At 36.4% G+C, this 72,089-nt stretch overlaps 1 long non-coding RNA gene across 1 annotated transcript; it reads right to left on the bottom strand.

Moving 5' to 3' along the window:
* Positions 1-24,739: 24,739 nt before the first annotated feature.
* On the bottom strand, positions 24,740-33,390 carry LOC110866373. Its single transcript, XR_002551378.2, has 2 exons — positions 33,288-33,390; positions 24,740-24,867 (listed from the first exon to the last, which is right to left on the bottom strand). It is a non-coding gene; the product is annotated as an uncharacterized LOC110866373 (long non-coding RNA).
* Positions 33,391-72,089: the final 38,699 nt, after the last annotated feature.

Raw genomic sequence — 72,089 nt, 5'->3', positions numbered from 1 at the left:
ATCATGGTTTTACTTTCATATTGCTTTGTTGTGATTAAGCTATGGTATTAAGAAGTCACACCAAATTAACACACGCTTCCGCAAAGCCAGGGTGTGACACTACCGAATCACACCAATTCATTGAAACCTCACATTCGTGTCTTGCAGTTTGGAAAGTTGACCGAATAGAAACTAAATGAATTATGCAACATTTCCACATTTTTTGAACTGGCTTTCACTGCAAGATCTTTATCTATCATGTAATCGACCAACTGCTCGAAATCCCTTTCGTTTCTCGGGCTCGCATTCGAAGATCATTGCATTGGACACAACACACCAAAAAATAAACTTCAAAAATTAAAAAAAAATAATACGATACGCCACGATACGCTATAATACGATACTTAACGATAAAAAAATAATAAAGATTTTAAAACTCACTAAAACAAAATAACCAATAATAAACACCAATAACAAACCCAAAACACCAAAAACCAAACAAAACACACCAAAAAATAAACTTCAAAAATTCAGTGCCTTAATATGCATCGTATAGGCCTATATAATGCGTATTAGGCTAGCCGCCAAACAACACCTGCACCTGTCACTCTGCCATGTCTTTTAATTTTTTCAATACGCAGCGTATAGGTCTATACGGTGCGTATTGAAAAAGTAAAATGTGCGGAATCAGGTGTGCCAATAAAATTTCCCTTACACTAAATAGTAGTAGTAGTAGCCTGTGGCTTTGTGGAACCGTTCAGAATGAATAATATCAATACTCAATGTAGATTGAATAGTATATATCTGTGAATGTGCAGACTCAATGATTATATCAAATTTTGCTATGTAGAATCGTTCATGGACTTCATATATGCATGAACTTCATTGTTATAGAACACAATAATTCTAACCAAGAATAAAAATTGCGTGCACTATATTCTAAACACCAAATAGTTAGTTGTTTCATCTAACCTCCAAAATGAGTTACAAATTACATCCCGATCCTATTAGTAACAATGTGTTGTTTTTATATGATGAACACCGTGCGTTAGAAGTTTTTAAGCATCCAGAAAGTTACCAATTGCCCATCAATATTAAACGTTCTGATAGTTCCTTTTGGAAGGAAGTCAAGAAAAATCCTATTGGAGCACGCGTGGAAGCATACATACGTGTAGTAGGCTTTAGTGGGATCCTGGATGGTGGGTATTGTTATTTAGATCACACGTTAATTAAAGCGTTAGTTGAGCATTGGAGGCCAGAAACCCACATGTTTCATCTCCCATTCGGTGAAACGACTGTCACGTTACAAGATATTAACGTGTTAGTGGGGATTACCAATAGATGGGTGGTGGTGTCTGAGGCGACACTCCGATTTCATTTTCTGATGCAGTTTCGCTGTGTGAAAAATTGTTGGGGTTTACCCAACACAAAATGAGGTCAGAGGGAAAAGAATTAGCTTTGTCTGTATTTTGACTAAAACAAAGTCAGTTTTTTATAAGCTGAAGCAAAGGAAGAACAATGCATTATACGTGCACGTTTAGCAATATTTTATTTAATAGGTTGTACCATATTATGTTTCCTGATAATGCTAACAACTTGATGCTCTTCACTTTTTGAATTACCTACTAAATTTAAGATCATGTGATCAGATTATCAAATTAGCTAGGGCATTGGTATTTTAAGCAATTTGTATAGAAAAATGTGTAATGCTACAACACCCTATGCTACAAGCGTTACCAGCCCAGTCTTTATTTTACAAGCGTGGGCGTGGGAGAGGATACATTGTCTTGCACCGAAGCGTAACAACTGGTTTAATTACAACGTGCCATTAGCTGCTCGGTCTGCTAAAATCTGATTTAACGCGTTTAAACTATTTTGTAAAATTAGTTTTTAATATACCTTTTTTAACGTATTAGTAGGGGGCCTAAGTTATGCTAACGCTTTGACACACTACTTAGATCGTATCGATCACAACTTCAATCTATAATCGAGGGATGGTATGCTAGTTCAAGAGTAATATATGTTTTTTATCTGCATTGTTAAACTATATTTAGGGTCAGGATTTAGAGAGAACGAGTGAAAGTGTGAGAACGGTGAGAACGATTATGGACCGTCAGATCACAACAATCTATGGATTACGTGACACGGTGGCGTTTTCGTAAATAACATCACTTTTATTAGAGTAGCGCGCTTCCAAAAGGGCAAAACGGTAAATGTTCATATACAAAACACATCAAAGCGTGACCGAAACATATATACTTCCCAGAGAAACCTCCCCAAAACCAACATAAAACGCGAAAACCCTAGAAAACGTGAAACAACAAAAACTATGGCGTCGAAAGATCAAACCTGATCCAGAGGAAAAAAACATAGTGAGTTAACTTCGATTTACATTGTGCTAGTTTATGCTGCTTTTGGCGTTCTAATTTTAACAAAAATTTGCAGTTTCTACAAGTGTGGAAGGGGAAGGGTCATCTGCTCCAAAACGCCAAAAAACGAACGAGCAACGAAAGAAGACAACAAGAGGACATGGTACACAATGTTACTTTTCGGGATGTAAAAATACACTTTGATACTTTGTTGCCAAAATGCCAAAATTTGTATCGTTTGTTTAACAATGTATGAATAGAAAATTTTACATATCACTCATGTGTTACTAAATGCCATAAACATGTATCCTGTCATAGCTTTGTTGCTAAACACCAAAAAATGTATGGTTTCTGTTATAAACACCATTTAACTGTTATTGTCTTATTCAACATCTATCATCTCTTATTGATTTATAAAACGCCATAAATGTATAATAGTTATGTTAAATTATACTATTAAAACGCCATAAAATAAAACGCCATGAAATCATTTTTTATACGCGAAGAGAGGTTAAGATTGAGAATAAATGTCCATACTAGAAAGGCCCAAAACGCCAATAAGAGGAAGGCAGTAAGTCAGAATGTTGAGGTTGAGGAAGAACCATATCATGAGTTCAGCGGGGCTAGGATCTTGTCAAGAGTAAAACCTACAAACTTGACTGCTTGGTTTATGAATCTAAACGAAAATCAAAGACAAACAGTACACCAAATGGGGTTTGGTGCTACACTAAGGTTGAAAATAGACACCGTACCGACAATGCTTGCGTACTGGTTGGTTGAAATTACAATGAAAAGACAAACACCCTAAACGTTGGCAACCATACCATACATATGAATGAAGAATTGATAAACTCTTTAACGGGTATACCAAATGGAAGGGTGCCCATGAACATGAAAAAAAGACCAACAACTAAAGACCAGGTGGTGGCTGAGTGGAAAGCACAGTTCCAAGGGTTGGGCTGGATTAACCGACCAAGTGTGAAGATATACTTTAAAAACGTTTTGCCTATGATGCATGGCTTTGGGAGAGACTTCTGCCTAAATTTCCTTGTAGCATTCTTCACTATAACGGGGCATGCAACTGACAATGCAGTCGTCAACAAACAATTCTTGCACAAAGTTACACCAAATGTTCAAATAAATCAAATGAACTGGTGTAGTTATATCATCCAATGCTTGCAACACGCCAAAACCGCATGGGCTCCCAAAAAGCATTACACAGGGCCACTGATCATACTTGCGGTAAGAATAAAATTTCACTATTCATTTGTGTGTCATTAAAACGCCAAAAAATATATGTCATTTGAAAAATCTATTTTGTTACAGCTTGCCTTGGTGATCGATGCTTGCAATAGGAAAAAATGGGACCGAAAAGAAGGATACCCAATTGAGTGGGTTACAACAGATACTCTTGACTTATTTGAGAGTGTAATGGCAAAACGCCTTGTTGGCAATGAAGTAAAAAGGAAAACAGTCAAAAAGGCTAAGGAAAGCGAGCCCAAAAAAACAAGAAAAATGCAGGTTGTTGTTCATGATGAAGATGATGGTGATGATGTTGAGAATGAAGATGAAGATGATGTTCACAAGGTCGATGAGTATGATGATAACAATGATGACGAGTTTGATGATGATGATGGTTTTGATCATGATGATCATTATGACTATGATGTGCAAAACGCCATGCCCTTCAATGATGATGAAGAGGCTTCACTTCAAAGGATGGTGAATGAGGATAGAGAAAGCCGGGAAATGATGTTTGAAGTTTCTACATCATGAAACCATGCTCTTGTTAGAGGAGTAATACAGTATGACAAGATTTTTGCCGATGAAGAAGAACAAAACAAAAAACCTGAAGAGGTATGTTGTTCAAATAATAAATTTAAAAAAAAACACAAAACACCATGATCAACAAAATACTTTTTTTTAATATAACAGGAAATGGATGATAAATTGGATGGAGCATACAAAGAATTAGAAGACTGTTACAATAAAATGAGCACATTGTTAAAACAGTCAAAGAAAGTCTGAATACCCAAATAGCCTCCTGGTACACATTAAATACTCACAATGTATGACATTGTTAGAGAACATCTCAAAATTTATTGATGAAAACGCCAAAGAAATGCCAGCTGAAAGAGAAGAAGGTACACATGAAACTGAGGTTGAAAATGAGGTGGTACTAGGAGATGAAAATGAAGAAGAAGGGGAAAAGGAGATGGCTGAAACAGAAAACGCCATTGAAGTGCAAGCAGTTAACGAAAACGCCAAGGAATTTGAAAATGAAGAAGAAGGAGAAGAAGGAGGTGAAAATGAAGAAGAAAGGGAGAAGGAGATGGCTGGAATTAAAAACGCCATTGAAGTGGAAATAGTTGCTGAAAACGCCATTGAAGTGGGAAGAGTTCATGAAAACGCCGTTGAAGTTGAAAATGAAGGAAAAGGAGAAGGAGAAGGAGAAGGAAAAGGAAAAGGGAAGGAGAAGGAGAAGGAAAAGGAAAAGGAAAAGGAAAAGGGGAAGGAGAAGGAGAAGGAGAATAGGAAGGGGAGTCGGAAGGGAATGGTGAAGGGGATGGAGAAGGAGAAGGAGAAGGGGAAGGAGAAGGAGAAGGGGATACAAGAGTAGAAAAAGAAAGGGATATGGCCAGAGAACAAAACCCCGAACCCTCGACTGCTACAACAGCCCCCATATATGATGATGATGATGATGAGAATACTATATCATCAGATGAAGATATAAACGAAAACGATATTGAGAGACGGAGTTGTGATTTCAAGACACTTGAATATCACATTTTGAGATATATCAGGGAAAAAATAATTAAAAGGAATATTGCTGATATTTTAGAGCTGCTGGGACAAGATCTAAAACAAATGACTGATATAAAAGAAGGTGTTGGTCCCAATTTGGACTTAAAAATTTCTTTTCACGTAATATAGCAAGTGATTTCAGTAGATGTGAAAAAGATGTGCGGAAATGGAAATCAGACTTTCAAGAAACAAGACCTACAGAATTATCAAGTTTATATCACTTTGAAACAAAATAGTTTACAAGGTGATTGTAAGATTATTATCTATTACAAATGAATCTTGAATTCTGTGGGTGAGAGGGCAATGGAGTTTGTAGTATGTATTGAATGCTAAGCTTAACTCATTGTCTTCTGCTTGGTGAGCCTTCTATTATAGAAGGCTGGGTACATGAATAAACAATTGTTTATTCATGCAATAAGTCCTGCATAAAGTAGCCATTTGACATATTTATTGAATCCAACAGTCAAGTTGCTTTTGTAATCATGATATCCAATAATGTCAAGTTGCTTCGGTTATTGTGGCAGGATAGAACTGATTTTTAGACAAGTGGGGTATTCATCGGAATTTCTGATAAACCACTTCATCAGAAATTCTGGTGAACAAATCATCAGAATCGTCAGAAATATCATCAGATCCATCAGAAATGACCTTCTCTGATAATCTTCTTCAGCTCTTGGTCAACTTGTGATTCTTTGAAGTAGATGTTGTTCATTTCAGTTGTCCTATCCGATCTTCTTCTTCTTGTTGTGATCTCCAGGACTGTTGTCTTCTTCATAGATCAAGTTGAATCTGATTTTCTTCAATACTTACAAATAAAGTTTCCTAACAGTTTCCCCCTAAGTAATGTAAGAAAATAAACTATCTATATCAACATAAACAACTTTCAACTAATCCTTGAAAAGAAAATTTAAACAACTAAGTATAGAAACATAAAACATAATCAAAACAACCATTGTTCAAAATAGAATAAAATATTGTTCTCAAAAACAGAAATTTAATCTCATCAATTCATTAATTGATCTTCACTCCACTTTTGTATTTGTCTCCTGGTTTCAGTCTTTTCTTGTGATCAATTGCCTTTTGAGTTTCCTTGTAAAGTTCTTTGTACCATCCTCTGGATTCCATCCACTTTTCAATGCAATCTTCAATTGTTTTTCTCAGCTGTTCATTGTTCTTTCCCTTCTTCTTGAGCTGCTCTTGTTTCTCATTCATGCAGTTTTTTATGTATTTCAGAGTTTGATTTGAATACCTGCATATTTCACTGATTCTGAACAGAGCTTTCTCATCATGAGCATCTTTGAAGACTACACACATTTCTGGTTTGTCAAAGATTGCTCCAGTTCTTACTAGTTTAGAAGGAATTTCAGCTGGAATTGTGTTGTTAGGAGGAGGTAATAGCACCTTGTTGCTGCACTCAAAATTGATACATAGATCAAAGTCTGCCAGTGCAGCCCTTTTATATAACTTTGCTCCTGCACTTTTGAAGCTGTCAAGGGCTCTTCTAATCACAACTGAACCACTTTTGTCTTTATCAATGATATTCTTCATTTTGACTATGCCCATTGGGTGAATATCATCAGCCAGATTTCCATCAGTAACCTTTTGTTCACTGTTATCTTTTCTGATCAAGGTGTATTTGTTATGTCCTTCATTACCTAAGATACCTCCTCCAGTGGTTAGAGTGCTAATTCTTTCAATAGATACTATTGGATTGTTCATTGGTTTGTGCAGAATTTCTTAGCTTCCATTGTTCCTGACTTCAACAATATTTTTGCTTATTGGAGAGAGTGGCCTTTCTGGGTTATCTTCTTTACCTTTCCAGTAGTAATGCTTCAGGTGTTTCTCAAGGTACATGATTGTGTTTAAATCACCTTGCAGCACTTCTATTTCTTTGATGTTTACATCTGAATCTTCTCTCATCACTTTCTTGGCCTTTTTGAGGAGGTCACTTCATGTTCCATTCTTCTCTTCTCTTTTATATCCATCTTTATGCTGAACTCTGTTTCTCCTGTGAGAGCTGTGGAAGATGACTGAACTGGAACATGTTCTTTCTGTTGGACCCTTGAAGTATCTGGCTTTGGGATGTTTGGTGGAGGACCCATGAGTAACTTTGGCTTACTAGGAGGAGGACCCATAGGCTGCTTCTGTTTTTGAGTTGTTGGAGTTTCTGATTGTTTGGTTTGATCTTGTTGAATGATTTCTGGTTTTTGTTGAGGAGTTTCTGACTCTCCTGCTTGTTTTTCTTGTGGAATTGGGGGTTTCAGTTCATGAAGATCAGCTTTTGCCAGTCTGGCAACATTATACTGCAACCTCTTTACTAACAGATGAACATTAGCAAGAGTTTGAGTATTTGTTTCCTCTTGTTTCTTCATTCTCTGAAACTCCAGATTTTCTTGATTTTTCTACACAGTCAATTCCACCATCAGCTTCTTAAAAGCCTCAGCCATGCTGCTGTTGTTGGCTTTGAGGAACTGTATTTCTTCAAGAACTTGAGCTTTCTCCTGCAGTTGTAACCTCAGCCATCTGTTTCTTGATATCTTGTAGTTCTTTGAGAGCTTTCTTGAATTCTGATGAGCTCTCTCTGTTTTCTGATGACTCTTGCAATTTGTTGAGGGCTGTAATGTTATCTTCTGTTTGCTTCTGCATAGCTTTGACAATTTCTGATTAAACTTTGATATCTGATTTTTGATTTCTGATTTCTTCCAGTATCAGATCAGGTTTTCCTTCTGTGGCTGTTTTCTCAGTACAAACAGCAGTTGTGTCTTCAAGTTCCTTGTGAAGTTGTTCAGTGGACATAGATTGATGCCCTTGGTAAATAGGAAGAACAACAGATGTTCCACCTCTAACACCAGCAGAAAACACATTCTCTACTGTTTTGAGGGTAAGAGGATTGAAATATTCTATATTTTCTATACCCTCACCAGAAGATTGAAACACATTCAAGTTCTGGTTTTCCTCATATCCTTGAACCTTTTCAGGTTCTCCATGAGTTGTTGAGAAACTCTTAGTTTTGTCATCCAGGTTTCCTTGACCAGTAGACTGATCTCCACCTGTTGCCACCACATTTGACTCCTCAGAATCTGATTCAAAAATGGGTCTTTGGTTCCACTCACATCTTGTCTTACAGAAACAGTGCCTTTTTCTGAAATTTCATAATTTCCTTGAGTTGAATCATCAGAATCACTCTCAGAATTATGAAATATATTAAGTTTAGACTGTTCTACACCTGTTTCTCCCATATGTGAGATTTCAGCATGATGTTCTTCTTCCACAGGACTCATGTTCACATCTTCATCAGCTGGATGAGGATCTGATTCACCCTGCTGCTCCATTCTTGGTGCGCTTGACTCCTGTGCATCATGCTAAATGGGGGACACACTTTCAAAAACTTCTTTGTTTTCTGGCTTCTTGCTTAACATCCTCAGGTATTCTGCTCTGTATAGTGAATCTTCTGGTATCAGATTCATCATTCTTTCTGACAGAACAGACACGTCATAATCTGACTTCCAAGACCCTACAGCAGTCCAAGGTCTCATGATTTCTGTACTCCACATATTTTCTGATGCTGGAATTTCTAGGTTCCTTTCAGAAAATGCATTAGAAATTATGATTGACAGAAATCTGGGAAAAGGTAGATGTGAATCTATCCTTCCAGCATTAGTCAGAATTGATCTTCTGATCAGATTAAATATTTTTGTTCCAAAATCAATATTCAACCCACTTATGAGACTGAACATGATTGTCAGAACATTCATATTTATCTGATCTGTACCTCCAATTTTTGATGATAAACACTTGTTCAGAATTTCCATTAACACTTGCTAGAAGGCAGGTAGCTTATTCCTCTTAAATTTACTGATCTTTGAACTCTTTGTCTTGTAACCCATTACAGCATCAAGTAGTGAGAACATATCTTCTTTTTCTGGTGCTTCTTCATAGCTTTGTCTTAAGGGTAGTTCCAAACATTCCCTTATTTTCTCCGGTGAGATTGTAATGAAGATATATCCTCATACATGTGCTGTTAGCTTGATTTGATTTGAGACTTTGAGAGTTTTTACAACTTGTTGTATGAGTTTTTCTGGTACCTCTCTGGTCTTTGTGAGAGCTTGAGCTATCGGACATCTGATCAGAAATTCAATTAGAATTTGACACTTTATATCATATTCTTCAATGTTATCATTCATTGCTGCATTGTTGCTCTTTAATAGAAGAAATTCAGCTTCGGTGATGAAAGGAACAGAGTGTTCGATTGGTGGCATATTGATGTTGATAGCAGCCATTGAGAATTGGGTTTTTGTTTTGGAAAAGGGTTTTTAGGGTTTTGAGTTTGAAGGTTGAAGATGAAAGTCTTTGTTTTTGAATGAGGTATTTATAGTGTATCGAGACAGAGATCTTTGAGTGTTTTTCGTGGGTTGTTTGTATTCAAGGTAGTTAACGACACCTTAATGATGTTTTAAACCGTTTAAGAAACAACCGTTTTTGAAAAACCTTTGGATTATCTCTAATTTAATGTAAATTTTTTTAATGAAAATCAGAGATTCCAAGGATTTTAGCAGATAAACACTAATGTCCAACTTGCACCTTTTCTCCATGTGGGACCCCTTTTGTTTCAAAAAGGTCCAATAAAAACCTTTTATGAGATTGTGTATCTTCCCAAGTTTTTCTTTTGATGATATATATCAGAAAATCTTTGACTAAAATTTTGAGAGTTGGATTTTCTTCATATTTTATCAGAATGCATTTGATTCATGTATATAGAGATTGAATCATCATTTTTTTTAGATGAGAGGGAATAAGTAAAGTTTTGAGATTTTTACTTACATTGCAATTCTAAACTCCACATCAGTGCTCTGATTTTCAAGAAGGTTTTTGTTATACAGCTTATTCCAATCCTCAGAAAAAAAATATTTTGAAAGAAACTTATTTCAAAAATTTAGTTGGTTATAAGTTTCTTTGAATCTGGTTTAAGACAATATTAACAAATGTTTCTTTCTATTGATTTGTCAGACTTCCTGGTTGTCAAGAGATTTTTCTGATAAAAAATTTGATTTTCTGAAATATTATCAGATTTTTGAGAATTTTCTGGTGTATGAACAGATTCTGATGATTTATTGGGTTTTCTGAAAATTACCAGATTTTCTGATTGATCATCAGATTTTCTGAGTTCCACTAAATCTATCAGATTTCATTTGAGTTTTACCAGATTTTCTTTGTTTTTATCAGACATGTTTTTTTAGTTCCCCCTAGATCTATTGTCATGTTTTTGTGTTTTTTTTTAAGTAGAAAAGAAATAAAGACAAGAAAATATCATTAAACACAAAAAAAAAAAAAAAACAAATAAAACAAGTAAACAACAACTACTCCTCCTCCAACACGTTGAACATGCACTTCACATATAACCAGAGACTGGTTATTCGACCAGTGTGATTCGTTGATGGGACTAGGGTAGGATCACCTATGTTCTCTTGAAGTGCCAGCTCGGCCCTTGGATACCAGCTTCTTACTCCTCCGAAGTCCACCTGACTGGTAATCACCTTGGTTACGAATCGAGGGTAGATCAGAAAAGGTTGACGGTCGTGAATGTTTGCTTCTAGGTCTCTCATGAGAAACTTAGAAAAGTTGTAAGGTTTTTCCTGTACAACTGCATGAATCACCTCCATTATCCTATGGGATAGCTCGTTGAAGTGTCCAATCTTCTTAGACTAGCAGACACTGAGCTGTGTCACCAAATACTAGAAAGGTGGTATAAAACCAGATTTGCTAACCTGCCTTGACACGTTGTATGTATGATAGCCCATTTCTGTCAAGGTCTGTTGCACATCTGCCTTATCCAGGAAGGTATTTTCTTGATCATCACCCAGCCGGAGGACATCTCTGAGAGTTTCCTCCTTTAGGGTGATTTTGGCCCCCATAACCTTACTCTCTATCCACATGGAAGTGCCACTGAAAATAATTTCAGAATTCCACCAGAATTCTTGAAGAAGTTCTGGATAGATAGTGACGTGTAGATACAGCGAAGCCCAAGGGACTTTGCATGATCATGTTATACACATACCTGTAGTCCTCCTATGCAGGTCCTTCCAAGTTAGACCTAAGTCTAAGATTATGATGTCTGTGAAGAGGGAGAGGGAATTGTGTTACTCTCATCATTTTTGGGCGACCCATTCTAAAATAAGAAATTTCCAATGAAGAGCTTTTGAAGAGAAGTTTTGTTTGATGTGAAGAAAGTCTTTTTCAGGTTGTTAATATTTATAGATGAAAGTGATAGATGTGCCATAAATGTTATTAACAGCCAAAGATCTAAAGATTTTCATTTTCATTTCAATCTCTTCAATTAAGACGATATCTGTTGCAGTGAGAATACGACAGTCTACTAAGCCCCATGTGTGAGTAAGCATTGAATAGCTAGGCAGCTACTTTCATAGCTCCTAATCATTTTAGTGCCTACGTGTCTTTTAAACTTCTTATGAAAAAATGACGTTGCATGCATTGGTAGTGTAAGAAAAATTCAATTTTCTGCAAAAATTTTCTTGTGACGGTTGATTTTCTCTAATGTATTGAATTTTATCTTAATGCATGTTACTTTTCCCCGTTTTTGTTTTTTTTTTAATTTAAATATAAGACAGAAAAAAATACAAAAACAGACTATACACAGTTATGAATTTATACACATGTGGGATATGCATGAAGATGGAAGTATATGATGATCAGTGATCATTCTGATGTTTCAACAAAGTTTCTGATTTTATATCAGAATTTCTGATGATTTCACCAGATTTTCTGATATTTCTTCAGATTTTCTGATAAATCATCATTCGTTGATGATTTATCAGACCTTCTCATGTTCCATCAGATTGATGGATTTCTTTATCAGAAACTTGTTGAATTGTTCTTTGATGTTCATCAATTTGGTTTTCAATTTGTGTCCTTTTGTTTTCTGAAAAATTTTCATCTTTTATATTAACCATGCCAAGTTTGCTGATTAAAAAATTGTGTCTCTTTTCATCCAGAGGTTTTGTAAAGATATCAGCAATTTGGTTTTCAGTTGGAACAAAATACATTTCTATGTTACCTTTCTCCACATGATCTTTTATGAAGTAATATCTGACATCTATGTGTTTGGTTCTTGAGTGATGAACTGGATTTTCTGTTATTGCAATTGCACTCTTTGAATCACATAGTATTGGTATTTTTGTCAGATTTACTCCATAATCTCTCAGTTGAGTTTGCATCCACAGCACTTGTGAACAGCAACTTGATGCTACTACATATTCTGATTCTGCTGTTGATGTGGCAACACAGTTTTGTTTCTTGCTTGCCCAACATACCAATTTTTCTCCCAAGATCTGACATGCACCAGATGTGCTTTTTCTGTCAATCTTGCACCCTGCATAATCTGCATCTGTATATGCAATTAGTTCAAGGTTTGTATCCTTAGGATACCAGAGACCAAGTTCTGATGTGCCTTTTAGATATTTGAAAACACTTTTTACAGCTTTTAGGTGGGATTCTTTAGGATCACATTGAAATCAGGCTAGAAAGCATGTTGCAAACATAATATCTGGTCTGCTTGCAGTTAAATATAGCAATGATCCTATCATCCCCCTATAGGTTTTAATATCTACATTTATTCCATCTTTATCAGAATCTAATTTGTTCCCTATTGCCATGGGAGTTTTTGAAACAAAGCAATTTTCAAGTGAGTATTTTTGTAGAATTGTTTTCACATATTTTGATTGACTCAAAAATATTCCATCAATTCTTTGTTTTACTTGTAAACCCAAGAAAAAGGTTAATTCACCCATCATACTCATTTCAAAGTGGCTGGTCATTAACTTTTGGAAATTTTACAGAATTTTTCATTTGTTGATCTAAATATAATGTCATCAACATATATCTGGACCAACAAAGTATGACCTTTGTGTGTTTTGAGGAAAAGTGTTGTGTCAATAATACCTTTAGTAAACCCATAATTAAGTAAGAAGTTTGATAGTGTTTCATACCAGGCTCTAGGAGCTTGCTTCAAACCATACAAGGCTTTGTTTAATCTGTAAACATGATTTTGAAATTTTGGATCAACAAAGCCTTCTGGTTGCTGCACATAAACTTCTTCCTCAATTTTACCATTCAGGAAAGCTGATTTTACATCCATTTGATAAACTTTGAAATCTTTGGATGCAACATAAGCAAGAAAATTCTTACAGCTTCTAATCTAGCTACTGGTGCAAAAGTTTCATCATAATCAATACCTTCTGGTTGACAATAACCTTTGACCACTAACCTTGCTTTATTCCTGGTGATTATGCCATTTTCATCAGATTCATTCCCGAATACCCATTTTGAGCCTATGACAGATTTGTCATTTGGATTGGGTACCAGATCCCATACCTTGCTCTTTTCAAACTGATCAAGCTCTTCTTGCATAGCTTGAATCCAGTCTGAGTCATTTAGAGCTTCTTTGACAGACTTGGGTTCTATCTTGCTTAAGAATCCAACGAATGCACACTCATGTGCAGTTGCAGATCTTGTTCTCATACCATCTGCTGGATTGCCAATGATGTCAGAATGAACATGTCCTTTAATCCATCTTAACTTGTTGTGAAAAGTTGTTGGTTCTGATGGATTTAAAGTTTCCCCCTGAACAATTGCCTCAGTTGTGTGTAGTGTATCAGAATTTTGATTCAAGATTTCTGATTCACTCCTCATTTGTTCTGCAGGGTTAGTACATGAAATATCTATTGATTTGTATGTGAGAGATTTATCATGTTCTAAGAAATCTTCTGTTATCATTTCAAAGAGATGTTCATAGTTTTCTTGTTTGTCAGAAAAATTTATTTCTTTCATGTATTCATCAGAAACCTCTATTTCTGATGAGTCATCAAAAGAAACATACAGACTTTCTCTGATTGTCCTTGTGTTTAGAATAAAAATTCTATAAGCTTTTGAGGACAAAGAATAACCAAGAAAAATACCTTTTTCTGCTTTTCTGTCAAAATTTTCAAGGCTTTCTAAAGCATTGAAAACAAAACATCTACAACCAAATGTATGTAAAAATTTTACACTTGGAATCCTTCCATTGATAATGTTGTATGGTGTTTTGTTTAGCCTTTTGTTGATTATGGTTCTGTTTTGGGTGAAATAGGCATTTGCTATTGCTTCTGCCTAAAAATGAGTGGGCATTTTAGCATAAGCAAGCATTGTTCTGGCAACTTCTACTAAGGTTCTATTTTTTCTTTCAACTACCCCATTCTGTTGAGGTGTTCTGGGAGCAGAGAAATCATGAGAGATTCCTTTACTTACAAGAAAGCTCTCAATTTTTGAATTCTTAAACTCTGTCCCATTGTCTGATCTGATCCTTCTGACTGATGCAAGAAAACACAATTTTAAAGCCTGAAGAGCTGCCTACTGATGAAAAAGCTGATAAAAATGATGAAGAAGATAAAAATATAGAAAAAATGTGGCTGAAGAGGAGAAGAGAGATAAAAAAAAATGAGTAGGGCATGTTTGTCACCTTATGTAAGGGGGCAAGTGGTTATACATGAACCAAGGATAAACCCTAAAAATAACCTTTCCACATACATCTTCACTGGATACGGCGATCACGAGTGTCTACACTTCTCTCAAAAATAAAACGCGAAACTTTCCATTTACAACGTTTACTTGAAAATATGCATGTAAAAAGGATCAAAACGCCATATATTATAATAGAATGACTTTGTATAACTAAAATGCCAAATGATGTTTTCTAGGACTGAGGTGTTCAAGATGGGAGAAAAGTTTCTCATGAGGGTGATTTGTGAGAGCATGAAACCAGGATTTCAAGCACACGTCTCAATTATTCTATGTTGGGCACATATCCTGAACTATGAAGAAAGATACAAGGCTCCAGAATCACCCTCAAGGTTATTCTGCTCAGAATTACTGCTAGTAACTCTTTTGCTATATTTAATTGATAAAATTATAATAGGACATTGTTTTGTTGTTTAAAATATGGTACTCAATATTACAGAATATCCGGCATACGACGAAACGACAAAAGATTATATACGAAACAAAGAATACAACAAAAACATGAAAACTGTTCTGAAAAATACACATTTCAAAGGAGACAAGAAAAATAAAACCACCAAAGATTATGATCTTCGTGCCAATAATATGGGAAAGACATTTCTATGTTGTCTGTTTCAACATAAAACACGAAAGAGTTGATGTATTGGACAACAACGGTGCAGGGGATGACATCAGCATCAACAAAAAGTATACTGGATGGGTGGAAAAGTTGGTAAGTATCTTAAAAACTTTGTATATAGGAACTATGTTGACAAAACGCCAGACTAATATATGCAAAAAATGTAAAACTGCAGCATAGTGCTTTTGCAAACTACATGCATATTAAAAAACACCCAAAGCATAAGATCATGAGCAAGATGAAGATTTTCAGACAACAGATGGATTGGAAGACAACATGCTCGACTGTGGGATTTTCGCAATGAGGCATATGGAAACATACATGGGGGATATAGCTCGTTGGAGAAGTGGTTTGGCAAAAGAAGATGCCCCAAATCAACTCCAGCAAAGACAGCTAAATGACCTAAGGGTAAAATACATTGGAAAAATCCTGCTTCATAGCGAAAATGAAAACAGAAAACAATTGACAAATTGTGTAAGAACATTCTTGCGTTTAAGGGGAGAAAAAATAAGTGTTTGACAAAGCAGACAAGAGAATAGCACAAAGGATGGAAGATTACGTAGATTAACTTAAACGCCATGGATTGTAAAATTTTAATGTTGACTATTGTGTTTTACTCTTTACATTATTACATCTACATGTTTGGTTGTGTGATTTTCTATCATATTTGTGCAAATCAAAGAAAACGCCATGATTAGAATAATTAACAAATAGTAACCATTTAAAACACAAACAACATTAAAAAAAAGGGTTAAAAAAACTAAATTAAAACAAGTAGAAAACCCAAAAACGCCATATCTATTGGTATCAATAAAACGCCATTAAAACATAAACGCCATTCGTAAAAAAATACTTTTTAAAAAAATGACATGTAAAACTAGCATAAAGATGAAAACGCCATTAAAACATAAACGCCATTTGTAAAAAAATATTAAAAAAAAACGCCATGTAAAACTAGCGTAAAGATGAAAACGCCATTAAAACATAAACGCCATTGTTAAAAAAATACTTTTTAAAAAAACGCCATGTAAAACTAGCATAAAGATGAAAACGCCATTTATATTTAATTTTTTTTGGGCAAAGGAATCATAACGCCATTGTTTAGCTGGAAGTGGACAATGACAATCGTACTCCCGCATAACAATTAGCGCTCCCTGCCACGTGTTGTGCCAGGATCCGTTCTCACCATTCTCACACTTTTCACCGTTCTCTCCTGATCCCGTTCCACTATATTTATATATATAGGGTCAGGATTTAGGGAAAATGATGAAAAGTGTGAGAACGCTTATGGATCGTCAGATCAAAACAATCTATAGACTAGATTGGTGCGGTGACGTTTTCGTAAATAACATAAATTTTATTACTTGAACGTGCTCCATTAAGGGTAAAAAGGTCTTCTACTTCTCAAATTCAAAACACCAAACTAAATGAGCAACACACCATTCAAAATGACTAAGACACCATTAATACAAAACGCCAAAATCTTAGTGATAAAACGTGTTGCAGACTTAGCAGGTAGATGGAACAAACAGTAACTGAAAGTCAATTATTAACATTTATTAGAAAAGATTTCCCTCCAAAACTATGCGCCAAAAACATCATTATATAAACGACGTTACCATCGCTTCCATCATCACTTCCATTGATCATACTAAAAACGCGATTGATGTGGGGTAAAATACACATATTTGTCCGGTGTAAAGTGTATAATTATTGTGTAAGTTTTATTTACTTTTAGTGTTATGTTACATTATTTTGTGTTGGGACAGGTCCTGATGCAAATAAAGCAAAAACGAGTAATATGGAAATAACTAGCCAGTTGAGTAGAGTAGGTGCCAGTGACCGAAGTAAAATTGACGCTATTTTCTGTGAGTTGGCCAATATCACTATCTCTATTTTATAAATTAATTGGGCTATATGGAGTGGCAGACTTACTTTTATTATTGTGGGGCACCTAAACACATATTATGAAACCTAATATACAATAGGATCATATAATGGAGATGAGACAATTATAAATCCATTTTTTTGAAAGACATCAGGCGTGATATATGCATATAGCCTTAATTGGCTGGAATCAAAATGGACTTGAAAGTTGACAAGTAAGCCACCAAAGGCCCAGCGATTTACATAGAAAATAGGCATTGGGCCTTTAAATCAATTGTCATTGTCATTGTCAACTACTACAAAGACCAATGTCGACCGTAATAGTGCCTACAGTCTATTGGGTCACTTGGGCGGTAGGGGATAGTGTCAGGTAGCTGCCTGACACTCCCCTATTGGTTCAATAAATTTACGATTTTATCCCGTTTTGAAATTACGCTTTTACCATCAGTTCAAAAATATGTTTTTACCCCCACTAAAAAATAAATTTGCGTTTTTGCTCCCAGCTAAATATTTCGATTTTGCCCCCTGTTCAAAATTATGATATTGCCCCGTTTCAATTTACAGTTTTGCCATTGGCGTTTTTCCCTTAAAAATACGATTTTGCCATCCGCTCAAAATTATGTTCTTACCCCATTTAAAAATAAATTAGCGCTTTTGCTCCCAGCTAAAAATTTCGATTTTGCCCTCAGTTCAAAATTACGATTTTGCCCCGTATAAATTTATACTTTTGCCATTAGGTTTTTATCTCACAACCAAGTTACGATTTTGCCCTCAACGTATATTTACATTTTCTCCATCGTTTTTTTTGTTTTCCTGGTGAAATTACAATTTTGCTCCCAGTGTAAAATTACAGTCATGTCGGCAGCTTCCTGGTACTCCCCCATAGGTCCATTTAATTTATGATTTTATCCCTGAATTAAAATTATGATTTCGCCATCAGTTAAAAATTACGTTTTTCCTATCGTTTTAGTTTTTTTAGCAAAACTATAAAGGTTTTTTGTTTTAATTGGTTTACTCGATTTAATTTTTTTTCGTGTCAAGGAGCTGCCTAACACTGGCTCATTAGTTCTGAAAAATTACAGTTTTGCCCTGAGCCCAAAATTACGGTCTTATCATCGTTTTTTTTTCATAACAAAATTATAGTAGTCTTTTTTAATTGATTGAGAATTATTCGGCCATCGGCGAGGCATCTACTAGTTATATACATTATTATGATAAGAGATTTAAGCCTAATACTTGGAGTTGCACGTACAACAATTCTGGACGCAAATACATGAATTATAATTTGAATTAGACGTGGAAAGTGGGCTTGGCAGGCCCACCACGTGACAGATACATATGCGAAAAGAAGGAGAGTAATATTATTTTAGAAGACAAAGGCGGCTAGGATATGAGCTGTGATTTTTTTGACTTTAATACATATTGGAGGCAGCCATACTTTATATATACGAAACAAAGGAACACATCAGACGCAAGGATCAGACGAAAAGAAAGTGGCTGCCGCCATTATACATTATACATATTATACATTATACATATTAAAACAAATTAATGATAAATTGATGATGAACAATGTTTTTGATTTTTTAAAATACATATTAAAATCATAAAATAATTGTTTTATTTTTTAATAATATTTAATTTGCTATATATATATATATATATATATATATATATATATATATATATATATATATATATATATATATATATATATATATATATATATATATATATAATTAAAACAAAGTCTTCAATTTTTTATTATATTTTATTTATCATATGTTTTGATTATTTTTCTAATAACTTGCGTTCTCTATGTTTATTTTTTCGACATTGCGATATAAATTTATTGAAAACGGATAATGTGCTACCATCGTACTAAACCGAACTGAAACCGATTGTTTTTCTTTTTCAACATTGCAGTATAAGTTTTATTGAAAACGAATATTGTCCTGCCCTCATACCAAAAAAAACCGAAACCGACCTAATAATATAAATATCGGTACCAATATTTATTTATATTGTTTTTGTTTTTGATAAAGTGTTATTTATTTATATTATTTTTTCTTTCAATAAACTGACATCGTATCGCTATTATACCCTGTCGAACAACATAGCTACATGTACATGTACTCATCCTATGGATTATGTTTGGTAATGAATTTTATGATGTTATCTTAGTTAACCAAACCGAAACCTACCGGACAACATTGGTATCAGTACCACTACTTATTTTTATTACTTTTGCTTTTGCTTTTAAAAAACGGATGTACCCTACCGAATAACATTGGTACATGTACATGTATTCTTTTTTTATGGTTTTTGTTTTCTTTCATTACCAGTACCGTGACTAGGGATGAGCATTTGGTACTGGGTACCGGTACCGAATTTTTTCGATACCGGTACCCACTTTTTGTGATTTTCGGTATCGGTACTTTCGGTATCGGTACCGGGAAAATACCGAATTTTACCTTCAAATACCGGTACCGTACCGGTCCGCGTACCGTATCGAATATTTCGGTGCCGGTACCGGTACCCAGTTTTGGTGAATTTCAGTATCGGTATTTTCGGTACTGGTACCGGTACCATGCTCATCCCTAACCGTGACGATCTGAACTGATTGATACCGTTCGGACAACATCATGTCGGTAATGGTGTTTGTTTTTTCGTTTCTCTCCATGTAAAACATGTGTTGATTTCTATATCGAGTGTATGTATCATACATGTACTATAACAAACCTACCCGATACCAATCGAATGCCCACGATCACGTACCGCCGCAACGCGCGGATAAACAATCTAGTTTATTATTAATTTGAAGAGAGGAGAAGAGGACGACCAAGATCGAGTTTTGAGTTCGGTTCGCAAACAAGTTATTGTTCGGTTTGTTTTACTTTTTATTCTCAAACTTGATACTATGACTTCTTTGTTATTTGAGACTTGCTTATTCTTTTCGTTTTTGGTTATGATTATTGGCTAAACACCCAAACTACCTACGTTAAGATGAATATTTAATAAAGTTTGGATTTTTATTCGTTTATTATCGTGTGTATGGGTTTTTTCTTAAAAAGTAAAGAACTTTGGAATCTTTAACTTAGTGCATATGCGTATCTAGTTTTGATTATTGATTGTTTATTCGTTTCACATGAACCTTGGTGAATGTCTTTCATAGGATAGGTTTGTGTTGATTGTTCGAGTCTTTGCGGGTTCGGGTAGTCTTTGGGTGAATTGGCCTATAACCTTAGAAACGGTAAATAAAATATATTTAGAACTTGATATTCTGCTAATCTTGTCGCTGAGAGGCTCGAGGTTATTAATAGGTCTCGGTTTGATATATAGCTAGGATTAGGTTTTGAGAGAAATCGCTCTTAGTTCCCTAATCTTATTCGTGTCTATTAAACTAAATTAAAATCCATAGTTGCCTTAAACTTTCGCGCTGAGAGGTAGATTGTTAGATTAAGGCACTTTTAAAGAAGTTAGAGGACTGAGAGGAAGTCTAACCAACCGGTAGTCAAAACAGCTCTGTAGAGTCTCACAAGTTTCTTCCTGAGAAGGGTCGGGAGGTCTTAGTAGGGATTTCTTAGGGTTTAGCACATAAAGATCCCGGTTCCATACCACTTTAGTATTGAATAGAAATCCATTCCTAGTTAAATAGGATTCTAGCCTAGGTAGTCTTCATCACCACTGAGTTAAAACCTTCGTCCAAAGTCGCGTCTGGTTAGTTAGTTTAATTTTAATTGCAGTTTTAGGATTGTTAGAACCCCCCACCCCCCCAAAAAAAAAAAAACAATAAAAACAAGTAATTCAGTTAGGTCAGTTAAGTTAGTCGAGTCTAGTCAACGTAAATAGAGAATCTCGTGGGTTCGATACTCGGACTTACTTAGGCTATACTACATTGACCGGTACACTTGCCGGTTGTGTGGTCTAGGTTTAAAGAGTCTTAGTTATAAATTTAAAACTTAGAGAGTCTAGTTTAGGGTTTGATTTTAGTTAATTTAATTAGACCACTTTTAGCACATCAAGTTTCTTTAACCAAAACACCAAAATGGAAACCATCGTTTCATGGAGATACACCCTCAGAATCAGAAGATTCGTAATACGTTTTGACAACAGAAGAAGAGTGTTTGTTAAAACAATCAAAGCTATTTTGAACATGGAAGAAGAGGTATAGAGAGGTATCCTATCACTTGGCATCCCTCTTGATAAAGAATGTGATGAAACACATAAGGTTATGAGAAAATTAACCAGAAAATTTGGACCAAGCAAAGAAAATGCAAAAATGGACCCAATCATCACATCATGGCGTTTTGATGAAGATACAGACATGGTCACCATTATATGTGACAATGGAGCGCAGGAAGACTACATGCTTGAAGACATCATGACCAAGCAGGGGGTTGGGTTCCTGGAGGAGTTACACAACGCCACATGTTTGAACACAAACATGAACATAAAATTGGCGTTGATGCATGACATGTTCAAATGGAGGCTTCAAAATCTTCAAGAACAAGAAGCCAATAAAAGTGAAAGTGATGACTTGGATGAGAGACTGGAAGAAGAATCCGAAGAAGAAGACGAAGTTAGAGATCACGTCCTCTTAAAGGTTTCACCTTGGAAAGGGGTGATCTGATTCGGCAAGAAAGGGAAGCTAGCGCCACGTTACATGGGTCCCTTTAAGATTCTGGAAAGAATTGGTAAAGTGGCCTACCGACTCGAATTACCGGTTGAACTCAGCAACGTACACCCGACTTTTCACGTCTCAAACCTCAAGAAGTGTCTAGCTGAAGAAAATCTTCATATACCTCTTGAAGACTTGCAAATAAACGAGACACTGCACTTCATAGAAAAGCCAGTAGAAATCATGGATCGAGAGACCTTGAAACTTTGACGTAGTTGCATTCCCATAGTCAAGGTTAGATGGGAAGGCAAATGCGTCACCGAGTTCACTTAGGAACTAGAAAGTGATATGTAAGCTAAATATCCGCAACTCTTTGTTACGTCCACTACTTAATTTCGGGACGAAATTCCCTAAAGTAGGGGAGACTGTTTTTGGTTGTTCCTATTTTTAGCGTTATTTCATTCGTAAACGCTTGTACTCTGAGATTCATGTCACACCCTGACTTTTGCGGAAGCGTACGATGTGTGACTTGTTCAATACCATTACATTCAATCATAATAAACAACTATATGATAAAAACATGATGATTATCCATTCATAGTTTTAAAATGTTACAAACACGGGTCATTAAGTTTCAACCAACAAATCAAAAGTGGATGACATCAAAACTTGAAATTTATGTCTTGTAACAACACTTGCGCCCAAGATCTATCTTGTTTCCTGAAATACATGTAATTTTGAAAACGTCAACAAAAGTTGAGCGAGTTCATGTGTTTCTGTATGAGTTCGAATAATCTTGTAAACATTTGTATGTATGCCTTTGTAATCCGGTATGAAAGCGTCTATGAACAGATCAATTAATGTGTAGCTAATACATTAACATGTGTGCAACGGTGTAGGAAGGCTCAATCCTTTGCGTATTTCGTACTGGGCCTCCTGGCTGGAACGACATAGTCACCACATGCGGCCAACTCGCGGACCCATGGGTGGGGCTCGCAACACCCAAATAGATCTATCACTCATGCCCCTCGGTCCTTATAAAGGATTAATGGTCTCAAGTTAACGCCTACCCATTTACATGATCTAACAGTTCATTCCTTAGCTAACCATACCATTTGTAATCATTACCATTTGTAATCATTGTAACATTTGTAATATGTATTTCACCCCCGAAATTATAAAATTGAAAACAGTTAAAAGAAAAGGGGGACATGAACTCACTGCTTTGCGTCCTGTCTCCTGTATACCCAAAGTATGTATCCTTACGCCGTACTACAACCTACACACGCGTTATGGTTTATTAGACGGCTGGGTCGTGCCACGACTTTTAGTCTTGTTTGTTATGACTTAGTATCTTTGTGTTACATCTTTGATGTACTTGTATTATTCCAAAGTGTAGAATTAGTTGTTAAAATAATAATATTTTAACTTAAATTATATTTACAAATTTTTGGAATATTTGTTAAAATAATATATTTTAACTTATATTGTCTTGTAATCCTTCTATGAATATTTCCCCAAGGATGGGTATACTTGTATTTGTGTATTTCAAGACTTGTGTATTTGCCAAGTATTGGCGGCTTATTCTGGTGTGTATTTATACGTATGAGGATATGTATTTTTGTTGTATTTATTAAGTATTCTTATACTTAATTTTTGTATTTAAATTTCCGGAATATTATTTTTAACCAATAAAAATCACCAATTTATTTTCTTAAAATGTATATATTTTAAGAAATCTTTTTGTAGAAAATTATCTATAATTTCTCGTTGGCAAAACTAATTATATTTTCATATAAACCTCAAAATAATATATTTTCAAGATTAACTTAGAAAATACTTATAAATCCATTTTTCACCCAAAAAATAATATATTCTAAATTTGATTAAGAAAATATATTTTCTTCAAAATAATATATCTTCTAATAATCCAAGAAAATATATGTATCCTTTCTTTACTAAAAAATAATATATTTTCTTCTTGACAAAAATATGATATATTTTGGTAACACTTGTAAAAATCATTATTTTTGTTTCTTTGGTTTCCAAAATACCGTTTAACTTATTCATCAAAATATATATGAACTTAATTCTAGAATATATGTATATGTGATCCATATTCCTTTGTTCAGTTTGTCCAATTTTTGGGTACAAATTATATATTTATTTTCTTGGAATTTTGGTAGTATTATGTTTTATAATTCTTGGTATTTTGGTGAGCTATATTATTTCAAGTCTTAAAATAATATAATTAATACACATAATATACAAGAAATCACACAAATTGTGACATCTAAATATATATTTTCCTAAATATATACTTAGTCACTTTTATTTATCAAAAACCAACCTCCAATATTTGTAATTTTTGTAACAAAAATTATGGCAAATTTTATATGAAAAACCATGATTAAAATATACTTGTAAACACTTGTTTAAGAGTATTTTTCTAAGTGTTTAAATTGTAGAAAAAAGTTGCCATAGTTTCCCCTTATAAATGGAGGTTCCCATGCTTTCAAAGCATATCATTTTCTTTTAAAATCATCACCAATCAATCAACAATTCATTTATAACTTACCGTGAGCCAAAATCCTACAATTTACACTACATCATGAACTTGAAATTTTGTAAAAAATTGTAGTAACTTAGTATGTTGTTAAGTAAGCCTAGTTACCCTTTAAAGTGTGGTTATTAGTTTATAAATATCATTCTTGAGAAAGTTAGTCTTTCACAACTTATAAAATGATTTTCTAAAAATATTTCTTCTTGAGTTTTTCTTGTTAGTATCTTTGGACGCCCCGAAAATACTATGAGGTGTTCGGAAATGGTCGAAGTAGTTGAATAGGAGGATTACGATGACTATAGCCCTTGGTAAATTTACCATAGACGAAAATGATTTGTTTGATATTATGGATGACTGGTTACGTAGGGACCGTTTCGTTTTTGTAGGCTGGTCCGGCCTATTGCTCTTTCCTTGTGCCTATTTCGCCGTAGGGGGGTTGGTTCACGGGTACAACCTGTCACACCCCCAAAATCCACATGCGGAGTACCACCGCTTGGAGGCGTGACTGACCAGGATCTTAGCCACTAATAACATTGAACTCATGAATATGTTTAAATAAAACTTTCATTTATTAGTAGAAGGTGTTACAACGTTATAACTTATATCACAGTTTACAGCGGAAGCATATTTAACTCGTTATATGTTTATAAACCACGTGTATAAGCTTTTAGTCTTGCGATGTGTTTCCTTGTATCTCGACCCATGACCACTCCAGCTTCTCAGACAGCAAGTTCCCTTGATATGCACCTAAAGGCCTGCAAGGCATGTAACAACGAGTCAACAATAAAGTTGAGCGAGTTCACAGTTGGTTGTTTAGTTATAGTATTCGTTTCTTAATCATATGCTCGTTTTGTAAACCATGTATCGTATTAATTCGTATCGCGGTCTCTCAGACATGTGTGCGAAGATTAGTGGGGGCTTCCCATGTGTTACTAGACTAGTTGTATCTGTATTCGTATCGCGGTCTCCCAGACATGTTTGCGAAGATTAGTATTCGTATCGCGGCCTCCCAGACATGTTTGCGAAGATTAGTGGGGGCTTCCCATGTGTCTAGTCTAGTTGTATCTATAGGTGTCCTTCCCAACCCGAGGACAGTGGTATGTAAACCAGTAGCAATGAAAGTACGAGTAATCATTCAATCCCATTCCCAACCCACCGGGAACCCCATGCCTTGGTAAGAGTGTGAACTCACCTTGGTTTGCTCGGCAGTTTGTTTACTTCGTTTTTAACAATTGCTCAACCATGTCCTATTATAATTATTAAATTTAATCAAATTCGTGTTTAGCTAGCACCACATTTAGTCATCACGTATCTAACACATCATCATGTATCTAATACATCACATTTAGAAATTACATATCACATTTAGCTACAAGTGGGTTATGGCAATCAAATCCTAATTCTGATGTATAGAAAAAAATAATAATGATCATACTTAGCAAATGGTTGTTTGTAGGTGTGTGGTTCTCTACAACTGTTGGATGTGGCCCCACAAGACCTCATGGCCCAACAGAATTTGGGAGGTATGAGACCCAACAGTTTTGACAACCCAAATAGTTATTGTGCAATCAAGGTGGTAGTGTGTGACCAGCCAACATATGTACTGTCAAATTTAGCCAACAATTATCCTAAAAATGGTGTGGGGTCCAATATTTGTTTGTGAGTGGTCAAATTAACATACCATCATCCTCTTCCTAAATCAAAACAGAAAGGACAAACAACGAACATTTCACAAATTCAAATCAAATTTTAGGTAGGTTGTACTCTAGGCATGTAAACTTGTACATCTCCATTAAAAAGAAAAACCCAGTTTCCATGTTTTTATTCACATCCTCCTAGATCTAAGTTCATATAACAACTTTATCATTGATTCTTATCATATGCACTATAATAGGTTCAGCATCATCATCTGGGTTATGCAAGCAATCGATACGAAATCATTATCATTTCTATCCCCTAAACAGTTAAACAGTCTTAACATCAAGCACGGACATCATCAGGTTTTAATTAACCAATATCCAGAGGCAATACTTCATACCCATGCATAGCAAAACATCTTTTCAATAATATAAACCAGTTAACCATTACTAACCAGTGACTAAACCAATCTTGGAAGCATTAAACGTAATATATCTTCAAACTAACATCAGTACGTAACAGCCAACAAGTTCATTCCAACCATAACAAGCATGTGATCCGACTCACAATGTCGCGTTATGAATTTAAACACACAGATCATGCATACTCTAACTAACACGTAACCACATTCACTTCCAAAACAGAATCACAACAAGGCACAGACGACACAAGAAAACCTTAACAATTTTTTTTATATAAACTTACACCGGTCGTAAGGAGTATGTACGGCTGCCGCTACTGCTACTGTTCATGAGTCGGTGCTCCGCAACTGCACCGGGTATGAGTCGGACTCGAGTAACCCGGTTAACCACCATTGTCGCCGGTGCAACAACCATCACTTCAGTAGTCGTCACCGCCATTGGCGCCACCATCTTGCCGTCCTCCCCCCGAAAGGCATCAACATCCGCACCTCGACTCCGGTTGCTGTTTTGACGGCTCCTCCTTGCTGCCATCGTTAGTCTGCTTCTCGGGTCACCGGAGAACGACGCTGGTCGTCGGTGTGTGGTTGTTCGAACAGGGGGGGGGGTCGTCTGCCGATCGCATGTTAAATGGGAGGAAGTAGGGTTTGTTATAACTTGATATTATGATATTGTGATAAGTATAGAGAGGTTACGTAATCCTCAATTATATTGCCAAATAATAAGTGGAGTGGCCGGTCATAGATGCCATTGGGCTACAAGGATTGAGATGCCATTGGGCTACAAGGATTGGGCCGAGATCTAAGTATACAAAAAGTGAGGATATGCAAAGTGTGTAATAGGCTTAGGTGATCCATGTTGTGGATGTTGTGGGCTGATAAAGTGCGAATACGTGGCCCAAATGTGCGTAGCCCAACTCACTTGGTTTTCTAAATCAGTCAAACGACACACCAAACGTTTAACAATTTCATATATAGTAAATCAGTTAAACACACGTAATTATGTATAGCTAATCAGTTGAACATACGTAATCATTTAGTGGTGCACGAGATAGGTAGATAAACATAGCGGCACACGCTAAAAGTTGTGGAATTTCAAGCAATGCTAACCTTAATTATCCGGGTTGTCACATCATCCCCAACTTGAAAGAAATTTCGTCCCGAAATTTAGCATGTAGCTACTGAGGAAGCTAGATAGGTTGCATGGTTTCCTAGTTTTCCTGGGGTGTCACATCATTCCCCCGTTGGTTTGGAATTTCGTCCCGAAATTCCGCAGTAGCTTCAACCTCAGTAGTGGTTTCATTGTTCTCGAACAACTGGGGATACTTGTCTTTTACTCGGTCTTCTCGTTCCCAAGTAAACTCTGGGCCATGACGGGAGTTCCAGCGAACTCGAACAAGAGGTATTCTGGTGCGCTTGAGAACCTTAACGTCTCGGTCTGTGATCTCTACAGGTTCTTCGACGAATCGTAGCTGATCGTCGATAGTGAGCTCCTTGAGAGGAACTATCAGGGTCTCATCCGACATACACTTCTTCAGATTTGACATGTGGAATACGTTGTGAACTCCACTGAGTTCTTCAGGTAGGTTCAGTTTGTAGGCCACTTTGCCTATTTTCTCTATGATCTCGATAGGTCCGACGTATCGCGGGTTGAGTTTGCCTCGTTTACCAAAACGAACTACACCTTTCCAAGGTGAGACTTTAAGTATACCACTGAATCACCCGCATCGGGTAAAGACGATACTTAGTGCATTGCAGTGTTGGGATTCCTACTTCGTTGGTTTCATGATCAAAACGCATCTCTCGAATCTAGATGTGACATTTAACAAGACTTTGCATGCAACGGCTCCTCCCACAGAGCGCTGAAATAGGATACATATGCCACCCATGGTGTTCCTTTCTCCTGGTCCGGATTCAGAACGTCGTCAGCAAATACGGTTGATTCATGTGATCCCTGAAGCTGCTGGTGTGTTAATCAACCCATTGATCATGGGGTACAAAGTTGAAATGGCTACATTGTGTTCGACATGTTGTTGTAGGAACATGCTCACTCTTGAACTTCCATCTGGTGATAGCTCACTCGTTAGTCACTCCTCGAATGGGGCTTGATCTTCGCAGTTGATCAACAGGTTGTCAAAACATGGTCAAGGCAAGTGGTTCTTAACTATCACCTTGCTAAGTTCCTGATAATCAGTAAATATACAAAAATTCACGGATCTGACTGGGGCTCCCCAAAGCGAAAAGCTAGGTTCAACAAAACTCCTGTTCAATAATCCATGTAGTTGATCAAACAGCTCTTGCAACCCTCCTAGTGCAGGACGGTAAGTGTATGAGTAATCAGGGCTACTTCTGACATGTTTCTGATCTGATATTCCATCGGACGATGTGAAGGTACACCTGATAGTTCTGCTGGTGGCACATAGGTAGAAATCACGAACAAAGGGTGGATCCTCGATCCTCTTTTCCTTAGCCTTAACATCAATAATAAGTGCTAACATAGCAGGGTAATCCTTCCGTGGACACTTCAGGGCTTTCATTGCAGAATTGAAGCTAACCTTTGCACAATTCCGATACCTTGAAACAGACGACGATTCTCCACTAGGGAGAGGGATACGCAAAGTTTTCTTCTCACAGGGTATATCTGCGCGATGTATGGATTACCAATCCATTCTAACTACTGCTTCAAACCATCGAGGATAGCAGAATGAAGATCGATGTCAAACGCTTGTCCCACAAGGTCGAGTTTGCATCCCAACTAACATATGAAATTTCAATTTTGTTGCCGTGAGCCGATCCCACAACAGGTTCAAATTCAAAGAGCATCAGGGTCAAACGGAACAGAGATGAAGTGATTAGCTACTCATACTAGCTACCATGTTGCTAAAGTCCTGGCGTCGCCCACGCCAATTCTAAATGCCCTTCCTGAGCAAAGTGTTGTTGTTTTCATTACAAGGATTTCAAGTACTGACGCTGTTCCTTTGGTCGTTGTCTTCTTAACTTATTCACGGCCAATCCATGTTGTAGGCACCTTTATTTCCTTACTGTAGGCTATCATTTCAAGTACCCTGATGTTGCCGTGACCGTTGCCTCCAATGTTGTGGTATAAATGGAGCTCTACGATTCTTCACCATCAAGGTCCATCTTTTCACATTCGGTAACACGTCCTAAAGGGCCACTCACTGTGCTGGCAGTTACAGATTCCCCGTTATAGTCAATTGTCATTGCTGGTGTCCTGATTGTTTCGTAAGAGTTGACTCCCATGAGTCGCTGACATGGGTTTAGGATTCGATTGAAGCCAATTCGCTGGTGCTCGTTGCCGGTAATCAGGATCGTCAAAGTACTGAGGTTGGTAAAGTACTACGCTCAACCTCCTGTCCATCGATGTTGCAAGTTGTTCGAGTAATACACAGTATGTTGCGGGAGTGTTGCAGAAGTGATCACACTTCGGAATCTAAGACGTCAATACGTGAGTTCCAGCAAATGAAGAGGAGTGAGAAAGGTATCGATCGATCATTTGACGCTGCGACATTCGCTCAGGGACATTCGTACAAGCACCTAATATTCTACACGGTTCGCTAAGTGCTCACATGGGTATTCAGGTAATACGTGATAGTATCGTGTTTCTAGAGATAAATGAAAAGTTCACGTTCGTGTAGGGGACAATCACTGCTATGACCCCTATAGGTTTGTTATGTTTCACATCGGTCAAATAACGGAACGAAACCCCTTTTCCACCTGTTAAGACTCACTGGGACTCGCATGCACCCCACACTATTATTATGTGTGCACCCACAATAATATTGTGATTTGCATACTTATCTCAGCTCCTCCTAACTCATGTCAAATGGTTCTCAAACTCAAGTAGCAACAAAGAGCATTACGAAACGCGAGTCATGAATGTTTAGGGGAAATACCACCCTATCAGCCTTATAACACATGCAAGTAATACATGGATTCATACAGTTGTGCTAAACGTGCAGTCACATGCAATATCATATGTAAGTGTTCACTAGTTATGCAGTACAATGAGTATACGAGAGACGAACCTTGCAATCTGGAGCTGAGTGTCATGGTCGTATTCATGTCTTCAGAACTATTCGGTTATAGTCTGGTTTTACAAAAACGTTTTTCCCTTTTTAAATAAAACCAAGTTCACACCGCTTGGAGGCGTGACTGACCAGGATCTTAGCCACTAATAACATTGAACTCATGAATATGTTTAAATAAAACTTTCATTTATTAGTAGAAGGTGTTACAACGTTATAACTTATATCACAGTTTACAGCGGAAGCATATTTAACTCGTTATATGTTTATAAACCACGTGTATAAGCTTTTAGTCTTGCGATGTGTTTCCTTGTATCTCGACCCATGACCACTCCAGCTTCTCAGACAGCAAGTTCCCTTGATATGCACCTAAAGGCCTGCAAGGCATGTAACAACGAGTCAACCATAAAGTTGAGCGAGTTCACAGTTGGTTGTTTAGTTACAGTATTCGTTTCTTAATCATATGCTCGTTTTGTAAACCATGTATCGTATTAATTCGTATCGCGGTCTCCCAGACATGTGGGCGAAGATTAGTGGGGGCTTCCCATGTGTTACTAGACTAGTTGTATCTGTATTCGTATCGCGGTCTCCCAGACATGTTTGCGAAGATTAGTGGGGGCTTCCCATGTGTTCTAGTCTAGTTGTATCTATAGGTGTCCTTCCCAACTCGAGGATAGTGGTACGTAAACCAGTAGCAATGAAAGTACGAGTAATCATTCAATCCCATTCCCAACCCACCGGGAACCCCATGCCTTGGTAAGAGTGTGAACTCACCTTGGTTTGCTCGGCAGTTTGTTTACTTCGTTTTTAACAATTTCTCAACCATGTCCTATTATAATTATTAAATTTAATCAGATTCGTGTTTAGCTAGCACCACATTTAGTCATCACGTATCTAACACATCATCATGTATCTAATACATCACATTTAGAAATTACATATCACATTTAGCTACAAGTGGGTTATGGCAATCAAATCCTAATTCTGATGTATAGAAAAAAATAATAATGATCATACTTAGCAAATGGTTGTTTGTAGGTGTGTGGTTCTCTACAACTGTTGGATGTGGCCCCACAAGACCTCACAGCCCAACAGAATTTGGGAGGTATTAGACCCAACAGTTTTGACAACCCAAATAGTTATTGTGCAATCAAGGTGGTAGTGTGTGACCAGCCAACATATGTACTGTCAAATTTAGCCAACAATTATCCTAAAAATGGTGTGGGGTCCAATATTTGTTTGTGAGTGGTCAAATTAACATACCATCATCCTCTTCCTAAATCAAAACAGAAAGGACAAACAACGAACGTTTCACAAATTCAAATCAAATTTTAGGTAGGTTGTACTCTAGGCATGTAAACTTGTACATCTCCATTAAAAAGAAAAACCCAGTTTCCATGTTTTTATTCACATCCTCCTAGATCTAAGTTCATATAACAACTTTATCATTGATTCTTATCATATGCACTATAATAGGTTCAGCATCATCATCTGGGTTATCCAAGCAATCGATACGAAATCATTATCATTTCTATCCCCTAAACAGTTAAACAGTCTTAACATCAAGCACGGACATCATCAGGTTTTAATTAACCAATATCCAGAGGCAATACTTCATACCCATGCATAGCAAAACATCTTTTCAATAATATAAACCAGTTAACCATTACTAACCAGTGACTAAACCAATCTTGGAAGCATTAAACATAATATATCTTCAAACTAACATCAGTACGTAACAGCCAACAAGTTCGTTCCAACCATAACAAGCATGTGATCCGACTCACAATGTCGCGTTATGAATTTAAACACACAGATCATGCATACTCTAACTAACACGTAACCACATTCACTTCCAAAACAGAATCACAACAAGGCACAGACGACACAAGAAAACCTTAACAATTTTTTTTATATAAACTTACACCGGTCGTAAGGAGTATGTACGGCTGCCGCTACTGCTACTGTTCATGAGTCGGTGCTCCGCAACTGCACCGGGTATGAGTCGGACTCGAGTAACCCGGTTAACCACCATTGTCGCCGGTGCAACAACCATCACTTCAGTAGTCGTCACCGCCATTGGCGCCACCATCTTGCCGTCCTCCCCCCGAAAGGCATCAACATCCGCACCTCGACTCCAGTTGCTGTTTTGACGGCTGCTCCCTGCTGCCATCGTTAGTCTGCTTCTCGGGTCACCGGACAATGACGCTGGTCGTCGGTGTGTGGTTTTTCAAACAGGGGGGGGTCGTCTGCCGATCGCATGTTAAATGGGAGGAAGTAGGGTTTGTTATAACTTGATATTATGATATTGTGATAAGTATAGAGAGGTTACGTAATCCTCAATTATATTGCCAAATAATAAGTGGAGTGGCCGGTCATAGATGCCATTGGGCTACATGGATTGAGATGCCATTGGGCTACAAGGATTGGGCCGAGATCTAAGTATACAAAAAGTGAGGATATGCAAAGTGTGTAATAGGCTTAGGTGATCCATGTTGTGGATGTTGTGGGCTGATAAAGTGCGAATACGTGGCCCAAATGTGCGTAGCCCAACTCACTTGGTTTTCTAAATCAGTCGAACGACACACCAAACGTTTAACAATTTCATATATAGTAAATCAGTTAAACACACGTAATTATGTATAGCTAATCAGTTGAACATACGTAATCATTTAGTGGTGCACGAGATAGGTAGATAAACATAGCGGCACACGCTAAAAGTTGTGGAATTTCAAGCAATGCTAACCTTAATTATCCGGGTTGTCACACAACCTTTGTAACTTCATGGTATACCCATGGATTGGCCAGTTCCTATTTGGAAGGCTGCAATTTCTTAACTGCCGCAGTTTCTACTCTTGCTAATAGTTTAGCACATTCTTTCATGTCTCTACACTTGATTTAACACTAAAACTGTGATTAGTTTCTTTAAAAGTCATGGTTATGTAAATCTTGTTTATAAACTTGGTTTCTTGAGAAAATCATCTTTGAAATCATTCATGTAATAGACTAATAACATATATTCATCATCATCTTACTCAAATTCCTCTTTGTTTTCAAGTTCATGATGAACATAAAAAATGATCATCTTGATTTTTCACAAGATCATCCTCTCACTTGCTAGATCATGTGTTTAATCACAATCTAGCAAGTTTCTTATGATGTTTAACATTATAAACACAAGTAATCATCAATCAAGATTCACACATACTCTTAAACAACATGTATTCTTATGATTTTAAGCTTTATGATAAGAGTTATCTTCTTATTCCTTGGTGTTCCTCATGTTTAGTAACTTACATATACTTTTAATCACCATAATAAGAAGTAAAATGAGATTGTAAGAGCCTTACTACTAGCACAAGGCTAGGGAAGAGATCAAGGTTGAAGAAGATGATGAACTATGTGGTTAAAAGCTTTTGAGAGAGGTACTTCAACTTCTAATGGCTTCAAGCTCCTTGGTTAAGCTCCTAGCACCCTTGTGTCACCATAGAATGGAGGAAGGAAGCTTGAAAGTGGTGGTGGCTCACGGCCGTGACAAGGGAAGAGAGGGATAGAGATGAAAGTATTGGTGGGTTTGAGAAATGAAGTTATGTTAAGTCACTAGTGGTTTATAATAAGATCTTCCAACACTTGCAAAAGCATTGTATAAAATGTTTCAAAAGTGAACAACAAGATCAAATTAAAAAATGAAACAAATCAAGGGTGGGGGCCACCCTTGTGACCGTCCCAACAAGGGGGGGGGGGTATAGTTAGGATGAAATGGGTAGTTAACTTATTTGGTTAGATTCTAAGTGTTAAGTTAGTGTTTTTAGTTGTTATGCAATTATAAGATGTGTTATGATGTTCGGGGACCATTACTAGCTCGGAAATGATAAAACAATGCTTCTAGTAAAAATTTGGTGTTTTGGGTAGTGTCCGGTTGTTCGGTTGGTTACCGGTTCGTTAAGGTGCTAAATTACGTAGTTTAGTGTGCTTTATTTTTCCTTTGATGACAGTTTTGATTCCCGACACTTAGGAAAGTATTATGGACCATTAAATCATAATTCTGCATTTTATATTTAGATGTTAAAAAGTTGAATTTTGCTGATTTGTGCTGTTTTCTGCAGAATTCTGCAGTTTAGGTGTGTTTCGGGCACTTTCCGGCACTTAAATTAACACTAGGAAGGCATTTTTGTAATCCTTACTTCCCTACACACTATACTAGTGCAACTCTTTGTTTCAGGCTCATATTGTGTCTTAGCATCATGTCTGCCTGAGTACTGAACTCCCGTCAGTACTTCTAGTTTGTCTGATAATTGTGCTAACTTTGTTTCATGCACTAATTGAACTATACTGTGTTGCATGCAATAGTGATAAATAATCTTGCAACATGTAATGCACTTGTATGTATATGACAGCATTCAGAAAATCATTCATGACATTAATTAAATCAGGCACAGTCATTAATGCACAAATTACTGCTTAACATTGTACGAAATATGTGGAAAATTACCAGTTGTCACATTCCCCCCCCCCCCCCCCGTTAAAAGAATTTCGTCCCGAAATTCAAGCTGTGTTATCGGTTGCAGGGGAGTTGTGAAGCAAATACGGATATTTTGATTTAGTCTACATGCTCCCAAGTAAACTCTGGGTCATGATATGAATTCCAACGAACTATGATAAGTTTAATACGATGTCTTCGAATCTGGTTGCACTTTCCAGTCCGTAACCTTGTCAGGTTATTCAGCAAATTGGAGTTTATCGATAGCGTGAACCTCGTCTACGGGTATGACTACCGTTTCTTGGGGTTTTTTGATGTTTGACACGTGAAACGTGTCATGAACACTACTACGTTCTTCTGAAAGCTTTAGTTTGTATGCAGCGGTTTCAATCCTTTCCAGGATCTCGAAGGGTCCACTATACCGTGGGTCCAACTTTCCACATTTACCAAATCGTATCGCGCCTCTCCCAGGCGAGACTTTTAATAAAACCATATTATCAACCTCAAATTCCAACGGTTTCCACCGCTTGTCGACACAACTTTTCTGTCTATCATGAGCTGACTTGATACGATCATGTATCTGGGAAATCCTGTCTGTCATTTCCTGAACCAACTCGGGTTCATTAGACCGTTCATCTCTGATCTCCACCCAATACAATGGGTATCGACACCTACGTCCTTAGGGCTTCAAACGAGGCGGCCTGTGTACTGGTGCGATAACTATTATTATAGGAAAACTCTACCAAGGGCAGGTGAGTATCCTAACCCCCACCAAAGTCCATCTCAAGCACGTAGCATGTCCTCCAAAGTCTGAATCGTCCGTTCACTCTGGCCGTCCGTTTGGGGGTGAAGTGCTGTGCTACGATTCAACTGTGAATCAAATGCGTGTTGAAACGTCTGCCAAATCCTTGACGCAACGCGACCATCCCGGTCGAATATGATGGATACAGGCACTCCATGACGTGCCACATTCTTTCTCCGATATATCTCTGCCACTTCTTGGCGCTATCTCTCTCACTGATAGGAAAGAAATGCGCAGGCTCTGTGAGTCGGTCAATAATTACCCAAATCATACCATGTCCTCTTTGGGGTTCTCGGTAGCTTCATAAAGAAATCCATTGAGATTCGTTCCTACTTCCAAACGGAAACCTCAGGATGTTGCAGTAATCCTGGTGGGTTCTGGTATTCTGCCTTATCTTTGGCGCAAGTAAGGCAGTTACCCACATACACAGCGATGTCGGCTTTCATCTTGGGCCACCAATACCAATCTTTTAAGTCTGGGTACATCTTGTCGGATCCAGGACGGATCGAGTGCCTTGACTTATGAGCTTCGTCCAAAGTAAATGCTCGTAGATTGCCGAGGAATGGTGCCCAAATTCGTTCCACGAAACACATTGCTCCATCTTCCTTTGGAACCAATTTCACCTCCATACCACGTAGCGATTCACCTCGTAGGTTCTCTGGTGTAAATGCTTCTTGCTGGACTTCATGAATCCGAACGGTGAGATCGGTTTGTATTCTCATCTCTAAGGTTCGCACCCTTAGAGGCTTTGTGCGTTTCTTGCGACCCAAGGCGTCGGCTACAACGTTCGCCTTGTCTGGGTGATACTTGATCTCACAATCATAGTCATTCCACAACTCAACCCATCTATGCTGTCTCATATCCAAGTTCTTCTGATCAAAACGTGTTGCGAACTCTTTGGGTTTGTAAGGATCGTGCACGAGCACTATATAAGCAATGACGTCAGATCTTTATTGCGAAGATCACCGCACCTAGTCCAAGGTTGTGCGTCGTGTAGTCCTCCTCATGCACCTTTAATTGATGTGACGCGTAAGCGATGACTTTGTCTTGTTGCATCAACACGCAACCAAGACCTTGTCGAAAAGCATCATAGTAAACTACAAATCCATTGGTACCGTCAGGTAAGATAATATAGGTGCATCACAGCGTTTATCCTTCAACGTCAGCAAAGCTGTTACTTGTTTCCTCTCCTCAATCAAACTTCTTATCCTTCTGGGTTAGGGATGTTAGCGGCTGAGCAGTCCTTGAAAAGTTCTCAATGAATCGTCTGTGATAGTCCGCTAACTCTAGAAATTGTCGTATTTTAGTTGGTGCACCACGTGACCTAAGAATCACACCTCGCGAATCCAAAATTCCCACCTCGACGACTTTGCATATAACTGTTCTTTCTTCAAAAGCTCCAAGATAGCTCGCAGATGTTGCTCATGACCTTCCTTGGTCTTTGAGCAAATAAGGATGTCGTAAATAAATGTAATCACAACCTTATCCAGGTACGGCTTACACACCCGATTCATGAGGTCCATGAATACTGCTGGTGCACTTGCTAAGCCAAATGGCATGACAAGGAACTCGTAATGCCCAAAGCGAGCCCTAAAGGCCGTTTTAGGGATACTTTCTGCTTGTGTCTTCAATTAACGATGTCCTGTCCTTATGTCGATCTTGGAATAGTAGCTGGAATCTTATAGTTGGTCGAGCAAGTCACCAGTTCTCGGTAAGGGGTACCAATTTATTGATGGTTAGTTGTTCATCTTCCTGTAACCTTTGCACCATACTTTTCCTTGTTAATTCTTCCGAGTTCCTCTCAGATTAGGCTGTATGCACATACAAAAACTGCTACCCTTCTTCCTAGCAAATAACACTAGAGCTCCCCAAGGCGAGAAGCTCGGCCTTATAAATCCCTTGTCTAATAACCCATGAAGCTGCGTGGATAATTCTTGCATCTTGGAAGGCGCAAGTCGATAAGGTGCCTTGGCGATAGGCGCGGAACCTGGAACCAAGTCAATGTGGAATTCGACTTGTCTCTGAGGAGGTAATCTTGGCAAGTCTTCGGGAAAGACTTCTGGATATTCCTTCGCAACGAGTATGTCTTCTAATCTTGGCTTCTTGGTCTCCTTGTCGATGATATGAGCAAGGAAGGCTATGCAGCCTTTCCAGAGACACTTCTGCGCTCTCATAACCAATGTGAAAGGTCACAGTCTTCTGCCTTATGAGATCCAGTTCCCTTGCATTATCTGTATGAAGGCCGTGTACTATAAGTGTTTCATCATTCGCAAGAGGGATGCGAACGACTTTCTCATGACACACAACCTCAGCTCCATTCTTGGATACCTAATCCAAGCCAATTATATCATCAAAACTTTCCAAACCAACTGGTAGCAGGTCAATAGAAAACTTTCTTTCCCCAAGCTCAAGTGTACAACCTTTAATAACGTCATCCTCTTTGACTAATCTCCCATTCGTTAATTCTATTGAAGAAGGGGGGGGGGTCTAGCTTACTTGCCTCTAGACCAAGTAGGTTCTTACATCTTATAGATACAAGGCTAAAGCCGGCGCCAGTATCAATCAAATGGATGCATAGTGTTAGTCTATACAGAACGTTCCTGTAGCTACGTTCAGGTTCTGGCGTGCCACGGGTGCTCCTTTCGTAACAAATGCTCCCACGAACTCTATTTTTCTTTCGGGCAGTCCTCCTGTTAGTGTCCTTTGTTACCACATCCGTAGTAACTTTTGCCCTTGCTATTTCCATTACTGCTCTGCTCCCTACTATCACTCTGGTTTCTATCACTGTCCTGGCTCCTATTCCCTCTCCCCGTACCAGTCCAGCATTGCCTCCTTGCTATGCCCGGTCTTGCCACAACTTCCACACCTATGAGCCCTGCATGGACCGATGTGATGATAACCACACCTGTTACACTTTGGTAGTTCTCCCTGGTAGTTTTCATCACATGCCTTAGTTGTGGTCACGGATGCCTTGACTGTCCTAGTCGCAGCGTTTTCCTCATGTTTGTCGCTTGGCTTATAGTCTTGCTTGTAATGCGCATACTTCCTCTTATTCCTACCCAAAGAAGACTCCACATATGTCTTCTCTTTTGCTGGACATTTATCCGAATTCCCCATTATTATTCCGCTCTTGGCAGAACTTAGGGCATGAGTTATCGCCTGAGCGATTCTTAATATGATTCCTCCTATTCCACCATTTTTTGCAGTGTTGCTTGCTTCATATTGGACGATTATTTCAGCAACTTATTGGTTCCATAGAGCTTCAAGCTCAGCTCTTGTTGCAGGTAAAGGTCCTGATTAGACTCGGTCAGCATTTCCTTCGCTGTGGTTCCATGTGTTTCTCATGTATAAAGCACATTGACGAAATTAAACATTTATTTTGGAATAAATGTTGTCGTCTATGTTTGAAAGCAAACTTATTCGTCATGCATTATAAACATAAGGGTAAGGTAATTCCTAATGAGGCCTATGCAAATCTTCCCACCATAATCATCTCATCCTTGAAATGAGTCACAACAGAATCTTCCTAAGGGTACATCGACCTTTACATATACCATATCATCTTGTTGCAATTAGTCCTATGTAGAAACCTCCTCGGAGTCACCTTACTCCGATTGATGCAAACCATCCAGTGCTATACAGAATACGGTGAGGCCTTCCCTTCACCTTGTTCCTTATTGATTTCTTAAGTTTTCGACTCCTCCATAGTCTTCGGTCTTACAAAAAACAGGCATACTTCCCAAAGGATGGGGTCGTGCCTTACTACCACGGGTAGGAGGGGATAGTGAAAACGTAGAGGTAAGGTTGTGAGGGTACGTGACTTCATCCTTGTGACCGAACTGTGTTTTGCAACAAACGTAGAGCGGTTTCCAGGGTGTGAAGGCCTTACCCTGACGATGGGGTGCACTACGGGATAAAGAATGCAGAGGTACTGATAGAGGTGTAGATTGAGAAGAATCTTCTTGCATGTGTCTTCCATGTGCCAAAATGGAACAACAATTTGTTGAGAATATCGAGGGTTACTTCTGTCCTTATAATGTGTTCTATACTTCATGGTTCTCGGTTGTCCAATATAGGGAGGACCCCTTTGCCACACCGGGCTGTGCGACACATATTTTGATTTGGCTTGGGCTCCATGAGTCCCAATAGGGTTGGCCTAGTCTTCCTGAATTCCGAATAGAGTGTGGTAAATAAGTTACACCACAGCTCGCGCCATGCTACCTCCTTGGGGTTAAGCGGATGTCAAAGGTTGGGGTCTTATCATAGCATCTACAATGGATAAGTTTGGGGTGTCATAAGTATCGTACAAATTCATACGTAAGTTCCTGCGGTGTTGAGGTAAATCTTTCATGAGCGTTTGCCATCTTCTCTTGCTTAGATACCGAGTCTCAAACGATCGTACCACAGGTAGAAGTGTTAAGTACAAAACAGGCGTAGACAAGCTTCCTAGTTTTGTGGGGTGTTATAGTAACCATCTTGGTTAATGTTCTACTGGGTGGGGATTTGGAACAATATAGGAATTCCAAATAGATAGTGATCACTTGTGGGTGTTATAATCCACCAGGATTTCCATGCACTACAAGTTGTTATTACGTGGGCCCCCGTAATAATAAATCGTCTTGCATGGTCACCCCAATTTTCCCTCGTTCAAAGCAGCTGATCAACCAGAGAGGGGACATTTCTGTCCTCATACCCTTAGCAGGGAAAGGACTCTTAAGATGGTCCATGCGCCAACGTCCGTTGTTGTTATGCGCGTAATGGCACAACGGCTAGACATAATAGGAATAATGAGGGTTCCTAGTAATAGCAGTTGGTGGGGCACCTTTAAGATGAGTACTTCATTCTCTTTTCCTGGAAAAGAGTGTCGTCAATCGGGTTTTCGTAAATGCCCCAGGGACCTCGTTCCACTAATAAGGTTGATGTCCAAGGTTACCTCCTCCGCCTCGCCGTCGCTACCATAGTCAGGCACCTTCGGTTTCGAGAGGGAAGAACAGCCATCTTCTACAGAATCAAGCTCAGGGTCTTGTTTAGTAATTACCTCAGTCATGAGCTCCGCATTAAACGCGAGGTCGTTAGTAGCATTGTGCGCGTCAAGAACAGTAATAGAATCCGAAGTCGAAGGTATCCCGTTCCCTTCAATAATAATCCCATACATAGATATGCACATATATTATTAGATAATAATGTTACTTAGTATATATACAAGCAAATAAATACAACATGCCACATATAACTCTCGTTTTTTCTTTCAGGGGGGGGGGGTTATTTTGTCTTTGGCAAGTCTATCCCACATGGACCGACTGTACCTCAATTGGCAGATTAGTCAAGGTATTCCCTTCCCTACTAATGTCCTTACTTTGCCTTTGCTTTGTCTTTGCCTTGTCTTTCCTTTGCCTTTCCTTTGAAAAATGTTTGACTCGTGGATCTTGGCGCTTTTTGTAAATGTAATGAAAAATATTTTGTGAAGATGTTTTTCGTAAGAGAATCCTAGTGATTGTAGTCTAGAATCGAGAAGGAACCCTAGTTCACTTAAATCGAAGCTGTGATACCAAACTGTCACACCCTGACTTTTGCGGAAGCGTACGATGTGTGACTTGTTCAATACACGCATTCAATCATAATAAACAACTATATGATAAAAACATGATGATCATCCATTCATAGTTTTAAAATGATACAAACACGAGTCATTAAGTTTCAACCAACAAATCCTCAAGTTATGTTTACAAATCAAAAGTGGATGACATCAAAACTTGAAATTTATGTCTTGTAACAACACCTGCGCCCAAGATCCAGCTTGTTTCCTGAAATACATGTAATTTTGAAAACATCAACAAAAGTTGAGCGAGTTCATGTGTTTCTGTATGAGTTCGAATAATCTTGTAAACTTTTGTATGTATGCCTTTGTAATCCGGTATAAAAGCGTCTATGAACAGATCAATTAATGTGTAGCTAATACATTAACATGTGTGCAATGGTGTAGGAAGGCTCAATCCTTTGCGTATTTCGTACCGGGCCTCCCGGTTGGAAAGACATAGTCATAATATGCGGCCAACTCGCAGACCCATTATAACACCCCGAAAATGGGTTTGGTAATCAAACCACGTTAACACTAAAAGATGGGTAAAGTACCGTTAGTGGTAAAATTTACCCGGTAAATATTAGGATTTAGATAATTAAACCTAATATTAAATAAAGGTTATACGAAGACTTTTGAGAAAATAAATTTACGAAAGGCCCGAGTTAACAGGACTTAAAAATAAAACGGGTTATAACTTCCCCGAACCCACCAAATAACTAGGAATATCAACCTAGTTAAATATGTGCCTTAAAATAAAGAAGGAAACTTGGGTAATAACCCTTATTATAAAGTTAAAAACTAGAGGGGCCAAAAGAGGAAGATTTAAAACTTGATTTTTATTTAATTAAAACTCTACACACACACTAGTGGGTGTGTGCGTGAGATCGACCAGAAGAAGGAGCCAGGTGTTCAAACCGTAGCTCATCTCAATTTCACCAAATTGAAGGGCAAAACCAGCTCAAATCAAAGGCATGATCATGTATAAACGACCACCAAGTCGTGGGGATCACAAGGTATGTTGAATTTTATGATTTGGTGATACTTGGAGATTATGATGAACAATCATAATCAAATTTCTGGAATGAATGTTGATGTATATAAGTGTTATTGTGATGAAATCTTAGTTTAAAAACAAACCCTAGTTGAAAACTTGATGAATTTGTGCCAAAACTAGGGATTTAATAATTACCCTATTATGTGCTAGGTGGGTTTTATGATAATATGATGAACACTCGAAATAGAGTGTTAAATTGATGAATATTGATGTTATGGTATAAGTTCTAGAAGTAGCTCATGAACGCTAGACATAGAGGGTTGATTTTGATGTAAATCTTGGTAAAAATAACTAGTTATGAACTAGTTAGTAAATTATGTAAAATTATGCACATTAGGTGTTTGTTAAAATGCCTAAATGAGAACTAAAGTGTGGAAATTAGAGTGAAAATGCGTATTTGAATGATATGGCAATTATGCGTAATATGAAGTGATAAGGGTTCTAAACATCATGTCGATGTAGAATTAATGTTGTAAACCATGTGATTGAAAATAGTTAACTTTGATAAACTAAGTTAACTAATCATGAAGTCGAATAGTAGCTTCGACATAGAAAATAAGTGAGGTGGAATAGTCGTGATTGTTAATGACTAATTTAACCGCCTTGTAAATGATTGACAATAGTTTGACGCTTAAACGAGCTAGGTGGAGGCTTGGGAAAGAAGCGGTCAAATAAATCAAGTACGAGAAGGGAAGCGTAAACCGGATCGGAGGTAAGTGAAACTTACACCCTTTTGTAGGATATTTACTTATTTTATAAGTATAAATACGATAAAGATAATAATGAGAATATCGATTCCGACACAATTGATACGGGTCAGAACAAATATAAACATTTGAGAACCATGGGTTATGGTAAAAAAGGGCGAAATGGTAAATTGGTCAGGTAATGACTAAGAAATTATGGATTTTCAATATGATTGCCTTGTAGTGTAATCTAATTTTGAGAAAAAGGGTAAAAGTGGAAATTTGGTCGAGTGTCGACTAACGTAAACCAAGGCTAAAGGGATACCCATGGCGTAAGCCAAAATGGGCTAAATAAGTAAGAAAAGCGAACTAATGAAAGAAAAATCTGAAATGGGTCGAATGGGAAAATTGGTAATTAAAAATCATGTTTTGATACATATGAAAATGTTTGGTCATATAGGCCAAACGGGTCGAATGGTGGTGATAACACCATTTGACAATATATACTAATGTGGTTGTCAAGTTTTATATTAACAGGAGCAATCGGCAATTCGGATAATTGCGTCGCCATGGATTAAGTGATAATTAACGCAAGGTATTAAAACGGGTCAATATGTTGACCCGAGTCAGGTACGTATAAATATGATTGTAGTTAAACGTACAATTTCGGTTAAATAAGTAGCCAAAATCCTTCGTCATAAAACGAGGGATTAAAAATGACCATAAAGCCCTTAATGGGTAAATCGGGTAAACAACCCTTAAGGGTTGTTTAGAAACTTATATTATGATTTTGTAACCTTTAGATGCGTATAAGATTTGAAGGCATAAACTTTCAAGGGTTGAATGCCTTAAATGTTTCTTGCCGTAGAATGGCATATCAGCGGGATAAAAACTCGGAATAAATAGTCTATTACTTTAAATCCACCACAATCATAGCTGTGGTGGAAGACCAATCAATATGAATGGTTGAAATTATGAGGCATACGAGAAATGGGTGTGATTTATGCTTAAAAGGACATAAATACCCATAATGGGTCAAAGTAAGATTATAAGTAAAATGGGTAAATAATGCGTAGGAACCCGTGACTGGAACCTAATATGATAGACAATGTTGGAGATAAAGGGTTCGTGAAAAACGGGGGTCAAACAAACATGTTTGTTTGATAAACACATAGACGGGTCAAAATTTAGTAAAAAGATAATAAGTCGAAGGCTTAAAAATCTGAAATTTATTCAATCCGGATGTCGGATTTTAACTCCATGTGATGGAGAATTAAATTACGATCACGTAGGAAAAAGAATCGTGTAAATCGGATCAATAACGAAAGAGTTATGCTCGTTTTCGTAAAATCAAGCTTGGCTGGGAATATGAAGCAACTGATGCAAACATTCTCTCAAAATGATGCCGTGGCGTCGCACCACGGCCAAAAGGGTTTGCCATGGCGCGCAGCAACGGAGTAAATTCTTGAAATTCTTGTTTATTTTGTTTATTTTGATTATTTGACCCAATTACCTTGTTGTACTTGTTATTTAACTATCAAAACTGACTTCTAAGTTGGTTTTGATCATAGGTGAATGTCGAGAGTCCCGGATGAAGATCAAGCGATGAGCAAGAACCGAACACACGTTAAATGAAGCTTCCGCGTCAAATCTTGATTTGTTTTGTTATAAGTGAATTACGTAAACACTTATAAATATGTTTTTGAAATGTTGTAAACATAAGGGAATGTTAGTATGACAAGTTTTTGTGAAGTCACATTTTAACATTAAAATGTGTATTTTATTATTAAAATCTTGATAAATTGAGACGGGCGTTGCAAGTTGGTAATCAGAGCTCATGGTTAAAGAATAAAGTGTGTTCGGTTCGAGGCTTGATCGCAAATCCGGTAAGTACATGTATATCAATGGTTTAGTATGATTAAAGTGTTGAGAATAACACATATGGTTATCGTGTAAGACACGTTACACCAATATAAACGATATAGAGTAGATATAGTCAACGAAATTACAATAATCTTGTAAACTTTTGTATGTATGCGTTTGTAATCCGGTATGAAAGCGTCTATGAACAGATCAATTAATGTGTAGCTAATACATTAACATGTGTGTAACGATGTAGGAAGGCTCAATCCTTTGCGTATTTCGTACCGGGCCTCCCGGCTGGAAAGACATAGTCATAATATGCGGCCAACTCGCAGACCCATTGTAACACCCCGAAAATGGGTTTGGTAATCAAACCACGTTAACACTAAAAGACGGGTAAAGTATCGTTAGTGGTAAAATTTACCCGGTAAATATTAGGATTTAAATAATTAAACCTAATATTAAATAAATGTTATACGAAGGCTTTTGAGAAAATAAATTTATGAAAGGCCCGAGTTAACGGGACTTAAAAATAAAACGGGTTATAACTTCCCCGAACCCACCAAGTAACTAGGAGTATCAACCTAGTTAAATATGTGCCTTAAAATAAAGAAGGAAACTTGGGTAATAACCCTTATTATAAAGTTACAAGCTAGAGGGGCCAAAAGAGGAAGATTTAAAACTTGATTTTTATTTAATTAAAACTCTAATCACACACACTAGTGGGTGTGTGTGAGATCGATCAGAAGAAGGAGCCAGGAGCTCAAACCCTAGCTCATCTCAATTTCACCAAATTGAAGGGCAAAACTAGCTCAAACCAAAGGCATGATCATGTATAAACGACCACCAAGTCGTGGGGATCACAAGGTATGTTGAATTTTATGATTTGGTGATACTTTGAGATTATGATGAACAATCATAATCGAATTTCTGGAATGAATGTTGATGTATATAAGTGTTATTATGATGAAATCTTCGTTTTAAAACAAACCCTAGTTGAAAACTTGATGAATTGGTGCCAAAACTAGGGATTTGATAATTACCCTATTATGTGCTAGGTGAGTTTTATGATAATATGATGAACACTCGGACTAGGGTGTTAAATTGATGATTATTGATGTTATGATATAAGTTCTAGAAGTAGCTCATGAACGCTAGACATAGAGGGTTGATTTTGATGTAAATCTTGGTAAAAATAACTAGTTATGAACTAGTTAGTAAATTATGTAAAATTATGCGTATTAGTTGTTTGTTAAAATGCCTAAATGAGAACTTAAGTGTTGAAATTAGAGTGAAAATGCGTATTTAAATGATATGGCAATTATGCGTAATATGAAGTGATAAGGGTTCTAAACATCATGTCGATTTAGACTTAATGTTGTAAACCATGTGATTGAAAATAGTTAACTTTGATAAACTAAGTTAACTAATCATGAAGTCGAATAGTAGCTTCGACATAGAAAATAAGTGAGGTGGAATAGTCGTGATTGTTAATGACTAATTTAACCGCCTTGTAAATGATTGACAATAGTTTGACGCTTAAACGAGCTAGGTGGAGGCTTGGGAAAGAAGCGGTCAAATAAATCAAGTACGAGAAGGGAAGCGTAAACCGGATCCGAGGTAAGTGAAACTTACACCCTTTTGTAGAATATTTACTTATTTTATAAGTATAAATACGATAAAGATAATATTGAGAATATCAATTCCGACGCAATTGATACGGGTCGGAACAAATATAAACATTTGAGAACCATGGGTTATGGTAAAAAAGGGCGAAAAGGTAAATTGCTAAGGTAATGACTAAGAAATTATGGATTTTCAATATGATTACCTTGTAGTGTAATCTAATTTTAAGAAAAAGGGTAAAAGTGGAAATTTGGTCGAGTGTCGACTAATGTAAACCAAGGCTAAAGGGATACCCATGGAGTAAGCCAAAATGGGCTAAGTAAGTAAGAAAAGCGAACTAATGAAAGAAAAATCTGAAATGGGTCGGATGGGCAAATTGGTAATTAAAAATCATGTTTTGATACATATGAAAATGTTTGGTCATATAGGCCAAACGGGTCGAATGGTGGTGATAACACCATTTGACAATATCTACTAATATGGTGTAACGCCCTGCTTTTTCATACTTTCCATAATTAGAAAGCTCGCCTTGTGATGCTATTTTTGGAAATCTTGTATTATTGTAGTCGTCTTTTCGTTGTAAAATCCGAGACTTGGATCATAAATAAAATTCGTATTTCTTTAAATTCACCATCTACATATTCATACATGTTCATACGTTCGAATTCATTGTACATCGAATCCTTATTTGTAATTCATACTTATACGATACTTATTCACGATGCATGTCCATGCTTGTCCTTAAATTGTTGATACCTAAAAACCCCTAATAATATGCTTATTTATACAACGGTTAATCATCTAATATGTGACATATACTTGTCACTTACAAACATGTTACATACTTGTACATTACACTTTTTACCTAGTTAAATCATGTTTTATTTCATATTTCACCTTGTTACAAGTTAGGGGAAACATTGTTGCATATTATTACACAACTTAATTAACAAAATTACTCATTATAGTGTTTTAAAAAAATAAAAAAAATAAAGAAATATGGCAGCCCCAATTCAGCAAAATTCAGCCCCATATAGTTGGGTTTTGTGGGCTAGTTTCAAGGTGTAACCCCTTCTAAACACTTACAAAGCCCAACCCATTGAAACCCTAATCCTTCCCCCTATAAATACTACTTATAACCAGCCTCCCTACCACTTTTGCAACACTAAAAACTCTCAAAACATCCTCCAAACCGTAGCTGAAAGCAAGGGTTCGAGCAGATTGACACCCCTTCACGAAAATGAGCATAACGCACTCAATTCTTATCCGATTCACTCGATTCTTTTTTCTACTACTTTGTATTGACCTTATCTACGTTTCCATGGGTTTTTCACAGTAAATAAGTCCCTGGAACTCCGGCAAAAAGGCTCCAAAGTCCACTGTTTGTTTTTGTTTTCATGAAATCCTTGTTATTTCTTACCAAACTTGAGTCTATCTCATCTCAAACCTATGTCCTAATGCTTACAACACTTTAGTGGTTGGTTAGGCTTAAAAACAAGGTTGAGACACTTAAAAATCAGAGGATTAAACCTCATAAACTTGGTGTTTTGTTTAGGGTTTTTAACCCACAAGTCATGTCAAACTTTGTCTTTGATACATGAGTGATTATGGAACAACTTGGGTTGTTCAAACATACAATCCTCACATGATTTGATGATTTCTCTTAGTTAGTGTGTATATTTCTTATTCTTTATTGTATATTCATGACCCTCCTTGGTTGTTTTTATATCAAGTGTAGTGGTGAACACATAGAGGTGCCTAAATGGAAGACTTGATCTTCCTACCTCCTACATGATTTCTATGACATTTAGAGGTACCAAAATGAAGATTTTAATCTTCTACCTCATGCTTGAACTATTGGACATATATTATATACCCTAAACATATTATTTGAATAATCGAATCTTTGATGATGAACTAGTGTTCATATGTCGGGGTACTAGATTACATCATCCTAGACTATAATAACTTGTCACGATTCTAATGGAACCTTGTTCCATGAAAACATCTAAACTCCTTCGAGTTTCCTAGTGTCAAGAACAAGCATCATATGTACTAAATGATTATTTTCCATGTTATTCTCATATCTTATTTTTATGTTGTTTTAAACACCGAATCTCGACTCTAAACATACTTGAACTTTAACCCTTATACATTCGGACTCTAAATCTCTACTCGTCAACAATTGGATAATCGGAAAGCATATGCAAGCCTTGTGAGTATACTCGCATTTCCCCCTTTTTACTTTTACCACTTTTGGGGTGTAACATGTTTACTTATCAAAAACTTACACATGAACATTTTGCTTAAACACATGAACATTCCTATAACATGCTTGTATACGTGATGGCTTGATACTTTAAACTTGGGTGATTCTTATGTGTTGAACTTATCATTAACTTCGTACGAGCCTAACCGTGACATATGTAGCGCTATAGGATTAACGACCCGCCCTTTATCATCGGTAATGTCATGAGCATATTGCGTTTCCTTGGTTTGATATGTTAGACACATGCCATGTTTAAATGTTTATCTTGAATCACATGCTTGCTATGAGGAATTGTTTAAAACATATCTTTTGTTATGTACGTGCCAAACTTGTATACTCGCCTTTGCTTTTGCATTTAATTGTATTTTTAAACATGTTACAGGTTGATGATGACGATGCTATGAAAGGAAGTAGCGTTGATGCCTAGATACACATATAGACGTTTAGGTTTAATATGTTGTATCAATTTTGTTATGTTGTTATGTATTTCGTTAAACTTGTTGTATTTGGATTTCTTGTAATGTTGACAATTTATCTTATGAAATGAAATCGGATTATTTAAATACTTGTCACAATTATTAGCGTTATGATGTCTCGAGCAATCTTCACACTTCGTCTCATCCCGATGTTTCCGCCATTGGTTGGGGTGTGACAGATTGGTATCAGAGCCATAACTATAGGGAATTAGGAAAAGTAGGAATGCTTTAGCCTAGTCTATAGTTTTAGAGCCTTATTCTTATGTTTTACTTGAAACTACTTGCATGCTACCTTATTTGCTCTTATTCATTCTCTTTTGATCTTTTAAGCATATATGGCGCTTATGTGTTAACACTTGACATGCTATACTTGCTTTATTATGTGCTAATACATGTTTTATTATCCCATTCATTATGTGCTATTCTTAATATGCTTCATTGTGCGTTTATATTTGTTGTTTATTCCTTTAACATACTCTTTCCCTCATGCATTTTACTCAACTATTCTAAATCTGTAAACACTCGAGACGAATACACCAAAATAGGCGTGAAACTCACAATTTGGTGAACGACTCACAATCTACCTATTCTTCTTTTTACACGAGATATTGCCATTAAGCTAGGAGTGAAATCCACATCTTAATGGTAAATCTCAAATTTCAAATTCTAGTGGACCCTCGTCAACATGTCGAAATTAAATTTGGACCCGACGAGTACCAACCACACTTAGGATACGAAATTGTCAAGTTAGGGGTGAAACCCGCACCTTGTCGACTAGTTCCACTCCTTGATATTTTGTTTTTCATAAATCCCGCCAAGTCTCGAAATTTCGAATGATTTGGGACATGTAGTAACCGGAAGGGTAAATACCGTTAACCGACTTGTCGGCGAGAGTATTTACCTATTAGGCCAAAGCATGCTCCTCAAATTCGAAAGACTTTTCGACCACTTTGGTTAGTCAAAGTTCCGTTTTGGAACCATCCAAATTTTGATCAACATGTGTTTCTAATATTTATTTTATACGATGCAATCTTTCAAACTCGAGTATACTTTCGATATTCTCTTTTCATGCACACAACATATTGAACCTTTTCCATACATTTATATATATGCATGATTTCATATAATATAATTTCATATTCCTTGTAACGACGAGTGGAGACACATCATTAAGATTGGAGTGATTTCCTTACCTTGACGACTAACTCCACTCCCCTTTTTCTAAAAAAAAAGGACATCACCAACGAGTTAGGGGTGATTCCCTTACCTAGGTGATCATACCAAAACGTCTCTTTAAAATATCTTATTATGCAAACTCGATCATATTTTATACCCAAATTGTTTATCATTATTCAAAATACCCACTCATACCGATTTCAAAATGCATTGTTTTATCAAACGTACTTCTTATTCTACAATCTATTTTCACTCAACTCATATACGCGAAATTCATAATCATGTCTTAAAACGTTTTATTGCTCGAACTTCAAAACCTTACGAAATGCTACCTATCAATTTAACCGGCTCAATGAAACTCTTGCCCATGAACTTCATATTCGACTTAATCACTAAAACATGCTTACCTTCTACTTTTAATCAAAATCCAACCAACCTTTCTTAAATACTTATAAGATCTTATAGAAGTTATATGATTGTTTTACCAAATACCCTTTTCAACATCAACAAATCATTTGTTAATTTTTTTATCACTAAGTCCTTTTGCTAAATTTCTCTTCTAAGGATCCTAGTTTTCACAAGAACCTCCTAAATTCATAATTTCTTCTTTGATGAAACGAACTTACTTTTTAACGAAAACCTTTTTCCTACACCAATTTACAAAACACGTGGGCAAGAAGATTTCATAGGGACCGACCATTTTTCGGATTACGTAAACCCTTTTAAACAAAATTAGCATTTCTATTTGTTACAAAATACGTTATTCATAACCAACGAGTACTTTATGTTCCTTTACATATACAAACTATATTCTACCTTTCAAACCAGGCTCAATCTAATTTTGATTCGATAAACTCAACGTTTTGTTAGAACAACTATACATGCACATCGTCATACACGTTTTAGTCGATATCTCGCGATAACACCATTTATATCGTTCGTATCTACATACTTAGCCCTTCTAATCCGCAATGCCTCAACGTACACCATATACGCAATATTTATTTTTCATACCTACACCTATGTTCATACGTTTTATGCTTGTACTCATACACATACTACTTATACGTTTTACGCTTCTGCTTGTACACATGCTACTTACACGTTTTATGGTTATGCTCATACATACATGCGTATTCATACTTAAACTTATGCTCATACTTTCATCCTTACTCATGATTCATACATTCGTACCTATACGCGAGCGTAACCTGAGGGATTCGCTTGCGTGGGTCCCATACATACTTAAACATGGACTTGCTTATATACTATATTCTTGTACGTACACATTCTAAACTTTTTTATGTATACCCCGATTTATACACAACTAGTACAAGCTATGCGGATCATGCGACGATCAAAATAATCACGGGTGCACACGGGATTATAGTGATAGGCGTATGAGAACCATAGAGTGTGCTACTGCGTATGGTAATACACGGAACGTAACATGACACCGAAGACGAAACGGACGTAACATGGTCAAAACATGGTGGATACGCCGCTGGTACTTCCTATATATAAGTGTTTTCACCATGTTACCAAAATTTCGTAAAACGTGCCATGGGAAATTCAGTGTTTTACAGACCTCTTGGACCTAATACAAGCTTTAAGCAACTTACAAACACATTATGTCCGATTATCCATGACGAGACTTCATCCTTAACATGCTACTTTCATCTATCTGATGCCCATATCATTCGTATACTTGCGTTCATTTAGTGTCAATTGTTCGCCCCATGCTCCTATTTCCTTCCTTTCATACGAACCTCATTCACAATCAAGCTCGTTTAAGCATTCAAATCCTAACTTATCTTATTACCCTTAGAACTTTCTAATTTTTAGCCATTTCAAATCGTTTTACCTATACCTGTTTACCCCTGCTTATGCCTCAAACCCATTTCGGCTCGATAAATCATTTTACAAACTTATCTTCATCTTCCCAAAATCTCATACTTTTCAAAACGTTTCAAAATAACTGTTACCAAAACTCTTTAAATCTACCTCTTAAATAAATTTCGGGACGAAATTTCCTAAAGGAAGGGAGACTGTAACGCCCTGCTTTTTCATACTTTCCATAATTAGAAAGCTCGCCTTGTGATGCTATTTTTGGAAATCTTGTATTATTGTAGTCGTCTTTTCGTTGTAAAATCCGAGACTTGGATCATAAATAAAATTCGTATTTCTTTAAATTCACCATCTACATATTCATACATGTTCATACGTTCGAATTCATTATACATCGAATCCTTATTTGTAATTCATACTTATACGATACTTATTCACGATGCATGTCCATGCTTGTCCTTAAATTGTTGATACCTAAAAACCCCTAATAATATGCTTATTTATACAACGGTTAATCATCTAATATGTGACATATATTTGTCACTTACAAACATGTTACATACTTGTACATTACACTTTTTACCTAGTTAAATCATGTTTTATTTCATATTTCACCTTGTTACAAGTTAGGGGAAACATTGTTGAATATTATTACACAACTTAATTAACAAAATTACTCATTATAATGTTTTAAAAAAATAAAAAAATAAAGAAATATGGCAGCCCCAATTCAGCAAAATTCAGCCCCATATAGTTGGGTTTTGTGGGCTAGTTTCAAGGTGTAACCCCTTCTAAACACTTACAAAGCCCAACCCATTGAAACCCTAATCCTTCCCCCTATAAATACCACTTATAACCAGCCTCCCTACCACTTTTGCAACACTAAAAACTCTCAAAACATCCTCCAAACCGTAGCTGAAAGCAAGGGTTCGAGCAGATTGACACCCCTTCACGAAAATGAGCATAACTCACTCAATTCTTATCCGATTCACTCGATTCTTTTTCCTACTACTTTGTATTGACCTTATCTACGTTTCCATGGGTTTTTCACAGTAAATAAGTCCCTGGAACTCCGGCAAAAAGGCTCCAAAGTCCACTGATTGTTTTTGTTTTCATGAAATCCTTGTTATTTCTTACCAAACTTGAGTCTATCTTATCTCAAACCTATGTCCTAATGCTTACAACACTTTAGTGGTTGGTTAGGCTTAAAAACTAGGTTGAGACACTTAAAAATCAGAGGATTAAACCTCATAAACTTTGTGTTTTGTTTAGGGTTTTTAACCCACAAGTCATGTCAAACTTTGTCTTTGATACATGAGTGATTATGGAACAACTTGGGTTGTCCAAACATAAAATCCTCACATGATTTGATGATTTCTCTTAGTTAGTGTGTATATTTCTCATTCTTTATTGTATGTTCATGACCCTCCTTGGTTGTTTTTATATCAAGTGTAGTGGTGAACACATAGAGGTGCCTAAATAGAAGACTTGATCTTCCTACCTCCCACATGATTTCTATGACATTTAGAGGTACCAAAATGAAGATTTTAATCTTCTACCTCATGCTTGAACTATTGGACATATATTATATACCCTAAACATATTATTCGAATAATCGAATCTTTGATGATGAACTAGTGTTCATATGTCGGGGTACTAGATTACATCATCCTAGACTATGATAACTTGTCACGATTCTAATGGAACCTTGTTCCATGAAAACATCTAAACTCCTTCGAGTTTCCTAGTGTCAAGAACAAGCATCATATGTACTAAATGATTATTTTCCATGTTATTCTCATATCTTATTTTATGTTGTTTTAAACACCGAATCTCGACTCTAAACATACTTGAACTTTAACCCTTATACATTCGGACTCTAAATCTTTACTCGTCAACAATTGGATAATCAGAAAGCATATGCAAGCCTTGTGAGTATACTCGCATTTCCCCCTTTTTACTTTTACCACTTTTGGGGTGTAACATGTTTACTTATCAAAAACTTACACATGAACATTTTGCTTAAACACATGAACATTCCTATAACATGCTTGTATACGTGATGGCTTGATACTTTAAACTTGGGTGATTCTTATGTGTTGAACTTATCATTAACTTCGTACGAGCCTAACCGTGACATATGTAGCTCTATAGGATTAACGACCCGCCCTTTATCATCGGTAATGTCATGAGCATATTGCGTTTCCTTGGTTTGATATGTTAGACACATGCCATGTTTAAATGTTTATCTTGAATCACATGCTTGCTATGAGGAATTGTTTAAAACATATCTTTTGTTATGTACGTACCAAACTTGTATACTCGCCTTTGCTTTTGCATTGAATTGTATTTTTAAACATGTTACAGGTTGATGATGACGATGCTATGAAAGGAAGTAGCGTTGATGCCTAGGTACACATATAGACGTTTAGGTTTAATATGTTGTATCAATTTTGTTATGTTGTTATGCATTTCGTTAAACTTATTGTATTTGGATTTCTTGTAATGTTGACAATTTATCTTATGAAATGAAATCGGATTATTTAAATACTTGTCACAATTATTAGCGTTATGATGTCTCGAGCAATCTTCACACTTCGTCTCATCCCGATGTTTCCGCCATTGGTTGGGGTGTGACATGTGGTTGTCAAGTTTTATGTTAACAGGAGCGATCGGAAATTCGGATAATTGCGCCGCCATGGATTAAGTGATAATTAACGCAAGGTATTAAAATGGGTCAATATGTTGACCCAAGTCAGGTACTATAAATATGATTGTAGTTGAAAGTACAATTTCGGTTAAATAAGTAGCCAAAATCCTTCGTCGTAAAACGAGGGATTAAAAATGACCATAAAGCCCTTAATGGGTAAACCGGGTAAACAACCCTTAGAGGTTGTTTAGAAACTTATATTATGATTTTGTAACCTTTAGATGCGTATAAGATTTGAAGGCATAAACTTTCAAGGGTTGAATGCCTTAAATGCGTCTTACCGTAGAATGGCATATCCGAGGGATAAAAACTCGGAATAAATAGTCTATTACTTTAAATCCACCACAATCATAGTTGTGGTGGAAGACCAATCAATATGAATGGTTGAAATTATGAGGCATACGAGAAATGGGTGTGATTTATGCTTAAAAGGACATAAATACCCTTAATGGGTCAAAGTAAGATTATAAGTAAAATGGGTAAATAATGCGTAGGAACCCGTGACTGGAACCTAATATGATAGACAATGTTGGAGATAAAGGGTTCATAAAAAAACGGGGGTCAAACAAACATGTTTGTTTGATAAACACATAGACGGGTCAAAATTTAGTAAAAAGATAATAAGTCGAAGGCTTAAAAATCTCAACTTTATTCAATACGGATGTCGGATTTTAACTCCGTCTGATGGAGAATTAAATTACGATCACGTAGGAAAAAGAATCGTGTAAATCGGATCAATAACGAAAGAGTTATGCTCGTTTTCGTAAAATCAAGCTTGGCTAGGAATATGCAGCAACTGATGCAAACATTCTGTCAAAATGATGCTGTGGCGTCGCGCCACGGCCAAAAGGGTTTGTCGTGGCACGCGGCGACGGAGTAAATTCTTGAAATTCTTGTTTATTTTGTTTATTTTGATTATTTGACCCAATTACCTTGTTGTACTTGTTATTTAACTATCAAAACTGACTTCTAAGTTGGTTTTGATCATAGGTGAATGTCGAGAGTCCCGGATGAAGATCAAGCGACGAGCAAGAACCGAACACACGTTAAATGAAGCTTCCGCGTCAAATCTTGATTTGTTTTGTTATAAGTGAATTATGTAAACACATATAAATATGTTTTTGAAATGTTGTAAACATAAGGGAATGTTAGTATGACAAGTTTTTGTAAAGTCACATTTTAGCATTAAAATGTGTATTTTATTATTAAAATCTTGATTAACTGAGACTGGCGTTGCACCCATGGGTGGGGCTCGCAACACCCAAATAGTCTATCACTCATGCCCCTCGGTCCTTAGACGACTGGGTCGTGCCACGACTTTTAGTCTTGTTTGTTATGAGTTAGTATCTTTGCTTTACATCTTTGATGTACTTGTGTTGTTCCAAAGAGTAGAATTAGTTGTTAAAATAATAATATTTTAACTTAAATTATATTTACAAATTTTTAGAATATTTGTTAGAATAATATATTTTAACTTATATTGTCTTGTAATCCTTCCATGAATATTTCCCCAAGGATGGGTATACTTGTATTTGTGTATTTCAAGACTTGTGTATTTTGCCAAGTATTGGCGGCGTATTCCAGTGTGTATTTATACGTATGAGGATACGTATTTTTGTTGTATTTATTAAGTATTCTTATACTTAATTTTTGTATTTAAATTTCCGGAATATTATTTTTAACCAATAAAAATCACCAATTTATTTTCTTAAAATATATTTATTTTAAGAAATCTTTTTGTAGAAAATTATCTATAATTTCTCCTTAGCAAAAATAATTATATTTTCATATAAACTTCAAAATAATATATTTTCAAGATTAACTTAGAAAATACTTATAAATCCATTTTTCACCCCAAAAATAATATATTCTAAATTTGTTTAAGAAAATATATTTTCTTCAAAATAAAATATCTTCTAATAATCCAAGAAAATATATGTATCCTTTCTTTACTCAAAAATAACATATTTTCTTCTTGACAAAAATATGATAGATTTTTGTAACACTTGTAAAATCATAATTTCCGTTTCTTTGGTTTCCAAAATCCGTTTAACTTATTTGTCAAAATATATATGAACTTAATTCCAAATATATATATATATATATGTGATCCATATTCCTTTGTTCGGTTTGTCCAATTTTTTGGGTACAAATTATATATTTATTTTCTTGGAATTCTGGTAGTATATTGTTTTATAATTCTTGTATTTTGGTGAGTTATATTATTTCAAGTTCTAAAATAATATAACTAATACACATAATATACAAGTAATCACACAAATTGTGACATCTAAATATATATTTTCCTAAATATATATTTAGTCACTTTTATTTATCAAAAACCAACATCCAATATTTGTAATTTTTGTAACAAAAATTATGGCAAATTTTATATGAAAAACCATGATAAAATATACTTGTAAACACTTGTTTAAGAGTATTTTTCTAAGTGTTTAAATTCTAGAAAATTTTTTTCCATAGGTTCCCCTTAAAAATGGAGGTTTCCATGCATTCAAAGCATATCATTTTCTTTTAAAATCATCACCAATCAATCAACAATTCATTTATCACTTACCATGAGCCAAAATCCTACAATTTACACCACATCATGAACTTGAAATTTTGTAAAAACTTGTAGTAACTTAGTATGTTGTTAAGGAAGCCTAGTTACCCTTTAAAGTGTGGTTATTAGTTTATAAATATCATTCTTGAGAAAGTTAGCCTTTCACAACTTATAAAATGATTTTCTAAAAATATTTCTTCTTGAGTGTTTCTTGTTAGTAACATATCTCTACACTTGATTTAACACTAAAAATGTGATTAGTTTTTTAAAAAGTCATGGTTATGTAAATCTTGTTTATAAACTTGGTTTCTTGAGAAAATCATCTTTGAAATCATTCATGTAATAGACTAATAACATATATTCATCATCATCTTACACAAATTCATCTTTGTTTTCAAGTTCATGATGAACATAAAGAATGATCATCTTGATTTTTCACAAGATCATCCTCTCACTTGCTAGATCATGTGTTTAATCACAATCTAGCAAGTTTCTTATGATGTTGAACATTATAAACAAAAGTAATCATCAATCAAGATTCACACATACTCTTAAACAACATGTATTCTTATGATTTTAAGCTTTATGATAAGAGTTATCTTCTTATTCTTTGGTGTTCCTCATGTTTAGTAACTTACATATACTTTTAATCACCATAATAAGAAGTAAAATGAGATTGTAAGAGCCTTACTACTAGCACAAGGCTAGGGAAGAGATCAAGGTTGAAGAAGATGATGAACTAGGTGGTTAAAAGCTTTTGAGAGCGGTCCTTCAACTTCTAATGGCACCAAGCTCCTTGGTTAAGCTCCTAGCACCCTTGTGTCACCATAGAATGGAGGAAGGAAGCTTGAAAGTGGTGGTGTGGTGGTGGTGGCTCACGGCCGTGACAAGGGAAGAGAGGGGGAGAGATGAAAGTGTTGGTGGGTTTGAGAAATAAAGTTATGTTAAGTCACTAGTGGTTTATAATCATATCTTCCAACACTTGCATAACCATTGTATAAAATGTTTCAAAAGTAAACAACAAGATCAAATAAAAAATGAAACAAATCAAGGGTGGGGGCTACCCTTGTGACCGTCCCAACAAGGGGGGGGGGTATATTTAGGATGAAATGGGTAGTTAACTTATTTGGTTAGATTCTAAGTGTTAAGTTAGTGTTTTTAGCTGTTATGCAATTATAAGATGTGTTATGATATTCGGGGACCATTAGTAGCTTGGAAATGATAAAACAATGCTTCTAGTGAAAATTTGGTGTTTCGGGTAGTGTCCGGTTGTTCGGTTGGTTACCGGTTCGTTAAGGTGCTAAATTACGCAGTTTAGTGTGCTTTATGTTCCGTTTGATGACAGTTTTGATTCCCGACACTTAGGAAAGTATTCTGGACCATTAAATCATAATTCTGCATTATATTTAGATGTTAAAAAGCTGAATTTTGCTGATTTATGCTGTTTTCTGCAGAATTCTGCAGTTTAGGTGTGTTTCGGGCACTTTCCGGCACTTAAATTAACACTTGGAAGACAGTTTTGTAATCCTTAGTTCCCTACACACTATACTAGTGCAACTCTTTGTTTCGGGCTCATATTGTGTCTTAACATCATGTCTGCCTGAGTACTGAACTCCCGTCAGTACTTCTAGTTTGTTTGATAACTGTGCTAACTTTATTTCGTGCACTAATTAAACCATATTGTGTTGCATGCAATAGTGATAAATAATCTTGCAACATGTAATGCATTTGTATGTATATGACAGAATTCAGAAAATCATTCATGTCATTAATTAAATTAGGCACAGTCATTAATGCACAAATTACTACTTAACATTGTACGGAATATGTGGAAAATTGCCAGTTGTCACAATTCGATGATTTGGTAATTGGTGTATGCGAAGCGTGAGATGTTTTTACTGCTATTTTAAGCTCATTTTACATATTAACCAAGTTTTAAATTTATAAAACACGATATTCTACTAACACTAAACACACACTTGGGCAAGTGCACCCATCGTGAGCGTAGTATAGCGTTGGTAAGATACCGAGGTCGTCCAAGGACACAAGAGCTTTTAGTACCGGTTTATCCTCAACGTCTAGTCAATCTAAATTTTTTTTGAGAAAAGTTTTGAAAAATGAAAATAAAAACTAAAAACAGATAGACAAGATAGAATCACTTGGATCCGACTCATCTTTAATGTATCCTTTGATGATTTTCGCACTTTCGGACTTTTTAAGATAGTATCTTAGTTATAGTAGTAGGCCCCTCTTTTGAAGGTGACGTTACCCTCAACCTAGTGGTTTGAGTCAGCAGGGATACAATACTAAAGGGTCGGAATATTGAAAGATAATTAATTAAGTTATTAATGTGAAAAGTGGTAGGCCCCTCTTTTGAAGGTGACAATCCCAAGAAGCCAGTTTAATGTATTAATAGTAGTTTACATATGAGAGGTTCAAGCTATTCGCACCCCCGCCATATAATACCAGTGGGTATTGAAGGAGGTCCTAGTAAGCTTGAACCAGGTCCTTGCAGGATCTATACACTAAACAAGGCAAGAACCCTACCAAACCATTCCCCTAACCCCCGACCAGGTAGTCAACATGCTTTTATATAGACCGTAAAAACATGAATGATGTAATCTGTTACTTTATATAGACAGTAAAGTAACGTCAAGACAACACGGAAAAATGATAGGAAGAATTCACCTTTAACATAAGAAACTAGTTATTAAAGTCATTAATACAAAACCAAATAAAAAGTGCCGAAAGGTTAAAAATCAAAAGTAATACAATAAAGACTTGTCTTCACCAAGTGATGTAAGAGGCTTAACCAAACATGGCCTTTGATTGGCAAGAACCATTACAATCAATCTTGGATCCCGAGACTACTACACACTCTAAAGATGGATGATGGCGGTGGGTGTTGGTGTTGTAGTGGTGGTGGTGTGGTGGCAAAGTGGGAGAGTAGTGGCTTGCCAAGGGATGCCTTTGAAGTGAACCAAGCACCCTTATTTATAGCCTGCACAGAGTTCTGGCCACGGCCCCGTGTCCGGCGGGCACGCCCACGTGGCCAGCCTTTTCTCTTCTTTCATTAATTGCAAGTGTCAGCAGAGGGTCCCACATGGCCCCGTGTCCGGCGGGCACGACCCCGTGGTCAACATCGTATCTGTACAATCAAGATTTCGCAAGATTCTGCGTATCTTTGCGTTGACCACGTCCCGTGCTGAGCTGGGCACGCCCCCGTGGTGGGCGTGGAAGCTTCTATAAGTTTGTCTTTTGTGCAGGTTCCTGACCACGCCCCGAGTTCGGGGATGCTGTCGAGGGGTCGGGCATGTCACGTTTTTTCCTTTTCTTTGTATTTATGTTGGTTTTGGTTTCTTATTTGCTCCTTTTGTTCGTTTAAGCTCATTTGGTCCTGTAAATTCAAAAGGAAGACAAAAACAAGCTTTTTCCAACATTAGTACTAAAAAGGGTTAGTTTTATGCCTAATTTGATGTAATTTATATATTGCATTTTGCACACATCAGTAATCTACGCGTTAACGCTTTTTATATCGCTTATTATCACAATTAAACGCTATTTACTTGAACGCTCATCGCAACGCAAACTCAAACGGCGGATTTATTTATATTATTTGTGTGTTTAATTGTTAAATGTGTTATATGTGCTTTATACTCGCTTAAAACGCACCCTATATATACCTAACTCACTCCTTTCTTTTTCATTTGCTGCCATTTCACTCAAGAACACTCCCTACTTGCTCCACTCTATTTTCCCAGGTAAGATCTACTGATTTTACACAAAACATGATGATTTCCACAACAATTTTCAACGAGTTTATCTCCGATTTCATCCAAACTTCTCTATTTTCATCTAAACTTCATCTTTTCATCTAAACTTCTTTGAAAACATTCATCTTTTTCATCCAAACTTCTGATTTTACCATGGATTTACACTTAAACGAGTGTATTGGGCTAGATTTGGCTTCCCAAGATGTAGATCTGAAGATCTCGCACTCACCAAGTGATTAATCCAAAGAAAAACAGTTTTAAACTCGATTTTTACACTAAAACGGACCAAAACCCACATATATTTCGTTCATTGGACAGTGGGACAAAGTGGTGTTGAAACCGTCATGAAAAGGACTCAAAAATACATCTGATTCAGGCGAAAACACAGATCCGAACGCTCAAAGACGCTGAAAGAGTCCCTTGTGCGAAGCCAGACTGGCTTGTACGAAGCCCGGCTTTGTACGAAGGCACCTTCGTACAACCCAGCCCAGTTCTCCGCATGTGACTCAAACGCTTAAAAGACATCTCCGGCTCTAAGTTTAATCAGTAGCTTAAGGCTGGAGGGATGAACACTCGATTTCCCGAAGAAAGACGCGAAGAACACTCGATTTTGGAGACAGAAGCAAACACTTGTACGAAGCATCCCTTCGTATGAAGGAATACCTTCGTACGAAAACACTGGCTTCATATGAAGCCTCTGTTTCCCACCCGACACTTCAACTCGACCATTTCAGCACTTTGGAAGACTTATGCACTTCTGTTCCCATAGGCGCTCCTTTCACTCCGTTCCAGACCGTGTTTACTATTAAACACGCACTGTTAGTATACTCGAACCCTTTTTCGCATAACGCAAACTTTTGGGCGTTACATACGTTCTCTATCAAAACATGACGCACACAACGCTTCTCTTTTAGAAACAGTAACCACTCTCTCATGTTATACGTGACTAGTTGAATGCTTGATTTACTATGTTTACACAGTGATGACTTGCCCTACCACCCTTAGCAACGACAGTACTATAGTTTGGACTCAGCACCTGTTTATTCATGGGTTGTTAAGGATTACTTACTTTACGTGCTCACACCGGTGAACACGTATCGCGCATACACAACTCGCAGTCATGTTGGTTAGCCTGTATCATTGTCAATAGCTTACTTGATTCGCCCTTTACGTGTTACATGCTGGTTATGCGTAAACGCTTTATTACTATACTTATGCAAACTTGTGTACTCATCTTTACATTGTTGTATTGACTTTTATTTTAACGTAGGTGACAGGTTTATGGATTCACTACTGGAAATGGATTAGGAATGTCTAGAAACCCGCCTAAACTAAGTTGCAAGTTTTGAATGTTATGTTTTGTTGCTTGAGAAACTTCTGAATTTTGTTTCAATTTTGTGAGAATGTTTTATTTGATAGTATGGGATATTGAACCTTAATAAATATTGTCACAATTAGTCGTTATGGATTCTCTGAAGCAACCTATTCGCATCATGCCACGTCCCGATGATTCTGCCATCGGTTGGGGTGTGACACTGAAGGCTTAAATAAAGTGGCTATAAATACCCGGATAAAAGAAGAAATTTATGCTTTATTTATTTGGGTTTATCCCTATAAAAACAATTGAATTGAATATCGGTTTGAGCCCATTTATTTAATATTAAAAGTTGGTGTTTTACAAACTCTGAAATTATTTCCTAACTACGATTCTGATGAAAATTTTCCGCTGCCTATTTAATAAACACCAGTACCACTTGACTGGTTCACGGCTCCCGTTCCCAGGGTGGGGACGAGGGTTGTGACAGAAGGTGGTATCAGAGCCACTAGTTTAAGCTATTTAGGTGTTCTTTTAATACCTAAAACTTAAACAATAAAGTTAGAAAATTAATACAAAGTAACCTATGTGTTATTTTTTAGATTTAAATATATGTATATATGCACATATGATTCTTGAAAGTATTGTTTTGTTTTAATTATTCTGTGATATTAATAATTGTAAATCATTGCAATTCAGATGTCGAATGAAGTATCTCATAATCCAGAAGTTCATGCTAATAATGAAAATCATTTGGATAAAAATGCTATAGAAAATATAATAGCCCAAGGAATAGCTAAAGCTATACCTTTAATAATTAAAGCTATGAGTAGCAAGCACCAAAGCTATGAGTAGCAAGCATCCTCGTGATGACAGTTTTAGGCTTTTAGCCATGGTGTCAATGGAGGCAATGATGATATTATAAAAACCCCATTTCCCAAGAAAATGAAGGCGATGACTCTCGGGTGTACCTACAAAGAATTTATAGCTTGTAAACCAACTGAGTTCGCAGGAAGTGAAGGAGCTACGGCTGCTCTGCGATGGTTGGATAAGACGGAAGTTGTTCTTAAGATCAGCAAATGTGCCGAAGAAGATAAGGTGATGTATGCTTCCAACCTCTTTAAGGAAGAAGCCTAAGAATGGTGGAATACAATTCTTCAAGCAAAAGGAAGTGACATACTTATGCCATGAACTAGGAAAAATTCAAGGAAATGGCAGAAAGGAAATTTTGTCCCCCTTATGAAAAGGAACGGATAGCTAACGAATTCCTAAATCATAAAATGATAGATGTGAATTGTCGTGAATATACGACAAAATTCTTCGAATATGCAAGAATGGTACCAACTCTAGCTTCACCAGAACCCGTACTAATTTCTCGTTATATTTGGGGATTAGTTAGTGAAATCCGAGACATGGTCAAGGCCGCTAGACCACAGACTATTGAAGAAATAGTTGAACTAGCTAACATCCTGACAGATGGACTAATCCGCACAAGAGAAGAAAACAAGAAGAAAGAGTTAGCCTAGAAAATTTCCCAAGAATTCAAGAAGGAAGGAACTGAACCGTCATTGGAGCAACCTACCTGCAGAAGCTGTAATAAAAAGCATTCAGAAAAATTCTGTTTTAGGAGAACACCCTACTGTAACTTCTGCAAGACGACCGAGCATATAGAGGAAGAATGTAGAAGGAAAACTAATATCTATTACAATTGCGGAGAAACAGGACATATCAAACCATATTGTCCAAAACTGACTAAAGCACCCGGCAACCAGGCAAAAACAACAGACGGAGCTAAGGGGAACGCGCGAGCATTCGTACTTACTACGCAGGAAGCAGAAATGATTCCAGACGTAATCGCTGATATGTAATATCTAAGTTAAGTTTTTATTTGACCCTAGTACAAATAAAAGTTTATAAATAAATATATCCTGTGAAATACTTCATCTATTCAGAACCATAATAGACTTGTTTGGTTTTCATTTTCATTGAATCATTTACTTGGTTACGACACCTTGTGGTGGCGTTTTATTTAATTTGAAGCTTGAGCTAATCTCATTTTCACACCTGATGTACGGATTTATTTATTTAATTTCTGTTGGTTCATTATACTAAACAGTCTTAATACAATTATATGTTAAGATAAGAGTACACAAATTCGTATTATATTCTGGTGTACCTCTAAAGATTCTTTCATCATTGATCGAAAATTCTATGATATTCATTTGTTCTTTCATTATCAATTGAAAATCCTGTAAGAATTATTTGAAATGAATATACAAACTTATTTCATTAAAACTTTCAGGTGATTACGAAAACGGTGAAATTGTTCGGTCACCATAATTGTTGAACTATTTCAATCATTACGACACCTTGTGACGTCAGTATAAACTTGTAGCTTGGGCTAATCATAGTCATACAAATTATGCAAAACCACGTACGTCTTTCGTTTGATTCATCATGAAAAAGTATTCTTAATGCAATTATGTATTAAGACAATGATACACTACACTCTATTGTATTTCGGTGTATCCTTGCAATTCAATAATGTCAATTCTCATAGTTGACAAATCATTTTCGTGCTTCTATTTTATTTGATCTTGTTGATTCTGAGTCTTCCTCAGTTGACAATCAAAGTAAGTTTTCTTTTGACAATGAATTCTATTGATTCTAAAAGTCATTCACAACTTGTAAACATTCACATCTATTGATCATATATCTCTTTCGGCTTGAACCTAGTCACCTTGGAAAGTATATCATTTCATCTCGTTCGTTTGACATCGATTTTTCAGTTGAACCATTGAGTCCTATTTATTGTAAAACTCGTATCCACAAAATTTGAACATGTCTTGATTCTATGTCATTTACCTTAATACTGTTCTTATTGACTAAGACATAGCATAACTTTAAAGGAGACATCGTAGCCCAAATCTCGAGGACGAGATTAAAAACAAGGTGGGGGAGGATGTAACCTTTCCATTTTTTTATCATATAAGAGTTATAGGTTGTTTAAATTTATTAACCACTAGTAACTTGTTTTATTTTTAATATAATTATTCGATCCATTTTATTCTTATACCTTTTTAAATAGTTTTAAAAAACTATTTTATATATAATTGGTTGGAGTGTTATACTAATTAATTGACTTGTGTATATATGTACCCTGAGAAGTTTAGTTCAAGATTCATAAAAAGTTGTAAGGTGCAATAACATAATACCAATGGGAACATCCCAATATATATATAAAGGGTGGTTCCTAATGGATCCTATATATATATATATATGGTCAGGATTTAGAGAAAATGATGAAAACTGTGAGAACGGTGAGAACGCTTATGAATCGTCCGATCAAAACAATCTATTGACTAGATTGGCACGGTGGCGTTTTCGTAAATAACACGAATTCTATTGAGTCGACGCGCTTCATTAAGGGTAAAAAGGTCTTTACACTTCTATACCAAAACGCCAAATAATGAATAAAACACCATTACTGGCCAAAACGCATCCCTATATAAACAAAACATTCTCATACATTAGAACACACCTCCCCCAACCTGAAAACGTCATATTCTACTATATATCATTCATCTTACAACACCAAAAAATCCAAAACATCAAACACACCTACTCAAAAAACGCCATATTTTACTATATGCCAATCATCTTAGAAAACGCCAAATCTCTCAAATATCAAAAATTTCCAAAAAAAATGGACTTTTGGATACACTATTTCCTCAGAAAAACGCCAAAAATGCCAAAAATCGTTTCTTGTATATTCAATATTGTTCTACGCGAAGTTTCGGAGAATGCATTCTTTCCTGAGGTGCTGCGACTCAAATAACATTTTGCTGAATGAGATGGACAAAACTTCAAGAAAAAGATACTGGGGTCAGACTTATGTCAGTTTTTGTGTTTTGTTATTGATGAATATTATAATGGCATGAATAGACGAATGACACTGATGAGTGGTTTGAAGATACATATTCAAATAAAACTCATGTCATATTGTCTTTCCAAACGGCCAAAAAAACACAAGCATGATAAAGCCAAACCGCCAGTGAACATGTTTCAAAGAAGAAAGAGACTAGCGACAGTGAAGATTTGAAAGATGAATTGTTTCTATTTTTATTTTTTTAATTTTCTTTTTCTGTTGTTTGTTATGTATTTTTCAACTTAGAATAAAAAATAACATTATATTAATAAAACGCCAAAAGTCATAATTATTGTGAAACGCCATAATGCAGTAAAACGCCAAAAACTCCCAACCTATAATAAAAGTAATTTGGAGAAGTATTATTAAAAGTTAAAAATGGAAACAAACGCCAAAACTACTTAAAGCCATTAGAAAACGCCAAACTTGGAAGATGGAATTCTAAGACCATAAAAACTCATAAAATAAAAACCTGAACAAAATCAGTAAAAAATACACACAGTAACTGAGAAGACGGTTACTTTATTAATATCATTTATTATAAATAAAAATCTCGCCTAAACTACGCGCCAAAAACATCCTATAAAAGAGACTTCTCTGCACAATCAATCAACTGATCACACCACCAAAAAAATAAACACCATCTTTCCAACAAACCATTCACTTTAAAAAGCCAAAAAAGATACTTAAAAAAGCCACAGATGCGAAACCTCATTTCTTCTTTATTGAGTATTGTTCTGAATGAAGTTTCACTGAATGGATTCTACTCTGAGGTGGGTATCTCTATAAGCTTTTGCTGAATGAGATGGAAAAAATTTCAAGAAAAAACGACGAAAAAAAGACTTCTACCCCTTAATGAAGACGGGTGTTATGTAGGAAAATAAGGATCTACATAAGGTATTCAAAACAGGTTCAAAACGCCAAAAAGGTTAAAGTAGAAGAGGCTGATGACAGTGAAGATTTGGAAGAGAAATTAGATTATAATTTTTTTTTTCAATTTCTATTGTTTGTTATCTAATTCTCTGATTTTATTATCTAATTCGCTACTAAAAAAAATAATAATATAAAACACCAAAACGACTGATAGTGTGAAAACTGAGAGAACGGATGCTAGCATAGCACGATGTTGCTATAAAACGCCAAAAATGAGAGAACGGATGCTAGCATAGCACGATGTTGCTATAAAACGCCAAAAACGCCAAACATGGTATTACTGAAAAAATCAACACTAATTCACCGATGAAATTGAACGAAACAGTAATTGCTAAACAGTAAAATGAAGAGACGGTAACATTATTGCCAAACATTTATTATATTAAAAGCTACTACATGGAAAACTGAATTTATTTATCTTTTTAAAACGCCGTAATTGTCTGTCAAATTGTAGACATGTATCCTACTTGATATAATAAACATCAAGAAAATTACTGATGTTTTTTACATCATAGACGTGCATCCTGATTTAAAAAACTATAAAAACGCCAAAACATACTTAAAACACCAAAATATTAACTATGATCCTGATCTACAAACAATAAAACGCGACGTATTTATTAAACGTCAAAAAAATGGAAACGGGATTTGACACGCCTTTAAAAAAAGAAATATGAAAGGACAAAAAAGCCCCTCCGCCCTTCTCTATGTCGCGTGACACGTGTTGGGCCAGGATGCGTTCTCACCGTTCTCACACTTTTGAGCGTTTTCTCCTAATCCCGTTCCTATATATATAGGCTAATTATAATGAGAAACCCACCCCAGTTAAGAAAACTGAAGAAACCCATTAAATGGCTCTTGTTTTGCCACGTCGATTATGTAACTAACTAGTGGATGCCCCGCCCGCGTTGCGGGGCGATGGCCGAATAACGAGCGAGTGTTAGGCAGCTCATTGACACGAAAAACAATTAAATCGAGTCAAACAATTAAAACGAAACATTTTTATAGTTTTGGTAAAAAAAAACTAAAACGATGGCAATATTGTATTTTTTGACTGGGGTAAAAGTGTAATTTGCCAAAAGCTAAAGTGATGGCAGTACGGTAAATTTGAACCACGGGCAAAATTGTAAATTTTCACATGGGCAAATTCGTAATTTTGAACTTGGGGTAACAACGTAATATTAATTTGAACTAAGGGCACAATCGTAATTTTAAGCTGGAGGCAAAACCACAATTTTATTTTGAACCGAGGACAAAATCGTAATTTTGAGTTGGGAGCAAAAGCATAATTTTATTTTGAACTGGGGAAAAAACGTAATTTTGAACTAAGGGCGAAATCATAATTTTTTAAACGGGGAAAAATCACATTTTTGAACAGAGGGCAAAATCATAATTTTTAGCTGGGGGCAAAACCACAATTTTATTTTGAATCGAGGGAAAATCGTAATTTTGAGTTGGGGGCAAAAGAGTAATTTTATTTTGAGCTGGGGGCGAAAACGTTATTTTAAAATGGATATAAAATAATAAACTTGTATGGGGGAGTGCCAGGCAAAATCGTAATTTTGCATTGAGGGCAAAATCGTAATTTTGAGATGAGGACAAAAGCGTAATTTTATTTTGAGCTAGAGGCAAAACGGTAATTTTAAACAGGAGTATAAACGTAATTTTAAAATGGTTAAAAAATAGTAAACTGGTTGCTCCAATAGGGGAGTGCCAGGCAGCTGCCTGGCACTATTCCCCCATTTGGTAAATGTAAGTATAGGAAATACCTCTAAGGGCATTTCTGGAACTTCACTCTAATTTCACTTTATCACTTTATACAGAGTACTGACATACATCTCTCAACTTTAACATCCCATTCATATATATCTCTCTCTTCTTTAACACATCACTCATATCTCTTTCCTAATGTTTCTCAATCTTTTGAAAAGAAAAATTTTAAAAAGTAATCATAGATGAATAGCAAATCCATTGTTTTTATTTAATCAAATCTTGTGATGATCAAGCAATGTTTAAAAGATCTGATGCGTGCGTGAGTCAAGATCCAACAATTTAAAAGATCTGGTGCTGGTTTAAAGATATGGTGGTGGAAAACAAATCTGATGGTAAACAAATCAGGTAGTTAATCATTCGTATTGTTCATATTTTTAAAACATGGTTATAAGAGTGTGTTTTATCTTTCTGTGTTCTGTAGATCTAAATTTTTTAGTGACTGAATATTTTATCTTTTTGTGTTTTGTGAAGTTGTGGGGGGGTTTTGCATGTGTGTTTGAGGGCTTCGATGATGCGATGTTTTGGTTCAAGAAAGGTGTGAATCAGTCACCAAAAGATCCGAAACAACAACCAATATCTAAACTTAACATCCAAGATCTGAAAAAAAAATTTGGTGCGGTTCAGCGACCAAGATTCGAAAGCGGACAACAACCATCAAGATCAAGTATGTTTTTAGGTTGAAGGAAATATTGTTTAAGAGATCCGGTTTTCTTATAGGTATTTGTTTAAAATTTTAATTATGTATCATTTTCTTGATTGATTTATTTTGATGTTAATGGTGGATTGAAATGGCACCAAAAGATAAGTAAAGTAGATTTGGTTACTATTATTTTGGTATTTATTTTGGTGTTTATGGTGTTTAGCTTTTTTGTTGGGATTGAACCCTTTCAAAGGAACAGATAATTAAAGCCAAAACTAGATCAGAGCTGTGGATCCAGAATAAGCAGATATTACGTATACAAGTCTCTCCCCTTGAACGTGGTTTCAACATCTGCTGACCTCCTATCCACTGATCATACAAACTGCTGACCTACATCTGCTGATCAAGTCAAAGACTGATGAAGAACTAAAGCCCTACTGCCCAATCTACTGCCTTGAGTCAAGCACTGCTGATCATGACAAGTACTGCTGGGTTCACAGTAGTGGAAGGATGCAGCAGTAGTTTTGTTTACTTTATGTAATGAATTGTAATAACAGTAGTTAGCATAGCAGAGGTTGTATAGATCAGGGGTTAGAGTTTGTTAGGAGGTTAGATGTCATTTTCATGGTGACGTCAGCTTAGATGCTTCAGTGGTTTGCTCGTGCCTATAAATAGAACAGTGCTCTATACTGTTCTATTAGCTCTTTCACCATCTTCTTCCTGCACGAACAAATACTGTGAGCTCAGGCTGAGGTGGAGTTTGTTGCATACTTGCAAAATTGTAATGGTTGTTGAAATAAATTCAATCATTCGATTCAATGTTAAACTTGTATGTTAAAAGCAATTCTCCTGTTTGATTGTGAAAAGTTTGCTTCCATCTTAATTCCGCTGCACAACTCATTCATCTTCATCTTAATTTAAACGTAAAACATAATCAAAACCAAACTCAGATCCTAACAATTGGTATCAGAGCTTGGACAGTCAAATTTGATTTAACAATCATTTTGACATAAATAGTTCAGCTCGCAATCATTGATACTAATAGTTTGTTCGTTTTGTTGAAAAACAGAGCAAGGTTTAATCACCATCAAAGTTGATTAATCAGTGCCTGTAAAACAACCATGATGACGTCACAATCGCAAGATGATAAGAATAACATTGGCACGCTTTTCAAACCACCTATGCTTAAACATAATGAATACAACATCTGGGAGAGAAGGATGGGTCACATCCTTGCTCAACAAAATACTGGATGTTGGAGGTCTGTTGTTTTTGGTCCCCATGTTCCTATGGTGCCAAGTGCTGAGGATGCAAAGAAGTTCGTACCTAAACCAACTGAAAACTATACTAAAACTGATTTTCAAAAGTTCGAACTCGATGCCAAAGCATTTAGCATCATAGCATCTGCATTACCCAATGAAATCTATGCTGGGCTGTTACATTGTAACAGTGCCAAAGAATTTTGGGATGCATTGAAGGAACAATTTGGGGGGACGGAAGAGGTTATTGAAAACAACAGGGAAATTCTGAATCAGTAGTATGAAACATTTCGCTACATTAAGGGTGAATCATTAACCCAACAGTTTGAATGTTTTAGCTTTCTCATTAGTGAACTAAGGCTTGTTAAAGTTACATTTCCAAATGCAACTCAAAATAGCAGGTTTCTTAGATCACTACCTGAAAAATGGGACACAATTGCTTTTGTCACTAGAAATTCATCTGAGTTCAAAGATCTGACCTTGACCCAACTTCATGGTAGACTCCTGACCTATGAAAGGGAGTTAAACCAGAAAAAGAGGTTGCAAGAATCTGGAAAAGTTGCAGATGACTATTCATTTAGCAGCACAGTTCTTTTTAGTCAGGAAGAATCTGGTAGCAGTAGTAAGGATCAGAGTTTTGATCATTTTATTGACACAACTGCTGGTTTTAACAACTCTGATCCTCACTCTGCAAATTATGCTTTCACTGCAAATTGTGACTACCAGATGTCAGATAATCTGTGTTTTGAACTCAATGATTTGCAACATTTTGATCCCACTGACTTAGAAGAGATGGACATTTTGCATCAATTGACTTTG

The sequence above is a fragment of the Helianthus annuus genome, chromosome 8, assembly GCF_002127325.2.
Source record: "Helianthus annuus cultivar XRQ/B chromosome 8, HanXRQr2.0-SUNRISE, whole genome shotgun sequence".
Taxonomy (NCBI): domain Eukaryota; kingdom Viridiplantae; phylum Streptophyta; class Magnoliopsida; order Asterales; family Asteraceae; genus Helianthus; species Helianthus annuus.
The sequence above is the reverse complement of the archived record's forward strand: the minus strand, read 5'-3'. Positions and strand labels throughout refer to the sequence as shown.